The sequence below is a fragment of the Syngnathus acus genome, chromosome 2 (genome assembly GCF_901709675.1).
Source record: "Syngnathus acus chromosome 2, fSynAcu1.2, whole genome shotgun sequence".
NCBI classification, from domain to species: domain Eukaryota; kingdom Metazoa; phylum Chordata; class Actinopteri; order Syngnathiformes; family Syngnathidae; genus Syngnathus; species Syngnathus acus.
The window spans coordinates 12,365,906-12,420,278 of NC_051088.1; the positions used below are offsets into that span (position 1 = coordinate 12,365,906).

At 44.2% G+C, this 54,373-nt stretch overlaps 1 protein-coding gene across 1 annotated transcript; it reads right to left on the reverse strand.

Moving 5' to 3' along the window:
- Positions 1-1,392: 1,392 nt before the first annotated feature.
- skia (v-ski avian sarcoma viral oncogene homolog a) lies at positions 1,393-53,961 on the reverse strand. Its single transcript, XM_037268582.1, has 7 exons — positions 52,592-53,961; positions 7,838-7,954; positions 7,625-7,740; positions 7,023-7,315; positions 6,621-6,943; positions 5,521-5,751; positions 1,393-4,737 (listed from the first exon to the last, which is right to left on the reverse strand). Exons 1-7 carry the CDS (start codon positions 53,498-53,500, stop codon positions 4,549-4,551), a joined length of 2,178 nt encoding a protein of 725 aa, XP_037124477.1. The 5' UTR covers positions 53,501-53,961; the 3' UTR covers positions 1,393-4,548.
- Positions 53,962-54,373: the final 412 nt, after the last annotated feature.

The window sequence follows — 54,373 nt, forward strand, 5'->3', positions numbered from 1 at the left end:
GCACACCCCTTGTTCATGACTATGTCACTAGATTGAAATTAATACAGTATAATTCAGTTTGATAGCTTTGTACGTCAATGATATCAATTTTTTGGGTCAAAGTCTATAAATAAAATCAATTTGGCGACCCGCCCAAGGGTGTCACAGTCAAGGCCTTGAAAAATGTGCTGAAAGGTCATAAAGAGGTGAAGGAGAAGTTTTTCTCTTGAATGGTCTAATGAAAGCGCAAATGCTGTTTTCACTTCGTTCAAAGAAGTTTTTATTTATTTTTGTTTTTATAATTGTTATCATTGAAGGGCATCCGGTATAAAAACTGTGACAATCAACTCTTGCAATTGACTTGCGGTATTGATAAGCCGACGTTGCGTTTTCTAGAGGGCGTAGTATTCCTGTAAAGTAGTGCGCTTTTTACTGTCCCAATACTTTTGTGCATGATGTTTTTACATACAACTGCAAGTCTCTTTCATACTGATGAGAGATACATATATAGCAGCAAATTAGAAAACATTCCATTCAGCTGTAATACTAATAATAATAATAAAAAAGGTTTTCATGAATTAAACATGACGTTGTAATTGAAACAGCAGGGGACACGGAGACTGAGAGATGCAGAGAGACTCCCGAGACTAATGAGCTCACTGTGGGGTGTTCTTCCTCATGTGACTGCTGTAATTGGGTCAGTCAATAGACCTGAGCGCTGTGCTGCTGCTGCTTCTGTCTGGCGGCCCGACCCGGCCTGCTTCGCCAATGGCGGGCGTACGTTTTGTGAAATTTTGCCGACTCTGGGAAACAACCTATTTGTTTTGCACCAAACAGTTTATTAATGATCTTAGTCGTGCTCGGATTGAATAAGTTGGAAAATCTCATTGTCGGTATCCTCTTACCTGTCACGTCTTTTATGCAATTTTCATCAACATTCTTTGCACACATTGATCGAATGCATGGACTCTTCTTAGTGCGTGTACACTAATGAGTGTTTACATGCAGTGCTGTCGGGCTGAGTGGGTGTTAACTTGAGGACTATATGAAGCTCTAGTTAAGTGCTCGCATACCTTTTTATTTTCCTTGTGTACATTAATTACAGAGCTTTCTCCAGCACAGCACGTGGCCTAAAACCATATCGTTGGATGAAATTTTGTTTCATCTTCAAAGCATGCAACCGACATTTGCACAGAGGCATTGAGCATGTAGATGTTGATCTGGAAGAAACACTGAAGTCGGGCAAATGGATCGTGGATTTTTTTTGAAAGGCTGGATTTCCAAGAAACCAAATGTCAACTGTACCGTGAAAAAGTATTTGTCTTCTTATAAATAAAATTGTATTGATCGTTGCTTTACGTTAGCGAGATGATTATTTTCAAAAGGCTTTGCAAAAGCAAAGAAAGTGGGCCATTCAATGTGGACAAACAACTTTATTTCTGGTAATGCATCTATACACTGTACATTCAGTCACTGCAGTATATAAGCATTGCTATTTTCAAACATAATCTCATCAAGTCCTTTACTTTACAATATTGTCGGTGTCGTGCGAGAGGGGTGCTGTTGGGAAAAACGAGGGGATCACATGAGTGGGCGGAGCTTTTCGTACTGCATATGCGGCGGCATTCAACAATGATAGAGCTTCCATTTTGCCTCTTACATCAAAAATATTTCTACAAGTTTTATAGAGCATTAGCAGCAGCACAGGGCGAAAGAGATACAAAAGGATGTTGGGGGACAATCTTTAACATGACGGTGTGTGTGTGTGAGAATATATAGCTAAAAATATAAGAACTGGTGAAAAGAAATGCAATACAAAGACTACAGTAAAAAAAAAAAAACCAGCAAAGAATTAGATGAAAGGAATCGTCTCTTACGCACTGCATGAACTGTTTTTGAAACATTTCCAAACACAAATAAAAAAAACAAAAACAATAAAACAAGCCATCTATAGTAAGAAAAGATTTCATTTTGAAAAAAGGAAACACCATGTACATCTATTATACAATATTGTTAATGAAAAATATATTTACATGTTGCAAATTCATATTCAAATTGTTACACTGGCAAGGATTTGTTTATTAATATGGATTGTTATTGCTCTTCTGGCAAAAAAAATCCTTTTGAAAACAAGACCCCGTTCTTACTTTGTACGGGTAGACGGAAAGGCCAATGTCAGTCGTCTCCCTTGTAGAAAAACATGCATCAAAAAAATTACACACAACTTTTTTAGAGTGTAAAAGCAACTAGAAAATGTATCAATTTGTGGGCGTGGCAGGCGCAGTGTCGTTCTCTGAGCGAGAGTTTCACTTGGACCTGAGCTGGCCTTTTTTCTACACTAATAATTTTTCTTCTCCTCAACATGCACGCACGCCTTAGGACAGCCTGTCCACAAAACTCTTTTATGTACAAGCCTTTTGCAACAACTTACCAAAGCAAGTGGCTTTATCCCCCCCACCCCAAAAAGATCATCTATAAAAGTGTTTTGCTCATGCACATCATGGATTCCAAATGAAGAATAAAGAGAACGCACTCTGTGGGGGGGAAAAAAAAAGCTTTGCGTGTTCATATTGATTGTTAAATTGCTCTCTGACTTAGGAATAAAACATGTAAAGTGGTTGTACTTGGATGGCAGATTTTTAAAAAAAAGAGCTGCTGAGAAAGGGAGAGACTTTTTTTTAATTCCCCCACCCCTATAAAGTAGTTGTCTCCCCCCCCCACCTTGAAGCTACTTCTTCAGCTTTCCCCTTCTGGAAACCTTACGCCAGTGTCAGGCACTTGAGGTTGTCCAGCATTGCATTTGATATATTTTTTGAATTATTATTATTTTGTTTGTTTGCTTTCTATGCACAGCTTGTTGCTTTTAGTGACCGATGACGCTTGGTAGAAAAGACAAATTGCTTCAAATTGCATATCACAATAAACTCCTCACATGAACAGTAAGTACACTGTAAATGCCCAATAGTTGACGATATGAATGGCAAGTTTTCACTTTCATGCATAAACAAAAAGTATGACTTTTCTTTTTTTGTTTCTTAAAAAAAAAGTGAACATAACACACTCAATAAAATATCTCATTTCAAACATTAACAATCAAAGCAAAAATAAGCATTAACATAATGTACATTCTGATTGCATTGTACCCACTGCAATGGCATCTTCCTGCCAATGTCTTTTTTTTTTTTTTAAATAAAAATCCAAATGTGATTGTTTGTGCAGTTTTTTTTTCCTTTTTTTTTTTTTTAATAAATCTCCCTACTAACATACAGACTGATGACAAATTAATAGGGGGGGGGGGACAACAACAAAAAGTGTTGCCATGGTGCTGGGCTTGCACTGGATCGAACAAAATAGATTTTCCTCACATCCCTTCCCAGTCCAGCGAAGCAATGTTGCCTCTTTCAAGGCCACAAACTATGACATCATCAAGTTCGCCCGCCCCTCCTCTTGATTTGTCAACGGTTTGTACGTTTCGGCGAGCTCGAGCGATTTTCGTCAATCAGGCAGTAACAGGTAGAGCCTTGTTTTTCTTTCGGTTTATTTACAATACTTTGCCTCGCGTAAACAGAACAATACTTAATAGAGAATGAATATAAGCAACAAAATTGTATACGGTAGCATTCATGTATAAGATGATGTTTTCAAAATAAGACAAAAATTGGATTACAACGCATACAAACAGTTTGTTGTTAGGACAAAGTGCCATTCATTATTGTTAAGTCCAAAAGTCGATATATATTTACAAACCTTAATTTCATGAACATTTGTGGTTCTTCCGATACAGTTCATAAAGTTGTGATATACGGATGAATCAAAGTCCGATAGATGCCAGCTTTCTCACTCCTCTGTATCGAGATGAGAAAAATAGGCCACGCCCACCTGTGGAATATTGTATCTGTAGTAGATTCGACACCTCTGGGCGTTGACCCCAAATGCTTCAACGCAAATATGGCTGGCTGGTGACCCACGTGAGCGACATTGGGGACAAAGACCGATGGATAGAGTTGGATTATTCCAAATCAAGTGCGGTGCCCCTCCCACCCCGTTAAAAAACTGCGATGACATCATTTTGCAAGCGCTTGTGCTCATTGCGTGAAGACATTTGAAATAACACATGACTTGATTATGTCCTCCCTGTCAGTTGGGTTGCTTAAAAGCAAGAATTCAGAAAAAAGAAAAAAAAACATGACGGCACGTGTGGATAGTTCATATGTTTGTATTGTTCATCTTGGGATTTATTTGTCATAGTCTATGTAGCTTATCATGTCTTGAAAATCTTCCGTCCTCGAGGGAGCAACGAGGAGGCATTTCCCCTTTGACTAAAATATTCTGATCCATTTCCTGTCACCGACTGTCCAACCTGTCTTGAGACAGACGCAATCACTCTTGTGATCAACTTTTCAGTTCTGCAAGGATGAAGGTGAGAGTCAGAGTTCAAGCGGCGCACTTCCTCGTTGGGGGCGGGCGTGGAATTTCTCCAGATGACCGTTCTCCATTCTTGCGGGAAGTGTCGGGAATCTCTGCGCCGGATGTGGGGACGGAGGGGGCGTGAGGGACTTGGCTACTGGATTACTTTTTTGACAGCGTGTCCTTGGCTGTCAAGTTTTTGTCGCTGTTGGATTTGGGCCAAAGTTGCTGCTGTAGCTCTTTGACCACCCTCTCCAAGTGCTCCCTGGCCTCCCGCTCTTGCAATAAGTCGGCTCGGAGCTGCTCGCGGTCAGCTTCGGCGTGCTGCAGCTTCATCTGGAGGTCTTCGATCTGGAAAACATCACGGGACGCAGATGAAATCACACACCAGAGCATTTCTGACAGAGAGAGCAATGATCCAATTACCGACCCCCGTCCGTCCCCAGCAGACAAACAGACGGACGGGTCGGGCAAAGACGCAGATGAGATGAGACAAGACAGACGGCTCGGCTCGCATGAGACACAACAGACAGTTAAGATTGGGGAGGGATTAAACAGGCATGACAGAAAGACAAAATCAGAATAGCTCAAACTCAAAAGGCACAGTGGCTTGTGTACTACTTAGTCTTTTGCAGCATGGTATGTGCTGTAAAAAGGAAAAATAAGTTGAGTGAATTCAAAATTTTAAGTTGGGTGCTTCAAAACGTTTTGTGATGTGTGCATGTTTACTTGATAAGAGATTAAAACATTATTTTCTGTCGCCGTGCCTTTTTCCAATAGGACGAAAGCGTGTACGGGGAGATTGGCACAACCTCCCTCTTGTTTTGTCTAATCTGCATTTCCCATGATGCCTGGGGGAAGTCGACACGTCTTCCTGTTTCCTTTCCGAGGGGGGAATGAACTTCGCTCTCTGCGTTTGAGGCGACGCCCATTTATTTTTGACCAAGGGGGAAGTGTTTTTTGTTTTTTTTTTCCTTCTTTGCGGAGCTTGAGAGGACTTTAAAACGAAAACCACGACCCACCGCAATTACTGTACAAGTGCATGTTTCATAAGCCTGCAGAGTTCCAGACATGTTTTTTTTTCTTGTGGTTAACAAGTGTTTCTTAAAAAAATAAAATAAAAATCTGACTGACCTGTGCCGAGTATTTTGCACGCAGACGTCCGGCCTCGCAGCCTTTATCGCAAACCCTCAGCTGGCGGGCCTGCTCGAGCTCCCGCTTCAGACGGATCCGCGACTCGTTGGCTTCCTTCATCTTCTTCTCGCTCTCAGCTCTCAGGCGCTCGATTTCCTTCCTCAAATTTCGCTTGGCCTCGGTCGCCTCTCGCAATTTCTCTTTTTTTGCGACGCGCAAGAACTCCAGCTCCTGGAAAAAGACAAGTTGTTGGAGTTGTTGACATACAAAGACAATTTGAGATGTGGACAAGTTGTCTTTTTTAATTTTTTTTTTTTTATAAAAGCGATGTCTGGCGGTTTATCCGGTGTGCTGCAGTCTCAATGTCAGTGTTTACTTTTGAAAAGTCGAGGGTTAGGGCAATGTGTAAGCTAACTGAAGAGAGATTTCCTTCCTCTAAATGACTGCGTGTGTGCATGTGTGTGTGTGTTCGTAGTAAGCAAAGCCTACTCATGGGAACTTCACAGTTTGGACAAACATGTCTGTCATCAAGTTTTGTTGGTTCCAAAAAAAAGACTATCCCTATCACGCCCTAGAGTCTGCACAGGCTTTACATGGGGGCCCGACTTTCAACACTTCCCATCTCAACATCTCGTGTTGGTTCAGCTCAAGCCAGCAGGAACGCTGCTTGTTTCAAGTAAGAGCGCGCTTCATTCAGCCTGCAGCTTCTTGGCTGCTTTGACTTAGCGTGTACTTTCTCTCGCCGCCTCCTCAGAGCACGGATGGATACAAAGCGAGAGTGGAATGTCGTTGCACTGGGTTGCTCCAGACTTATTTTTGTGCCGCACATATACACACGCACACACAGACTCTTTCAACTGCATTTTCTTGTTCCCGGTCCAAGCCCAAATATAAAAATGGAAGTCTGGCCTTTCCTTCTGTAGCAACATCCGCTCAGAATGTTATCACTTGCCAACTCACGCTTTGCTTTGCAGGCAGTGATTGTCATTGGGAATGCTATTCGGCATCTTATACGAACTTTTCACCGAGTTTAAGTTTGATTTTAGGATTTGCTTTTGAACTGAAAATGAGTTCTTGAGTCATTTCCTGTGGAATGCTACCTGTTGAAGACTGCGTTTGGCCTGCAGGGCGGATCCCAGCTTCTCCTCTTGCTTAACCCTCATCTTAACAATCTCATGCAGGAACCTCTCCTTTGACTCTTTGGAGTCCAGCCCATGGTCCAGCGCCTGCCGCAGGCTCTCCAACTCGGACTCCAGCCCCAGTTCTGGAGGGGCCATGGGGGCCGAGACGGGAGCAGCCACCGGGGTAACGCCCTCTGTCGTCACGTTGCAGATGGGGCCGACGACGCCGGGTGAACTCAGGTCCTTGGCTGAGCTGGATGAAGTGAAAGATGGTGACGACAGGGAGGACAAGGATGATGTGACTGTTGAGAGAGAGAGAGAGGCGAAAGGTTGACGCTTCAGTATTTGTTCTTTAGTGCTGGGACAAAGATCTTAGCTTACACTCGTCACGGCTCTCCACTTCAATCTCCACCTCTGAGTCATCCTGAGGTGGCTTGCTGGCAGTGGAGGTAAGGGAGCAAGCCCCTTCAGGTGCTGGAGGCTGGAACTCCCCTGTGACTCTTCTCTTGCGAGGTCTCGAGCTGGCGTTGGCGCCCTCGCCCGGGGGTTCCCCTCCGCTCGGGTGCGACGTGCTGGGGACTGACGGGGACATTGGGCCCACCTTTCCCAGGGGCAGTGGTGTGAGGGCAACGTTGGGGGCCACAGCATTCTCCAGGCTCTTGTAGTTGTAGAAGCTAGAAGGAGCCAGACCCAAATGTTTGTGATCGATGTCAAAAAGCACAATAAGGCAGGCTCCAAATGCAGTCCGGGCCAGATCTACAGTCATGTTACAGGCAGTATTGGCAACACCATGCAAAGTGGGTATTAAAATAGCGCTAGTTCATCAAATGTCTTTTCACGTTCAAGTGTGGGAGGTTGTGGTACAGTCAGAAAGAGTGCGCTTATCATTTTTCGCACAAATTATTCTCAGTAGAGCAAAGGGAAGGGGAGAATTTGGAAAGAAGATCCTTTTTCATGTTGTCCCCCCCAAATACTGGACTTACTTGTCTCTTAGCAGAGCGAGGGGGTGAATGGAGAGTTCTTTATCACCGGCAGAGATGTGCGGCGACCACGGTCGAAAAGCTGACGGCCTCTGTCTCGGCTGAATGCAGTTGAAGCCCTGGTGGGGAAAAAAAATACACGAAATGTGAATTTTAGACCATTTTATGACTGACGCACAAAAGGAGGTGATTTTTCTTGTGTCTCGTAAAACTGACCTTATTGGGGTTGGAGAGGGACTGTAGCCAGTCATGCTGCTTCTCTTTGTCAGCCAAAGGAGATTGTATTGGGATGTCTTCATGTTTGAGCTTTTTGACTGGAATGGGATCCGGCACCTTCAAGAAAAGAACATTGACTGCTTATTTATGATACAACGGGAAATTGGGTTTTGCTTCATTGAATCAAGAAATAGCGTTTTTGCTGCCACTTCGTATAAATGCTGAGAAATTCCATTTCCCAATGACTGTGCAAGTGTTCCCCACTTGGCACCAAATCAAGAACTGTTACATTAGAAGGTCAGTAAACTGCAAATGCACAACATTGTGCCAGAAAAACCATGTTTGCGTGTAAATAGGGATGACTGCAAAGGAGTGCCAGAGGAGGATACTGATAACTGGAAGTGCCAGTGAGGTTAAATTTAGATGTGCTATTGACTTTGGGTGACTTTGATGTTGTGGAAATACTAAAGCAAATGACACACACACTCACACACACACAGTGGAGACGATGGTAGTGTGTCGCACAGTTGTCACCCAAAACCAAACCAATCTAGCAAGGCGTGTTTGCTCAAGAGTTGCCAAGAGTGAAAGCAAAGGTGACTGGGGCACTGTGTGTGTGTGTGTGTGTGTGTGTGTGTGTGTGTGTGTGTGTGTGTGTGTGTGTGTGTGTGTGTGTGTGTGTGTGTGTGTGTGTGTGTGTGTGTGTGTGTGTGTGTGTGCGCGTGTGCTATCACACTCAGACACACCCATGCAGACAGACAAGTGAGGTTTTGTTTCTCTTTCTTCTGTTCGGCTGCCTTTATGGCACTGACCTCAGCCTCTCCGAAGTGGGGCTGTCACTAGCTGCCACAAGCGCGCACACACACACACACACGCGCACACACACGCGCACACACACACGCGCGCACACACACACACGCGCACACACACACACACACACACACACACACAAACACAGATGCAGTCTGTCTATGCTCCTCAAAATCGATTTTTCGATGATCTTTTCAGTCAAGCAGTTTGTTGGTGACATTAAGCAAATGCAACAAAAATGTACAGACTTTTAACTTTTTTGATAGATATTATTGTTTCAGTTCCTGACCTCAGACAGGCAATAGCTTAGGGAAGTCCTGTCTGTGATTCCCAGCATTGTAGGCTAGATGTAGAGATATGGCCTACATATTAGTCGAAGCTGCAGATAAGCCTCGAATGTGGCTGACAGCACACGCCGCGGTGCGCTCTGGGCAAAGTCTGTGCCACGTGCCTGCCGTCTTCTCGTGGATTATGGCTTGCCAGTTTGTCAGCGCGGCATCAAAGCTCCAGTAGGAGGAAGAGGAGGTGGAAATATCGGCAGAATTCATGGCGCTCAATTGAAGTGTCTTCTCGCGTTGGGGGCCAATACCCACACAACCAGAGTGACTGATATGAAAATGCGAAGGCTCACTCAAAAAACATACAGAGAGACCAAATCAAGAGGGGTACGCTATAATTTACTTCAAGCTGGTCCTTTCCAAACCCAATGACGATTAGCAATATGGATGTTTATATGTGTGCTCTTATCAGCCCAACCCTTTTATGATCTTTTGTACATTACACAACAGATACAGGATATCACACTTCTCAGACAATACGTTTCCGATTAGCTACGTGTGAGTCTGCGATAGACATGACATTTTTGCAACGTCGACTGAGCTTCAACACCTACATAACACCTTACAATGCTTGCAACGGCTTGCAAAATCCTGCTGTCTGCCATGTGGCTCTTTAAGGCAACAAAAGCTAAATGCGATAACCTCATGAAATATGTCCTGCTTGAGGAAGCAAGGCACAGTATTGCAACAGCATACAAGCTGAGAGCGGCAGCCCCTGTGTCAGCTGCCACATGGGGCCCACCGTGCAGGGGCTCCTGTGCGTGCACGTGTCTGGGCAAGTGGATGTCTTGGTGTGTGTGAGACAGGATGGGTGGGGTGATAACAGCATTCTCAGTGAGAGGTCCGTCTGCGCGTTCTGAAACCACCCGAGTTTCCGAGCACTTCCTCTGTCTGCAAACCACAGACGTTTGCCAAAAGTATTCATTGACTACGTTTAGTCAGTAAAACTTTTGAAATCTGAATTTTGGCACTAATTGTCCATGTAAACTCTGGCAGAATCCCCAAAAATGGTTTTGGTTTGTAAAAATAATACATTTCCACAGATTGTGCATAAAAGATCTACATGCATAGTATATATAAAACAGCAGCTGCTTAAGTCAAACCGTATAGCACATCAAATATGTAAAGAAGTAGCCACAAGAGAGGCGGGCTGCATACTAAAGGCTAACATGCTAACCACATGAGAACGTGAGTGGATGAGAGGCATTTTATTTTATCGATCACTCAGAAAAGCACCGAATTTGCTGGAACAATGCCAAAAGGGCCCGAGAAGCTCTCCCTGTTTCCCCCGAAAACTTGATCTGGTGAAACTCGCCTAAGGAAACTTTTCAAGTGATGACTTGGCAGACTGCTCCCGGTGTCACTTTAGAAAAGCGCCATCACATCAAATCCCACAGGCTTTTGCTACTTCTCTTTTGTGACAGACAGCTTTTTTTATGAGGTAACGCAGAAAGTCTTCTTGACACATTCTGTCAGCCAACACTCCACCCTCCCCTTTCTTGCTTCAAATTCTGCCATCGCCTTCCCTCCCACATGTAGTTGTCTGTTTGTCTGAGACCATTTCCTGTGTCATAGATTACAGGATGTCCTTAACAAACATACAAATTTCTGGTTGCCCAGGAAGCCAGCAACACCGTATTTAAAAAAAAAAAAAAGAATATATCTGTTTTTAAGTAGTATAGTATAAAAGACTACAACACTCTGCCACGATGCTCTTTTAAATTGTAGTCTAACTGTAAATTCAGGGCACGCTTCAAAATTCCACTGACCGCAGTTGCCATTTCCTTAAACAGGAAACTATTCTTGCTTTGACCGCATAATGTGACTTAAGACTGGCTGACTGTAAGTGTCAAACAGTCCTTTCTGGTATGGTGCTAAACTGGTTGCCTTGCTTCACATCCCTTTTGTAGTCCCAAATTGAAAAGTCCAGAAACCTGTTTTCTTTGCTCTTTCTTGACTCAGGAGGATGAACAGAGCCACTCCCTGCCTGTGACCTAACATTGGCCTCTGCTTGTCTTACTTACTAAAGGGGGGGCCCCCCACGGTGTTGAAAAAAGAGGCGCTCTCTGTGTGGGGGGAATGTCGAGCGGGTCACCTCTTGCAGTCTCGGCCACATGCTGGACACATGAATTTAATATCTTCATCACAGTTATGTGAAGTGCTGTGTGAAGGCATGTATGGTTTCACCCATAAAACAAAAGAAAGGGGGAAACGCCTCAACTGTGCCCTAGCTACAATTTGGCAACTTGGTTCCACTGGCGGGGGATTTACCGAGATGAACAATGACTGTTTTCAATAAAGTAAGTAGCGTCACCATAACACCACTGGCACACTACAACGTTAAGCATGATTATTATTCAAGACTGGGTTGCTTGGGCTTATTCCCGACATCAGTTTGAACTGATTTGCTGAGAACTGGCTCCGTCTGGCACTATCCGCATTGCATTACGCACTTGAGCTGACAGCTGCCGGACGCCCTCTTCCTTCTCAGCCCAGACTCACAATACTTTTCAGGCTTGGACGATTTTGTTTCTCCAGCGTGGAACTCATCTCCCTGACTCTAAAGTAAGTTTGAATCTTTTATTACACTGTTCGATCTTTTTTACTTCGCAGCCGGAGTGCCTGGGAGAGCGGAGGCTTCGTGGCCGTTTGTCTACCGTCGATCATCGGACACAAAGTATGGCTGCGGATCAAGAGGTTTGTACGGCTTCGTGCACCAACTGCACCCTTCTCTTAGAGAGATTGTCCCTGCTAGAGGGACGTGTCCGCCAGTTAGAGCAGAATTGCGCGATAACCGTAGATGTGGCGGATACAGTCGCGGACTGTAGTCAGCCCGCTAGCCCAGTTAGCATTAGCCCCAAGCGGCTTGCTAATCGCGATGAGCCAGGTAAGACGCATAGCCGTCCAAAGTCATCTCGGTCTACTGGCCGTCGCACTTTGGTCATAGGTGACTCCATTACCCGAAATATTACGCTTAAAAATCCAGCCACGGTAATGTGTATTTCTGGGGGCAGAGCACCCGACATAGAAGCTAATCTTAGGGAGCTGACTCGCAATAGGTCTAGTCAACAGCGTAGTTCCAACAACACTAGCTACTCGGACATAGTGATACACGTCGGCTCCAATGATGTTAGGATGAGGCAATCGGAGATCACAAAGAGAAACATAGCGAGGACTTGTGATCTCGCCAGAAAGATGAGTCGGCATCGAGTATTTGTCTCTGGCCCCCTGCCTGGGAGAGGCACTGATGAGAGGTTTAGTAGATTAGTCTCCCTTAATCGATGGATGGCTGGGTTCTGTAATAAGCAGGGACTGTATTTTATAGATAACTGGCCCTCCTTCTGGGGCCGCCCCGACCTGCTGAGGAAGGACGGCCTTCACCCTAACCGTGAAGGCGCCTTCACTCTTTCTAGGAATATAGATTACTGTTTGAGCCACGCATGACAGGTCACTTTAGAGCAGGCCGGGGCACAGGTGATTAGACCACCTGTCAGGATGGGTTTGGAGTCTGTTAAGCTAAAGTTAACTAGCGCTAGGCTAGACTTCCAGCATGCACATAGCTCCTTGTGTAGACTAGAGCGTGACAGTTTGAATAGTGCCACAGTACACATAAACACACTTTCTACTGGGGTAGTAGACAAATCCAATCACTCCACCCCAACCGGTTTTGCTGATGAAACGGTGCCTGTTTCAGATAATTTTACATGTGTAACAAATATTTACTATCAGATTCCCACGGTCGTATCGTCCCGCCGCGCTAACAAACATTCGAGAGGTGATGTCAGGCCTAGAGAACACAATCTTACTCGCATCTCGTTTAAATATCCTTCGATAGATACGCACCCTGACCGACCGATTACGCTTAAACTCGGTTTTATGAATATTAGATCGCTTCATACAAAAGCAGTTCTCGTTAATGACCTCATCACGGAACATAATCTAAACGTTTTTGGTCTCTGCGAGACCTGGTTAAAACCTAATGAACTGATGCCGCTTAATGAGGCCTCGCCTCCAAATTTTGTGAGCTCGCATGTGGCGCGTCCTCGAAAAAAGGGTGGGGGTGTCGCCCTCATCTCGAATTCTGAGCTGAGACTTAGGCCTCGTTCGACCAATGTATTTAAAACATTTGAAGTTCTCACTGTCCGATCCACCGCTTTACCGTCATTTTATCTTGCTGTTATTTACCGTCCACCCGGGGCTTACTCTGGCTTCCTGGATGAATTTTCAGAATTCGTGGCTGATCTCGTAACCAATGCCGATAATATAATTATCATGGGTGATTTCAACATCCACATGAATTTACCGTCAGAGCCACTTACTTCGGCGTTTCAGACTTTAACTGATATGTTTGGTTTTTCGCAAGCCGTACAGGCAGCAACGCATAAGAATGGAAATACCATAGATCTGGTATTATCCCGAGGACTTGCAACCTCAAATATAGCAGTGCTGCCATACACTACTGTTTTGTCTGATCATTACTTAATAAAATTTGAAATTTTAGTTTCTTGTCAAAGACAAGAGAGCAATCGGAATTATAGGAGCCGTAATTTTAACTCCATGACTGCAACTGCGCTATCTGAGTTACTGTCGCCGGCAACTGCCATATTTCCCGCGTACACCGGCTCTGTTGATAACCTTACAAATGAATTCAATGCGACATTGTTAAATGCCATTGACTCTGTGGCGCCGTTATGTCTGAAAACTCGCCGTAGATTGCCTACTCCGTGGTTCACGGATGAAACGCGTACGCTTAAGCAATTATGTAGAAAGCATGAGCGCAGATGGCGTCTAACCAAACTTGAGGTTTTCCATCAGGCATGGCAGGACAGCCTCCTGAAATATAAGGATGCGCTTATCTTAGCAAAAACTCGGTATTTCTCGCAAGTTATTAATCTCAATAAAAACAATCCGAAACACCTATTTGATACAGTGGCAAAGCTGACTCTACGCCAGCCGACCCCCGATAATTCCTTCCACTCAGCTGACGAGTTCATTAAATTTTTTGCTCAAAAGGTTGAGTCCATTAGGGACGAGATCAAGAATACCATTCCAGTCGTGCGGTCGAGCCCGCCGTGTACCAACGCTGATGATCATGCAACAACCCTCTCAACTTTTAATAGCGTGTCCCTTGAAAGGCTTACACAAATGGTTAGTGCGGCTAAACAAACAACATGTTTGCTCGACCCTCTTCCAGCCAAACTACTTAAAGAATTATTTCATATTTTAGGACCGTCTGTCTTAAATATAATCAAGCTGTCTGTCTCCTCTGGGATAGTGCCAACAGCCTTCAAAACCGCTATCATTAAACCGTTGCTTAAGCGACCAAATCTTGACCCGGACTGTCTCAGTAATTATAGGCCAGTTTCAAACCTCCCATTTATAGCAAAACTTCTTGAAAAAGTAGTAGCACAGCAGCTTAATGATTACATGGTCGCCAATAATCGATATGACTCTTTTCAGTCTGGTTTTAGAGCTAATCATTCCACTGAGACAGCACTTGCTAAAGTGACTAACGATCTCCTCATAGCTATGGATTCAAACACTTCATCTGTACTGTTACTACTCGATCTTAGTGCTGCCTTCGACACTGTAGACTTTGATATTTTATTAGGGCGTCTTAAAAGTTGTGTTGGTATTTCAGGGTCAGCACTAGGCTGGTTCCATTCCTATCTATCAAATAGGACGCACCGAGTGGTCCATGGCAATGCGTCCTCTGAGCTCTATAATGTTACGTGTGGTGTCCCACAGGGATCGGTTCTCGGACCAATTTTATTTAATATTTATATGATCCCGCTTGGGGACATAATACGTAAATATAATATTAGTTTTCAATGCTACGCGGATGACACCCAATTATATATGCCATTATCGATGACAGATCCGCGTGATTGTTGTAATCTTGAGGCATGCCTTGCGGAGATCAAGCAATGGATGTCTCTCAACTTCCTTCGTCTTAACCCAGATAAAACTGAGATGTTGATAATTGGTCCAACTCGTTTTCAACACTTGTTCAAGGAAACCGCTATAACTATAGATAACCGTACTATCACTCAGAGCGATACTGTAACTAATCTCGGGGTAATGTTTGACCAAACTCTCTCCTTTCAAAAGCACATTAAGAATATAACCAGAATTGCGTTCTTTCACCTTCGTAATATTGCAAAGATTCGTCCGATCCTCTCGACCGGTGATGCGGAAACTATTATACATGCGTTCGTCACGTCGCGCCTGGACTACTGTAATGTACTATTCTCTGGTCTTCCTAAGTCCCGCATCAAAAGTCTACAGTTAGTACAAAATGCTGCTGCAAGGCTGCTCTCACGGACAAGAAAATTTGACCACATTACCCCAATATTAGCCAACTTACATTGGCTCCCGGTCCATTTAAGATGTGACTTCAAGGTTCTTCTATTAACCTATAAATCATTGCATGGCTTAGCGCCTTCGTATCTCGTCGACCTAGTTGTTCCTTATGCTCCGTCTCGTAACCTTCGTTCGCAAAACGCTACCCTTTTAGCGACACCGAGGGCCAAGAAAGTGTCTGCAGGGTCTAGAGCATTTTCTATCCGGGCTCCAGAGCTTTGGAATGCCCTCCCAATGGATATTAGGACTGCTACCTCAGTAGAAACATTTAAGACACGTTTAAAGACACATTTCTATGACATGGCCTTTAACTAACTTGGAGTGGCCGATTCGGCCGGAGTTTGTTTTGTTTTCTCTCCCCCCCCTCCCCGGCCGGGGAGGTGGTTAGGTGGCACCCAAGCTGACAGCGGCTATCTGGATTCTTGTGGGCTAATTCAGGTTGGGGGAACTGCAGCTCAACCTCCATAGCCAGGATAGCAGAGGGCTCCTCTGGCAGCCCTTCGCTCTGACTTGGACATCTACTTTTGATTTTCATATTATGTATTATTTGTGCCCTCTCTGCATCCATTACAACCTGGTGATCCTGAAAGGGGGATCCTTCCATCTGTGGTCCCTTCTCAAGGTTTCTCATTTTCCCCGGGCAGGGGTTTTGAGTTTTTCCTTGCCCTTTTGGGAGCTTAAGATCAGGGGATGCTTTGAGAATAATTGTCAATTTTTGTCTATGTGAAGCCCTTTGAGACTGCTTGTGATTTAGGGCTATACAAATAAACTTGACTTGACTTGACTTGACTACGCTTAAAATGACCTCATCTAGAATTCACTTTGATAAAGGATGTACAGTTGCAAAGTTTTCTCTGCTCAGCACATAAGTAACAAGTAGAAGTTTGTGAAACACGCTTCGTCTGGAAGGTGAACACAGTTTGTGTCAGAGCTCACTTCCAGGAAGTAAGTGCATAAAGTAAAGAGGACAGCCCGCACGCCCGCCCGCATCCATGGTACCTGTGTCTACCACTCATCCTAACCCAATCCATCATTTATCACCAAATCCAAAGCAAACGAAAATCTTTCATGATGACAGAGCAATGTGGAAAATGGCATTCCGATAACTTCACGTCTTTTTTCCTGGGTGGAACCCTAAAACCAAAATGTTCATCTCTTTCATGTATTTCCACATCCTTTGTTCCCACTGCATTTTTATTTTACAGCGCTGTTTTTTTTAGCAGCCTTCACTTCCAGGAAGTGTCCGGTGAGGCTAGTCGACAAAACGGAAGAGAAATCAGAGCTGCTGCTGCCGTACGATGGGCTAAAGGTTAAACATCACTAATAAAAATAAGCATGAACTGGGAGGACTGATTTTATAATCTACAACGCTGGGTTGGAGTGTTTGCTATCCACTATAACAACAACAACTATACAAACATTCAAGGATCCAGTGGAACAAATGAGAGGACAAGAAGCTACATCGGTCCCAAGGTCCCGAAAGGAAGGAAAGTTCAACTCTCCCGGCCACAGCAGTAAAAACAGAGAAGGGAAAAAAAGGTCATAAGTGCTGGAAACAAAAAAAAGATGGAGGAACGCGAGAGATTGTCCAGGAAGTAAGTCACACACAGTTTTGCTTAGATAGCAAGACATCCAAGCAAGCAATTGTATCGTTACGTTTCTATTCAGGTCCTACTATCTATGCTTTGTTTTTTTTTGTTTTTTTTTTGCTTAAGCATCATACGTTCCACTCACAAAGAAGCAGGCCCATATTTCCGCCTCTCTTATGAAAGACAACATGGAAATTTTATATTAGTTAGAAGCAATGGAAGGAGAAGGAATCATGTAACGTAATAAAAGCGTTAGCGGGCATAGAAAGCCTCTTGTACCACAATCTTGGAAAGCACAGAAAGGAACACACACATAAGAGAAGAGACGGGAAGAGATTGGAAGCTTTGGAAAGAGAGCAGGGTCTCCATCTCCTCTCGCCAAATTTGCTTTGGCAACTGTTTCCGTGGGAATGGTGAGAGACTGGCTCTCCTCAGTCGAGGAAAGCGGTGGACCCGCCTACCAAGCTCCGAGGCGAAAGATAGACACGGGGAGAAGGGTTAGGGTGTAAGTAAATACAGCTGGACTTTTCCATCCCTGTTCCTTTTCCATCGCTTACCCCCAAGTGACAAGACGTGATTCCATCCACTTTGTGGCTTGAATGTTTATTTGGCAATTACACAATTACCAGTGTGTGAAATGAATACAGAAATGTTATTTGATTACTCTTGACGTCAAAGGTAACGTGACACCATTAGTTCCCCGGTAGAAATATTGAATTTATTTTCATGGGACTAGCCAAAAGTTTGTATAGACGCCATATTGTGTCTATTGTGCACTGATGTTGTTATTTCATCCCATAGGGACACAGGAAGTGGCATCATCAAACAATGCCCATATGGGCAACACAATATAGAGAATATACCAAATCATTTCTTAAGTACAGAGGAATTTCAGGTTGAGTGTTTATTATATTGTAATTCATTCCAGACCCAAAATTAAGTTTTACTTTTTTAAGTCTGTGTGTAGTAAAAATAAATATAATGCAAAAGGAAATATAGAAATGAGTGATAACACAGTATTCTATATAAAAAATAATACAATCAAATTTTTTTTTTTAGATGTAAGTGACTCATTGTTTTTCTAGGAATAATGTCTTTCAAAGTATATTCTTGGAAACAGTTGGCTTTTTTTACAATATATTGTTGAATCAATGATGGGAATACTCCGACTTTTTATGACATGTGATGATGGACCGTATTTATTCAATGGCTTAATAAAAATGTTGTTGCAAGTTTTTAATCAAATCATTGAGTTGGAATTTAGTGTTACTTTTATGGTCATTGCCTATACATGTGAGAGCCATTGAAGCGAAAAGCAATTTTTCTCTTCCACATACATCCTACGTATTCCACTTGCTTTTAAAACGAATCTGTAAATCATTCGCCTGATTCACGCAGTTTCGATATGAGTAATTTTTGTTTCACGCTAATTGGGAGGTGTTGATAAACCAGGATGACATTTGGCATAGAAACTGTTGAATGACAGATGAGAGGAAAAAAAATTCCTTTGTTTACAGCCCTTGTAAAAGTTGTAGGAGGCTGGGGGGAGGGGGAGGTGGGGGGGGCATGTAGTGCGGAATACGCTGCTGGCTCTTAGCCTTGCATCAGTGCAAATAGCTGGCCTCCTTTTAAAAGAGGCCAGATGTGAATTATGGTTAACAAGAGGAGGAATGTGTCTGTGTATGTGCACGATGGGGGGAAAGGCGGAACGCGGGGCGTAATTCTGCTTGACGTTTAACGTGCCCTAAGGTTGAGGTTGCTCGTGAAAGGGTTAAGTCGCATGGCTGAGCAAATACATAAATAGCAGTGGGGAAATGTGTGTGGGCATGAACACGTTTGCCAGCTGGCAAGGAAGGAAAGGGCATGCATGCACATGCAAAGCGGCAGTTTGATTTCCAATTACAACTTAAGTGGCACTGGATGCAACGCCGGCACCTACTCCTTCACCTCACTCGAGACTGGAGTACAAGTCATAACCCGTGAAACCCGAGGAGTATTGAAAACGACCCAACAAAACAGATGCGATATGAACGGTGTCTGCTTGCTCCATTATACAATTGCGTACATGTACGTTCAACTGTAAAAAAATAAAATAAATAAAATCGACACACCCATTCAAACACATGAGTCTGAAAGAATTGGAAAATAGCCAAAAGCCGATTATCTGGTCTGGTATATTTCAGGGGGCAGTTCCACCACCGGTGTTTGTGGTGACAAATACGAAATTCCAAAACAAATGTTTACCCTTGATGATCTCACGGGAAAATAAAGCCCTGTAGTTGTTATCAGACATCAGTCAGCTTTCTGGCTGTCCATTTGACTAAAGTTAGCTTAGTGATAGGTTTATGTGGTCTAGAATTGTGTTATGTTACAATTTAAAACCCAATCTCCCGAGTATGTTTTGTTTTTAATGGCACACTTCATGCCTGGCAATCTTCAAATAGGGCAGAGCAATGGCTGAAAATAACAGTTTGCTATTGTGAGTGCATCGTGTGTCCTTGCACTGGCAACTTGCCCCGCTTGGCTCTTCCTGTCAGAGTGGAGGATGAAGGGGATTTAAATGAGGGCGGGGGCCTGTAGTCAAATCCCTTCTCATCTTACAGGCATCATTACGCCTGCTGAAGCCTTCCTTCTCCATAGAGGGACCCCAGACAGACTGCAATTTACAGTCTTATCCCCTCTTGCACTTACACCTGTACTTTAAGGATTTCTTGTAAGTTGTGCCCCCGATTAATGTCTAGTTTTAGGTTCACAGCACAAAAGAAAGTCTAGACCCACCTGGAAACCACATTGGCTTGTCTCAGTCACACGAAGACCACCTGGTGTCAATCTACACTATGGTGGTACAAATACACTTTTGGAAAATTAGACTTGCTCATCATGTGATTAATATCGCAGCTTACCATCTGAATATTATCGTACGGTTAGGGGTGGTGGTATGGGGATTCACAGATGGAATGTTTTGCTCAGACTCGGCGGATGTGAATGAATAAACAATCGGAGCGGGTCTCGCTTGGGGTGACAAAGGTGAAAGAAAGGAGGTTGCCAGAATGGTTAAAAATGTGTCCTCCACAGACAGCAAAGAAGGTCAACAGCTAAGCAATATATACAGAAAAGTAAACTTTGCTGTTTATTGTACTGTATGTTTACTGCAGAGTTCAGCCCTGTATATCCGTTAGAAAGGTTACTTTTCTAGTCCAAAATGTAACACTCAACCCTCTGCGTGGGTGCCGCTTATACCTTTCCTAACAACAGCAAGAGTCAACACTCAAGTCAAGGTAGAATTTCACATTCGTCTCCACTTTGCTGCATTCTTGGCGATATCTCAAGTACAAGGCCCGCCGAGCGTGGTCAGGTGTAAGGCGTGGAATCGAGAAGGATCTTGTAGGATTAGGATTGTTTGACACCGGAGGTCACAAGTGACGGTGAAGTCTCCTCCCTGCTGTTCTCAGTTGCTTAAGTGAGCAAACGTGTGCTCTATCGGTCTTATGATTTTCAACATCCAAATTCCTCCCAATAGATTTGTGGCAGACGGTCTGCCATGCCTCAAACTTCACGTTCTTATACGTACTTTGCTCATTCATAAGACTTCTTTATCACCCTCTTCCAAAATACCAAATCAACCAAAATCAGAAGAATAGCTTAAATAACGGTGCCAGAGGAACAATTCAGTGTCCTGATAGTATAACCAACTGGTGGATGTACACAAAGCACAAAGTCTTGCAGAGATCAGATGGCTGGAGGCTGCAGCCTTTTTCCTTCCTGTCTCGGGGGAAGGATTAGTTCTGTCTGTCAGCTGTTTCAGACATCACGGCTAGCCGCGCTCCTGAGCGGGCTTCTCGTATGACAGACGCCGCCACTCAACTCGACCAGCCAGCTCGCTATATGTTGCATAGAAAGGCCCTTGTGTCCACCGATGGCTGTGTTTGTTGTGCACGGGCATTAAATGGGCCGTGCGTATTCTGACATGGCCCGCATTTGAGTTCAAAACAGAGTCAGTAGTGGTGAAAAAGAAATTGGATTCAAATCGGTATTGCAATGGAATCAAATCGGTCAACTAAATTAGACTGTCCAGGAAAAATGTCACAAGCATCACATTGGAGAAACTTGTCTGTGCTTTTGATGGACCGGACGAAGGTGACAGAGATTGTCTGTCTGTACTTGTGCAATGTGTGCTGAAGTGCCAACTGGCAGAGCAGAGGCATAATGGTGCGGGTTGTTAGCGAGCACTCCAGTTGCGCCGTGATGAGAATGTTTTCGACAGCTTTTAGACACTTGGTTATAATGATGTTCTGCATGCCCTGTAGCAAGCTGGAACTTTTTTTCCCTCGACTTCCAATCAGACCGCTGAACATTTTTTTTTTTTTTTTTTTTTACCAGCAGCCGTGCTAACTTGTAGAAACATGCTGAGCCCAGACAAATTCAGTTTAAATGGTTTTGCATATAAAAAATAAAAAGAAATTACAGCCAGTGCCAGGTTTCAACAGACAGTATAGACAGTCACGCCTTTTGACGTTAATATCAGGATATACGGTACCTATATAAAAAGCTTGTTTTTCCAAATTTTCCAAAGGACGGAGCATTGCAGGTCGCTGTTAATGTGCAATAAGCCGAATACAATGTTTGCTTATAATCAATTAACGGAATTACCGCATCATAAAACGGGGCTATCGGAAATCAAGAAAACAATCTCCCAATCTCTGCCGTGCCGCAACGTGATAGGTGGAAACCTTGTTAGAGTGGAGCTTGGATAAATCAATGAGCACCAGAGGCTCCTTGAGGGCCAACGAAGAGGAGGGGCAGGTTATAGTAAATCAATTGTCGGCCAATTCATTTACATTGATAGTATCGGAATAATGGCATAGTGTAATAAAATGGTAATCGCGGACTTTAACTGCAGCCATTGGTTGTTTGGCAGTCTGAGCTGCAGGGAAAATGGCAGTGGCCCAGATTCTCTGCGCAACATGTGCGCGCTCATCCCTGTGCGTGGCTGGCACTCCGCGCTTGGCAAAATGTGTCATTTATTTTTGTTGTGGCTTGATAAGTGAGTCCTAGTGTGGCTGAGAACAACACACGTGCTCGCACATCCACTTGAATTAATCCCAGATATGCAACCCGACGTCAGTGGCAGATGGCTCGGTGAGCAGATTAAAATCTCAGCCGCTAGCCCTGCGTCAAAACAGAAAAACTTTAGGGAAGAGGTGCTCAGGCAATTACGGCACACCGTGATTAATTTCTTATGCACCAGGTTTAATTTGAACTCTGTATCACTAAATGACTCGAGTACGTTGACCTCGGAACCCTACTGGGTTTATATTCCGTGAAGAAGCAATTGAAGAAATCAAGGTGGTCTGTTTTCCTGTTTTTAAATTACCAGGTAGCCCATAGGCCATATTAAGTTTTATAAATAAATACAAGTTACAAATGACATTTTTATCATGGATGTTACTTGTCTACATATAATAAAAATCTCACCATTCATTTCCATATATTGCCAATTAAAGAGCTGGACAATTTATATTTATATAAATTATACGTATAACTTCTATATTTATATTTCCAAAGTTTCTGTAAAGTAGCATAAAATATCCGACCTCTTTCCAACGCTGAAAGCAAAAAATGGGACAACGGCGACAAGCACTCTCCTGCTAGGATTAGCGCCCTACCTCTACCAATAAATCACACACAAATGGTGTGCCAGCCTCTCCTGGGCCAATCACCGTCCTCCTGGCAAATCATTCCGAATCGAACTGCACGGGAAAACCTGATTCAGTCGCAAGCGCTTTGTCAATGAACTATTAAGTGTGGCCACCATACGCAATATGGATTCGGAAACAAAATGAGCATCGGGAAACTGTGTCGGGCAAATAAAAGAAGGCATTATTTGGGGAAGAGTCGAAAAAAAAAATTGCAAGTTATAAATTTAGAGAATTGCGCGATGGTGCGAGACTGCAGTTTGAAGTCAAGCAAAGGGCAGGTTGGGAAAGGGTGAAGTTGGGGTCGTGTTGTTCTTTGCTCCTTCATGAGGGGACAACGGTGTCTGTCGCGGGAGTTCACGCCGAGGTGACGAAGCAGACCCGCATCGTAAACAAGTCTGAAGTTTATAGCCACAATTGGGATTTGTTTTTCTGTTTTCCATTCTGTTGACTAATGGCTCGTCAAGGGTGCGGCTGTGCGTGTGTGTTGCGGAAGGGGGTAGCAAAAGGGACACCGTAAAACACAAAGGGAAGGTTGTCTCACGGGGAGGTCAACTGACCACTAAAATTTCGGGTCAACCAGGGTGCAGCTTTTTAGATGGTAGAGTTTTAGGCGCTATTGCTGCCATCTTCCTTTAGCTGTCAATCACATGTGTATATATACTGCTTTGCAGTGTGTCATTACTGTAAGCCCGGAAAAACAGAGCACACTTGAGGGAATAAGTCATAAAAAAGGAAAGTGGCAATGAGAAAGGGAAAACCTAACACAAACAAATGATAGGGTGCAGTGGATGTGCCTGTGTGTATGTTTGGAAGTGGCGAAGGTTACAGCTTCCACCCAGGAATAAGTCTTCATTAAAACGCTTTACAACACGCTTGGCCAAGATGAGCTCGTTGTACTGCAACCATACCTGGAAAAAGATGGATGCTTTCAAATGCCTTCCTCAGAAGCGACATGCCCCATACAGACAAACTTTGTCACTGACAGACGGCTCAGAAGTCACAATAGATTAGCTTTTAAAAAGCCCCTGGAGTGTCTGGAGCCTGGAAATATCACCATTGTCCATCTGACTGACAGTGTCCAATTAAAGGACCGTCGCGGTATTTAGTCTTTAATATGTCAGACAGGCACACAAAGTTGAGTCTCAAGTAGCAATGACTGCACGTTAATTGTGCAGGGTATTTCTTAAGTGATGGGGTTATGCTTGCAGGGGAACTAGAGAGGTCGGGCGAGGGTCAAGGAAGGAAGTCAGCAACGCCCGCAGGCCACTTTTTTCTAGTTGCAATAAAAAAGCAATAGCAAAGCAAGATAAGCCCGGGCCTGCCTTGTGGCTCCGGTCAAGGCAGTCCTCCGAGAAGAGAGTGAGCGGAAGCACAGAATCGGGCTGTAGTCTGGCATCGTCACCAAGGCAACCGTTGAACCTGATGCTTTTGTTAAGTGTAGACTTAACTGCTGCTACAAAGTCAAAACAAGAGGAGGGCGTAATGAACCCTCCAAAACCGATTCACTCGATAGGCTCGCAGACACATTGAAGATAAGCCACCACTGTGACCTGCTAGCTAAGAGATGCACACCGCTGTTGGTCAAAGTGACATCTATTTGTTAATGGCTTTGGCTCACTTTTCAATGTGTGCGCGTGGGCTGACTGAACACACACAAACGGAGGGCCGCAGAGGCTGCAAGTGACTCACCTCGGCTGTTTGCAGACAGGCAACACGAGCCACCAAAAGTGTGAATGCGACTGCGCGCGTACGCCATCACCGCGCATTGCTGTAGCTTTGTTTGCCGACGGGCCTCTGACGAGGTCGATAAGCGACTAGTGTGCCAAAACACCTGGCACAGAATCAGCATGCGGCACTTTAAGCGGCCAAGCAGAAGATGGATAGACTGATAACAGACAAGGAAGGGACTCAAAAGACATGCGGAAACAATCTCGACAGATATGGAGTAATAAACTAAAAACTAGAGCACGTTGATTTAGGCCAAACATTACTTTTCGCACAACTGCAGACACACACTTCCCGTCTGACAAACACATTTGTGGTCACTAATTAAGGAAATGGTAACGCGCAATATCAGACAGACGCTTGCAGCTGACCTTCCACTCACTTCAATCTCTTAAGTAAAATTCATTCCATCAATCTGAGTGTAGTCACTACTAACATAGTCCCATTTTTCTTTAACACTTACGCAGACACACAGCATCAATCACGCTCGTGAGTGCGTTAATGTACCCTATCTTTCATTCATGGACAGTAAAGTGATGAATAAGCGACAGCTCTTTTCGCGCTAAAAAGTGGTTTTCACATAAATGGAAAAGGTACGTTCACAAAGTAACTCTGGTTCAATTGATCTTTTCAAATACGTCACATACTGTACAAGTAAGTCTAGTCGAGCGTGAAATGATGTCACCGCTGTTGTGTGTCGAGAGAAACTTTAGAATAATCTTCCGCGACAGCTGCCAGTTTGCATGATTGATGTGTGGTCAAAGCAGCTTTTTGCAGCTCCGTCTTGACTTCAGTGCTTGAGTCAGCTGCAGAAATAATGTCTTTCTGTTATGTCTTGCTGTGTGATTCCACACCCTCTGAATTCTTGGAATTGAGCCCCCCTCCCACCCCACACCCTTCACCATTACCACATTGCCTCCCCGCTCCTCATCCCTGCACACATTTTTTTCATTATTCCTTGTAGTACTCAGAAAGTCTGGCATGTTCCGTGTTTTTCTCCATAGAAACCGACATAACAGACTGACACGGCCAAGTTAAGGCTCGCCAAACAGAGACCAAATAAAATCCATCATTCGGTTGGTGTGTGCGGATGATTAAAAAAAAAAACCTCTTGCACTTCTCGTGGGGCTCTCAAGCCATATTTTGAACAATTCCAAGAGGACAAGCAGGGTGGGGATTTGTACAAAGTTTTGAACATAGACGTCATTCAGCAAGTCTGTTAAATGTATTGGGCGTTTTACATGCATCTGACAATGTAGAAAGAATAACATGTTGGATCATTGTATTGACATAAGGAAGTTGGAGCCAAGACTGGCTGCTTCAACTAACATGGATCTTCTAGAATTCATGGGTGTCAAACTCATTTTTGTCGTGGGCCGCATCGTAATTTCCTTCTGAGGGCCATTATGACTCTCAATCCAAATGTATGAACGTATCATTCGGAAACTAGGAAAAGCTTCAATTTTTTAATAAAATGGATGGATGGATTATAATAAACGTTTTTAGTAACATCTCTATTTTTTAATAGTGGAGACAATTTGCAATTTTCGTATTGACACATAGTCGATGCGCAATTTGTCTTTGCGGGCCAAATATAATTACACTGCGTGCCAAATCTGGCCCACGGTCCAGATTTGACACCACTGTTCTCGCTCAACCAACTTTTGCATTAACAACTTCTCAACACATCCATGGAACTAATACGTCCGAATCTGATCCTGTTTTTGTGACGTATTCCCCTAAAATTTTGGATATTTGTTTTAGTTATGTAAGCCTTAGCCCCCTCCCCCCAAAAGCCTCCACACACACACTGCCAGATGGAGCAAATGACGAATCTCAGACGTTTAGCGTTTCCTGGCCTTTAGACTTGGGAAGGCTGACTTCCAAGCCATTTCCTGAGACGTAAATTGTTCATTGAAGCCCACACATATCAAAGTATGTCTGAATCTGTGGAAAACAACTGCACGTAAAGGAAGCAACTTTGCATCATGTGATTTAACTATCATTTATTTTCTTTCTGTTGGGAAGATATGGAGTAATACAACAAACTAAGTTGCAAACTCAGTTGGAAACTTTCCAGTGTTTCTGATCTGAATCACATTCTTGGGATACCAATAGCTGTATGTATAACCCACACATCTGGAAGGATTTCAAAATCTGTGTTCATTTGCTATAGTTAACTTTGTAACCTTGGACAAAAACTCAACTGTACTGTTTGGTGTCAACTTTGGTGGCCTTAGGCACGACTGTCTATGATCTGTAGACGCCAAACACAAACACGCACTGCCAGTTGACAATGGCCAGGCCAGTCCAATAGGCCAGTCCTGTTAGTCGCTCTGGACACTAAAACGCACTGCCCAAGACATCTTGGAAAATCACGGCTGGGAGAACGAGAGGAAAGAATAGGGACATCGATGGTGGCAATGAGAAAAGTCGACGTGACACGCAGAGTCAGAGTGTTGCCGTCCATTTTCTGCACAGAGTGAATGAACATCCTGAAATGCTGATGCTTGCTTCTGTTTCTAACAACACTGACACAAAAATCAGCCTGCAGGTAGTTTGGTCGCGTTTCTTTTTGACTTTCACTCTTGTCCAGATCCAGCCCCCACTCGCCATACCCGCCTTTCCCACATGACACAGTTACATAATTGTATTTTGCAAACGATGTGACATTCCCCCACATCCTCCGCCTCCCCTGACTCTCTTCAATCTCACATTGCAGTCATCTGTTATGTCTGTGGCTGAGAAGACGAGATTCCCAGACAGACTTATCACAGTCTGCTTTGCTACCACACTGTGGAACACGCAAGTTACTTTCGTCTGTTCCTTTACACACACACCATCAAATGGCCAATGTACAGACTGATGTCTCCTGCTGAGAAAGTCCAGATAATGTTGCAGTTATAATCTAAGCAAAACTCTTAGTCGTCATTTCGATACACAACAAGGGACAACAAACACAAGATATCGCCTGCATGTCTTTTTGGTTCAGTTAGATTTCCACAAGAATGTCAAGAAAGCTTCCTTGAAGAGAAGACATAAAATAACACTTTGCACCAGAAAGAATTGATAGCCTATCTATATTTTGTTACGACACAAATATTTACAGTAAAAAAAATAAAAGCTAGCTTGAGCCATTGAAATATATGAAAGCTTTTTAACTTCTGACTGAGTAATTAATAACCATATGCTCTTATTGATCTTGAAAATAAAGAAATGACGGGAGTCTTAGACGCTAAAGCAGGCAAGTTTTGTAATTCTGGCATTTTGCTCCTTTTCTCTTCCCTGTATAACAAAAGTCTCACCATTTTATCTTCCTCGTGTGAAGATTCAAGATTCAAGAGTTTTTATTCGCCATGTTTGAGCGTGCCAAACAAGGAATTTGACTTCGGTAAAACACACCCTCTGTTCAACATTTAGGTGACTAACAACACTCAGGACATGTGAATAATGGCAAAAACAGTGTAGACAAATTCAAAAAGGTGTGAAGAGCAGGATGTTATTGCACAGCAATGACTCTGAGACTCTAGATGAAGCCTTTTTCACAAACACAAAGAAACTAATCAGAGGATGAAAAAGACTATTGCTATTCTGATGTTATTGCTAAAAGAGAAGCCGTCATTTCCTTTACTTAGCCATTCTCTTTATTACTGCTCAATTCCAAGAAGTAAGAAACACATAAAAACATAAAGACAAAAAAAAGCATAGTGGGGCAAAACAGAAGAACAAAAGAAAAAGAGCAAGGCAAAGAGAGGCACAAGAAAAATAAAAAATGCATCAAGAGGTAAGGCCGGCATAAAACCGCCCCGGGGCCTAAGTGGATAGAAATGAACATCAAACTCTTCTGAGCTCAAACGCCGGCCACAAACAAGGGGCCACACCTCAGCCAAAAGTCTCGATAACCTATAAAAAATACATTTAAAGAAAAAGAAAAGTCACACATCTTTGCTGCTGCTGGTGGTGGTGGTGCCATCACTGTTTTAAACTTCATAGAGAATAATGCAAATGGAAATGTTATGTGGGAAATAGATGAGTGAGCTGCAATAGCGGTGATAGTAAGAGCCCTTGGTCAATTAGCAATACAATTATCTCTTAACTCTTCATGCTTCATCCCGAGTTCATTAAAAATGTGTTGAGCCAATTAAGAGTTGCAATGTTTGAATCCTACAATCTACACATTCTCTTATTTGTATTCTCACCTACAATATGAATGAACAGTCAATTTGTGTCATTCGTGTCCACGTAAAGACTTTTGGGTGTTTTTCGATTTTCTCAATATGGCATTTGCTAACAGAGCTAAATATCAAAGTGTGCACCCGACTTAAGTTCGGATATCGTACAGAAGACGCTGAAGACTTGTGTTGTCGAAATCTGTTCTAGAATCTGCCAGACCCAACGTAGACACGCACAGACACGCACACACAGCTAGTGAAAGTCAATATCATGCCTGGCTAGGGGGTACATTTGGGCAGCTGTTAGCATTTCAGAAAAGATTAGCACCAGGTTGGACTGTAAACAATGAGCTCATTCTCTGCTTGGGCGACGCACAAACACACCACATCTGTTTTGGAACAAGTCGTCTCTTATTCAAGGCCCACACTGAGGTAATCCACGCCTCCCTTGTAAAAATCAAACTGTGAAGAAGACTGCAAATTCATGTAATATATCCTGCAACACGGAATCCCATGCATGAAAGCACCGATGCTTCACTTGCAAACTAGAGGTAAGAAGACTTTTAGTCAGAGTAGATAATTGCTTCTCAGGAAATCCAAATCACTCTAATGGCAAAATTCGACCTAAACGAGTTGAGTGTGTCGAAGGCTAATATTGTGTTACACGCATTACAACGTAAAGACGCCCGCCCATCATTCCCTATAGGACTGAGTCTGAATGACAAAGCCTTGGGGGAGTCAGTGTGGGTGAGTTGGAGACAACAAACACGTCTATAGCTAGCTACCGTATGTAGGTCAGCCTTGACGTCTCCTATAGAAGTACGTGCAGAGTATCAGACTCAGCCAGCAATCGCATCCACTGGACGAAGCTAAAAACTAACATGGATCTTCAACACCCTGAGAAGTGAACAATTATATTTTTGGTGTGTCTTACACAGAAGAACGGACTAAAAAAAGCATTGGCACGAGGATATCGGTGGAGTCTCCATGTGGTCCGTTGGTGTGTTGGCATGAGGGTCAAAGAGGCAAGAGGAGCAGGTGGCAACTAGGTGGGCGCTTGTGCGTTGGCGGCTGGGGATTGGTGGGAGCTGCCCTTTCACAATCTACCAGCCATCTGCTTGGGCCGGTTCTCACAGAATCCCGGTGACAAAACAGGACAGGGAGATTGGTTTGCTCATGGAAAGTGGATGCTTTGAAAATGTTACACTCTGACTTGGCTTGGGCGGCTGTTACGAATCTAAACTTGAATGGTGTGGAATAAGTCAGCGGCACTCGTGTTGGGGAAACCTTTGATTCGAGTCCATCTCTTTAGCTTTAACTTGATGGAAAATATATCTGCTTTTCAGCCGGCAGCCTGGAACCAAAGCGTTGGCCCGGTTTCCGTTGAGACTTGATGTCACACGCTGGCAATTAAATTTGGTAAACCAATTTATGGAATCATTAATTGTAACACTGCTCTATTTAACAGTCAAATGAGTTCTGGAATATGTTTTGGGTCTTGTGACCTAAGTGATGTAATATATCTTAATGTGAGCGTGGAGGCAGCTTCTGTCGTCTCTGGCTTTAGCGAGAAATTTCGATCTTATGTGGAGTTTCGACAGTTTCGTTCGCCTCGGTAGCTTTTCATCTTCACATCAAAACAAGACGAATGAGGGGGTGGGATGTTCGTACGTGGTGCTAGCGACTCAATTATTAGTGTCTGCGACACCTGGCTTCCTTGTTATGAAAAGGGAGACTGGCAGTCGTAAAAGAATGACTTGTAACACTGCTAATTACGAATTGGGATGTTCGCTTGCTTCGTCTCAATGAAATGAGGGGAAAAGTCACACAAGCTATTTACGAGGAAGGTCATACAAAGAGGGCATGTCAAGGGGCCAACCGCCAGAGCAGCCCCCCCCCCCCCGCCATACACACATTTGACTTATATTGATTTCCTGCTGCCTTTCCAAGAGTAATTTTACAGTATTGTACTCTTAAAATTGTATTATTATTAATTATTATTATTATTATTAAGTGAGGCCTGAGCAGCTATGGTGTCATTTTCAGTCGACAGCAAGCGGCACAGCGTGTGTTTGAAAGCCAATAATTGTGCGTGAAAACAGAATTCAATTATGAAATGAATTATAGACAAAATATCAACGTCTTACTATTGAACATGGCTAAATAAGTAAAGTATCCCTTTAATGATTCAAAGAAAAGACCATAAAAAAGACTCCGAGGGACAGTATAAGTCATAATACACATCCAGGAATTTAAAATAAAGAACACACTCGCTTTAACCCAAAGTCAAATTCGCATATCTTGGTATGGACTTTTGAATCCGCTCATTGAGTCTCATGCAGTTCTATAGGCCTGCTGTGTTCGTTTCCTGCCCTCAGGATGGTCGGATGAGCGAATGATGGAGGCAGTCTGCTCAGGAGCTCAATAATAACTTTTAGCAGTCTAGCCAGTAGGCTGGAATCCCAGACTGCAGCTGTTCCATCCTCACGCCTCTCCTCCCACCCTTTCCCTCCCTCCCTATCCACTAATACCCACCCCCTCTCTCTCGCTCACTCACTCTCTGCGGCTGCTCAACAGTAGTGTTCAGTCTTGTTTCTCAAAGTGGCAGGCACAGAGCTGCACAGCTCATCCACGCCCTCTCACAGCTGCCCAGTTGGTGCAAACTTCCAGCTACATGGTGGAAACACTGCTGATTACTCTCTCCATTTGCAGTTACATCTGATCAATATTCTGGACAAATGCTATTCCAGTTTTGCACCAATAATCTGAGTGACCACGACCGCAAAGCCATTCGCCTTCATGTAGACCGCAGGCCAAAGAAAAGGGCCACAATGACCGTGGAAATATGTTCTGCCGCTTTAAACAAGCGTGAAGCAATGTGACATTGCTGGCGGTGCACCTTGTTCAGGCCTCTGCTTTTGATGTTTCATGGGGGGGGGCTGCGGTCTGAGCCCTGTGGAAGAGGTCCGCCGAGTGTGCTGAAACTACTGTTTCCCATCAAAGGCTGGCTATGCTTTCCCTTTCATTTATTCACCAACAGCGATAAAGCAGACAATGGGATGCAACACAGAAAAGGATGAGCGAGGTGAGAGAGGGAGGATGGGAGGAAGAGCAACGGGAAACTGGAAAAGTCGGATGGGGTTTGTCAAAAGACTTTGTGGCGGCGGCTCGTGTCCAATCTGGCTTGCGGTAGTAGTTCTCGCCACCGCTTTCTCTTCTTTCCCCTCCTCCATTTGATTTCCCTTAGCACTCATCTCATTCTGTCTTTGCACATCCTAACCCATCCCTCCCGCATTTCCTTCTCTCTCCTTCAGCCATGTCTCTCCATCTCCACTTCCTTTCTGCTCACGAACCAAAGTAGAGCTAATGTGCGCTGGGCGGAGAAACCAATTAAAAATTAATGGAATCTGAGTGATGGAGAAAACTGCAAGGGCGTGCCGTGCCGTGCCGTCCACCACATACACGCAGACATATATTGCAAACGCGTGCACACACACACACACACACGCACACACACACGCAAACACTATTTGGAGCGAAAGGCCACCTCAGGGAATAGACGCACGTATGTAGTATATACCTGTGTGACATGTACATGTGTGTCAGATAAGCATTTATGTGTGTGTGCATGTGTTTGTAGGCCCAAAGCTCTCGGTCTTAAAATCTGGAAACGGATTTATACTGGGTCTGCCAAATTACTGTTTTCTTAGCTTTACTTACATGTGCACTCCAAACGCTGCACAAGGTTTTCTACATAGCTTTGGAAAGGTTTTGTTGCGTTATGTATGAACACTTGCCTCTCGATGAGGCTAATAAGCATTTGAATAGCGTTAAGCCATTTTTATTTGTCAATATCACGTCTCCTCCGTCACGGTTTTTGCCTTGGAGCAGGACGTGACCTCTCTGCCCTTTTGTGGGATTGTAGTGACCGCACTATAAGTCTCATTTGCATTTTGAAGAGGAGACCCGTGCAATGGCACACATAAAAAAGACCTCCCTTGACCCTTGACCTCATATCTTTCCACTACCTTCCCCCCTCCCAGTTCTCCTCATCTTGCAAAAGATGTATTATAACCTGAAGGTGAATGACTATGGCTTTGTTGGGAAAAGAGAGCCAGCCACGACTGTTGTGTGACAAACAACCTTCACTCTTAATTGGGATAGCTTGGCAATTTCAATGTAAATATCCATGTAGGACATGGCTGACAAACAATTTGCAAGGGGAAAATAGCATTCTTATTTATGCAAATCTCTTTACACATCATCTGTATTTGATATGGGAAAGTAGAGGATGCTTTGTGTACAAATTGACTCATAAGCAAGAGAGAATTTGTTACTGAGATTTTGGCACTTGATTGAAGGAAATGGAGAGTGCAACCGAGTTTCACGGCAAGACTAAACATTTCTCATGTGCTAGGAATATTAATATGCAAGTATGACGTAAAACAATTTGTGGCAAAAATGAAGACTAGTGCACTAGTGCAGACAATATTTAACCTCGCAAAATTGAAGACGCTCAAAGGTAACAAAAGGGCGAACGGAAGTGAAAGTTGCCGTTGACTAAACGTTCACATTGCGAGGAGGAATAAATCTGAACGAGGCGAAACCTGGCCGTGCGGACGTGTCGGTGGCAGAATGCACCACTGCTGTGCGGTTACACCTTCTCCGTCGACTGTGGCCGTCAGCCATTTTGCTTAAAGCCACATTGCTCTGTCACGGTGGTTGAAGTACCTACCGCACCCTTCCTCCCAACGCTCCAAAAACTAGCATGAAAATTTCAACGATTGTCACTCCAAACACACAATTACCAAAAAGTCTACATGTAGTGAGAGTATCTCAGCCAGACTATAAATTGCCGTGCCAGAGTGAAGTAGCATCGTGTGAAAGACAGCAGTGTCTGTGGAAGCGTGCGTAATGTGGTATCAAGGTGAAAATGGACAGCTGCTGCTACATCTCACAGTGTCGAGACTGCAGCAGTGGGAAAATGTGAGAAGACATCCCGGGCTAGCTAGAAAGTAAGGGAGAGAAGGACACTCACCTATCCATCAGCAACACCAGGAACATGCCCGAGGACCATGGAAGAAGAAAAGAAAGAGGCTTGTTTAGTAGAAGCATGGAAATGGTCTGTAAGATTTAAATGTAATTATAGAAATGACATTTAGGCATCTATCCATCTGTCTTGTGTTTCTTATCATCATTCTCATAACCGTAAAATGGATCAGTCTCAATCAATGGTGGCTTTTATTTTTCTATTTGTTTCTCAAGCACACCAAGTTTTAATAATAATAATGATAATAATAATAATTGACAATAATTATAACAACAATAATAATAAAAATTGAAATAATAATCATCATTATCATCATCATAATATTTAGGAATTAAGGGGTTGGTTCAGCAAGAGGTGGATATTTTTTCTGAAACATCATAGCTTTAAATTGCAAAGTCCGTAATGTGCAAGATTCTATGCAGCAGGTCAAATTGAAAAAGAAAATTACAAAATTCAATAAAAAAATCAGCATCACAAATAAGTTGGGGAACACATAAAGTTATATCTTATTTCAAATTCATTCTTGACATTTTAGAAGACAGAACTATCTGCTCCAGGTAAGCTTCAACCTGATTAATATGTTCGCCAAACATCCTCACACGCTGTACCTTTACGTGCGTGAGTTTCAGCGATAAATCATGCATACGGGGTGAAGGCAGCTACATGGATTAGCTGCCAACATACAGAGCACATAACGCAACTAAATCAGCCAGACCTATCTTCTCCATGGAGAGGTCACGACCTCCAGTGCAATATAGCCCGCTTCCTCATTTTTCCAGTTTTCTTCACCGAGCCCCACCGACATCTTTCTATGCACATAGCTGAAGGCAACCAAAAGATATTCTTTCCCTCCATCACATGACGCACCTACTAGGCAGTAAGGATGTTTTTTGTTTTTCACACTCAAAAATCTATTTTTGCTGCAGTTGTGTTTCATCAAAAGCAGTTTTACTTCCTTTTTGTGGAGGATAAACTCTTGTACAAATATGAATTTATAAGTCTCGACAAGTAACTACCACAAAGCGCTTTAAAAAAGTCAAGTGGAAAAAGTCAAGTCTATTTTTGGGAAACATTGGATGCATAATGGGTACAATTGAGAAACAATAGCAAAATGAGGGTGCTTGATGTTTTGAGGCGGCGAAATCCCTCTGTTGGTCTCACTTTCACATGGTGATTAATCACTTAAGAAGCTTGTGCCCACCCCTGTTGCACCCCCCATCGCCCCCCTCTCCCTTATGCTGATGCTCATAACAGGATTGGTCTGGCTAATGTCTCTCCGCTTAACATGTTTCAGAGCCAAGCCGTAAAGTGGCACGTTTTCATTTGAAAGAGTAGATGATTGCAAAGACAAAAGACAGATGATAGTTTCTGACTTTCCCTTCCTAGGAGGGGGAGGGGGGTGGCTTGGGGGAAGCCCCCGTCCTCCATAAGCTTGGCTTTTCCCTCCACATAGCTCCCCCCCTGGGTGAGAGCGGGCTCGCAGGGGGTCTTCACTTTCTCTGCAGCTAAAGGGATTAGCCGTAATTGTGACAAAAGCACTGTCCTTAAGCTTTTTTTTTTTTTTTTTTTCGTTCTCTGGAAGGCCGCAGACTCCAGTCATCTCCTCTGCAGGAATCTCCTTATGTCTGACTGGTCAAATTTGTTCTGCTTGGAAAGTCTCTGAATTCCTTTTGCGGGACACACGGCAGCTCGGAGGAGCCAGAAGACGCCACGCTTCAACAAATGATGCCATCGTTATCACCGATGTGTTTTGAGGCTGAGAATGGAAATTACTATCTGTGACCTATTAGCTGCTGGGGATGTCATATGGAATGGCACTGAGAATACTCCAAAGTTTCCTTTCTCACTGTCTTATCTGTCATGTCTACTGAGTTTGGCTGCATGTGGAAGTGATTCCACTAGAAAGCAGCAGAGGAAGTGTCCAAAATGAAAAAGGAGCTCCAAGTTCACAAGTGCAGAGGGATTCTCTGTGTGTTATCTAATTTTAGTCTGATAGAGTACTTGCTTGCTGACATAAGTGTTTTTGTTGGTTCTGGATTTTGTTGTGTTCAGGGAGCGCTGTTTAATGTTATTTCTTCCAACTAGAACTGTTTTGTACTTGTATTTGAGGGCCCAAGCAGTGCTAATGTTTTTAATCAACTCCTCACTCCACCATATTTAAATGGACCAATCAGCTTGGCACTGGTGTTTGTTTCTAGTTTTCCATTTGTTGCCTCGTTGCGCAGGCTACCAGCTCATGACTGAATTACTTTTAGACTCTCTTGGGAGGAAATAAAATTGCAAATCGAAAATGAGGAATTTGATTAGAGTTGAATGCGGCAGCCATGTCATCCACTGCAATTCCATCTTTTCTGCTGCTTGAACTCAACAATCGCTGAAGGAAGGACGGAAATTATGCGCATAAACAAAACGGGGGGGGGGAAAAAACAAAACACATGACCTCTACAAGAAAGTGTGACGTAAGGGACCAAACTAGTCGTGATCAGACCCACAGGTTCCCATTAAACAGTCCAAAAGTCAGTCTTGGTTGATTTTATGAGTGCCAGATGGCATGAGAGGGGCATGAGCTGCCTGTGAACTAGCCTCCACCCCTGTAAAACGCTGACCGCTTGACCCTGGAGTCATATAAAGCTGCAGTCTAAAACAACAAGGCTTCAAACACAAACTCTCATCAAGTCGTTGGAAAAAAAAAATGTTTTCGCTGGAGGATATTGTATTTTTCTGATGTGTCAAAAAGCACAAAAATGTGTCTGTTGGACTTGGATGTCATTCACTCCTTAATTATGCCATTAGAAAAATAAAAGGGAATTTCAAGGTGTCATAGAAAGCGGTGAACCCTCCTGACCTCACATATAGCCCCAAACCCCTCACGACGTCTTTACTGAACCACCTAGAGAGACAGTGGCTCGACTGTGTTGGAAATTTGGACTGACTCAACAAACACTGTCTTGAGAAGTAATCAAGGGAGGAGCATTCAAAGGCTTCATTGCGCCAAATGTCATTTAATGACTAGAGGTCACTGCCCTTCTCGCATTTAACGGCCAAAGCGCCCCGGCCCAAGCGAGGTCATTGAGAGGTCAGGTTGAATAACACGCTCGCAGAATATTTTTTGGGCTTCACTGGCAGCCGTCACTATTTTGCTTGAGACGCTAGTGAGAGGAGTGTTTGTTCTGAAGGAGGCCAAAATATTTAAGCACGAGGAAGGAAGGACTCGTCGTATTTATATAAGGGATTCCTCGCAAATGAAGAAACTGGTGTGTCCGGCTTGGCTGTTGGCAAAGAAATGAGAAGGTGACACGGTGCATCCTACACTGATGGCAAAACTAATGGAAAGGACGGGGGCAAGTGTTTTTCCATTACAGTTTGTAGCTCACGCTCGCCTTGGTCCATCCTGCTCTCCATATCCCCCCTCCCCCCGCCCCTCCCTCTCACATCTGGAAAGCAGGGCTGCTTTCACTGCCATTCACCATGCACTCACACCACACACACGTACACACTGACGTCATGCAGATCACTTTGCCTGATGGGAAGCATATGAGCTGAGAAAGGAACGTTGACGAAGGGGGTGTCGTCTCCACAACACAGCAGAAAGAATATAAGCTCACTTTTTCCTGGATGTTTTTTCTAATTGAGCAGCGGCTTTGAAATGTTTCAAAAACCGCATTGCAACTGTATTAGTTTGACTCGTATATTAAGCGGAATGATGGATTTCTCGTCACATGTGATGCTGCTTTAAAAGCAATAGCTCTCTGCGTGTGCAATTATTTTGAGATCTCCTGTGTTGCAATTCAAAACAATAGGGGGGGGGGGGGGGCAGTTGCCTTGGCTCCAGAAGGAAAATGTAATGCCTGCCTACCCACTATTTGTTGGCTCACTTTCCACCATCCCGTGCGCCAAAACGAACCCCCTGTGCTGCAAGTCTCAACATTTCAAGACGGAGTAAATATATTGTGTTTTTTAATTTATAATTTACGTTCAACTTTTTCTTGAACTTTGTGTACGTCTTGTATTGGAAACGGCTGCCACCACGCAAAAGCGGAAACGTGGCTTGCGCGTACAAAAGCCGTAAGTGCATCGCAATACAAATGGGCAGTAAACAACAGCACCCACTCGCATACCAGCGAGAACAAAACAGAAAAAGCAAGAATCGGATTAAAGCGGCGAGCAGGGAGAGGTGGCGCTGGAAATGAATTGTGTGTACTTTGCAGTTGCTATATAAGCCCCTTCGTGCTGAGGGGCGATTACCTAGTTTGCAGGCCTGGTAATCTGAAAAGCAGCTTGGGGAGAGTTTTTAAAGACGCAGCACTGGTGGCAGCCTGTCCTACCCAACCCCTCCCTTACCGGTATTGGTCGGCCGGCCTCGTAAGGTTGCCCACTTAGACGATGGTGCGAAAAGCTCACCTTTAAAAAAAGCCTCACGTGAATCTGATTTTGTTTGCTAGCGTGCACAAAGCCACCAGACCACCATTTGGGCAAAATATTTCCACTTGGTAGCTGTGTCATTATTTTTGGGTGCCGCTGACCTATATATATATAAAGAAATAATAAATATATATATAATTTATAAATATATAAATAATATAAAGAAAACTTCAGGCTGGAAATGACGCTCAAATGAGAGAAATGCAAGCAAGCAGACTGAATGGTCTAAATCTTCCAAAGCAATAAACTTTTATTAGGTGTCGTCCAAGGTGAAAGTCTGTGGGTGGAAAAACTTTCTGCTGCCACATTCTACGTCCCATCGCCATAAAGCCAGCTTTAAATATAGACCTGTGTGATTATTTAGTTTTCACTGTCCTGATTTTAATTCCACATTAACGGGATTTTTCTGATTTTGAAGCAGCTACCTGTTGCTTCCCTTGGCGTCCACTTATGGAAATGAGTGTTTCACCGATGTCATTTTAAGGTTATGGTAAAGCCGTTCCCCCATTCTGCTACATCTCAATTCACAATATATGAAGTTATGCTGTGCTCTGATGATTACGCTATATTTCAAAGACGAGTAGATGGAAAGCAGCGGAATTAGACGGAATCCTTACAGTATGAACCTTAAAGACCCTTACATAAGGCTCACAAACAATGCCGAAGCCGCCCTGCTATCTTTTTGTGTCCTAACCACAAGACCGAAAGGGAAGAAAGAGAGAGGGAAAGGGGGATTAGACAGAAGGATAGAGGCCCACATCTGGGTAATTGGGGAAGACAGGCCTTGGATCATCTCTCCCAACAACAGGATCTCTGAAAGATGAAGGGGGGGGGGGAAGGGTTAGGGATTCTTTCCTGAATGCTTGGCTGTTTGTAATGAGGCAGAGCACAGACGCAACCAAAGAACTGGACTGTAGTGCCGCTTCTTTTATTTCAAGTTGCAACACTCAGAGACTGTTTGTGTATGTGACGCACATGGCTGTTCTTGCTTGCTTGCAAAATTAAAGATGTTTACGAATGGAGGACTTTTGCTGAAAAACAATCGCCGTCATTGGTGACTGTGTGTGGGCACGTTTTAGCATGCTGAAAAATCTACTGCCGCCGCAGATTACTGCTCCAAAACACACACACACGCACACACACACACACACACACACACATGATCCTTCCACCTGCCCAGTGAAACATGAATCGTGACAGAGTATTCACGCCCTCCGCTTCATGCTGGCGTCCTTCCAGTGGCAACTTGGCAAGTTTAACTGGAGCCTCAAGACTCATTGAATATGATATTAGGGATGCACAATATACAGCAAAGAAAATGGTCATCGTGATAAGGGCTCGTGCAACATGCATATCGCAGACGTGCAAGGGATTTATATTTTCATACGAGATTGCATGTTTTTGTCTGATTGACCAGTTAGATGCAATCTCAAATGTGCATCAGGATACCGTGAAATGTGTAAGCATTGTAATTGCACATCCACTACAGTAGGTGGCAGTAACACTCACATTTTTTTCTTATTTCTGGTAAATTGATTAACTCGTTTCTGTGGAAGAAAAAAAATTTCTATCAAAGTTATAAAAATAATATTAGTTATTTCTTTCTGTGTACTTATAACAATTTCATAAATAAATGGTCCGATTTATAATGGTGGTTGAGAGTTGGAAGGTTTTCTTCCTATGGGGGTGTAACAAGAAACTAATTGATAATCATTTCTCATATAACTATCAAGATATGATTCCAAGCATTTGTCCTCGCAGTTGGTATTATGTTGCTTTAATCTTCTGTAAAATCCTCAGCATACAAATACTCCAGTCTTCTTGAGCACTAAAACACAGTGACCCTTCTTTTTGTCTCTTGCACAGCTCCTGTGAAATCGTTCATTTAGTTTCTACAAAGGTAGGCCCGGAGAGCCAGTGTGTGTGCATGTGTGTGTGCGTGTGTGGGAGCGTGAGTGGGAGCACGTGTGTGTGTGTGCAAAAGAGAGTGTGTTCAAGTGAAATGAGCAGCATGGGTGGTGAGTCACACTGTAATGTGGGGAGAAAGAGAGAGGGAGAAGAATGGATGAGTGAGGGGGAGAGTGGGCAAGTGAGAGTGCGTTGGATGGGTGGATGCGAAAGAGAAAGAGAGGACAGGAACAGAGAGACGCTCTGGTCAGGCACGCGATGCTCTGCTGGAATCAGGTCAGGCCCACACGAGGCCTTCGTCACCGCTCATACAGCAGAGCGCACTTCTTCGGGCTTGCTTTGCTTTTTTTTTTCCACCACAGCTTAAAAGCTAGTCTGGCTGGGGAAAAATTTGCTCGCCAAATTCAGCCACGCTGCTAATCAGTGATCCTGACTTACAGGACGGTAAAACGATTGAAAGTGTTTTTTAATGACAATGTTTGCATGTGTTAGTAAAATCTTCACTCAAGTGTTAAACTGAGCCAACAGTCTGGGCATAAGGTGAGAAAATGTGACACTTAGTGTGAAGCTAAAAGTAGATGATACTTTTGCTCTCAGGGCCGAGACCGAGCCCCATGCTACCGCAAACATGTTGAAAGTGGATCCATGTTGGTACCTCCTGGCTCTACTCAACACAACCTTTTGACTTCAGCACAGGCTAATTGTTGGGCCAAGGCCTCTCAGGTCTTCTAACAAGAACGTGTGCTTGCTGACTGGTAACCTTAGCGCTTGCTGCTCTAATTAAAGCCACGTTCAGGATCCAACCCTTAACCCCGAGCCCTCCCCCGTCTTCGGCCTCTCGGACAGACAGTTGAGCCCGAGCTGCCGTCTCACTTTACCGGAAATAAGAGCTGGCGGCTGGCGGGCTGATAGGTAACCAGAGTACAGGCAATGCCTTTGGCTAGACTAATCAACATGTCACTAGTTTATATTGATGGGTTCAAATTTGGATATTTTCTGAATTGTAGAGATAATTTAATTTCCACTAGAGATTGTTAAACTGTTGAAATTTAATTTCAAAGGGATAATGGATACGGGCAGAGCAGGGGAAGCGGAGGGGGGGCATGGGGGCACTGGCTCCCCTGAAATATGGTTGGACCCCTCAGGTCCAGGCCAGATAATTGATTTTTTTTAGAGGATTTGTTTTCCACATTTTTTTGACTCTCCGTATCGAGCTCATTTATAAAGAATGTTTGTTTGCATGTTCACAAAGCTGGCAAAGGTTTGTGCGTGTTTAATGTTGCATCATTAAAATTTGGTATTGGAATTGTTTTCAGCCGCTAGGCTGACTGTCACCAGGCCATTTTCAAATGTCAACATTTTTGTCTCAAAAAGAATCGCTTTGCTGCAGTTTAATGAATTATACTCGAGTTGGCTCATATATTTAAGTCAGAAGTTTAGCTCGTTTTAACTTTGCAGTTGTGGTTGGCGGGTTCTATTATAAAAGACAACTTTGAATTTGTCAAGTAAACGCACTAACGTCGCAAATTTCCGTGGTTGTGCGTGTTATGTGTGTGAGTGAGTCATGTTAGCTGAGGCCCAGCCCACCAGCCAGCCAGCCAGGAAGCAGTCTTTCCCATTCTGATTTAGTCCAGGATGACTGCATTTGCTTAGCAACCATATTAGCGCTCCAATCACAGCAGCAGTGGCAGCATTTGGGATAATGCAGGGCCGGGAAGCTAGCTGTGTGCCGCGTGGAGGCAGTGCATTAGGCTCACGAGCACAAACACACTCACACTAGCCACTGGTCTCCCTCACTTAATGCTTCAGCTCTCTCCAAGCATGAAAGGAAGACAGCCAGCCAGCCAGCCTTAATGCTCGGTCGGGCTAGCCCACTTTGAGGGAGAGAGGGAGAGCGAGAGACTGTCTGGCACCTTGTAACACACTCTAAAGTCAATCCATTATCGCTTTTTCCCTGCCTCTCTCGATGCCACGGTGATGTCGGACTGTCTGCAGCATCAACGCCTAGCCCCCACCCTCCCCAATCAGCCTAATCAGACTGAAATAGAAACATCGGTGGTTTGACTGCTGGCTGCTGCGCGTAGCACAAACATCACAAAATATATTTTTAAGCTTGTCTCTGAAAGACCTCTTTGCTTTTTCCAAAAGGGAGTCCTGAATGGGACTTTGTTCAACACACCCTGCACGCGGCCGGCAGTCAACAATGAAGTGGCCCGTGCAATTCGCGTGTGAGGCTGTAAAGTCAAGAGTTCAGGGTGGAAACGCGTAGGTTGTTTGGTCAAGGGCAGAAAACAACATCAATGCAACAGGCCGTGCTTCCACTATCGCAGACGGCTGCGAAGGCCTCATAATGAGGCTCAAAGTTCATTAGCACAACTGTATGAAGACACACAAACATATTCCGAGTCAATAAATCCCACTCAGAGCAGTGGTAACGTACCAGATAGTGTCTGGCTGTCTCTTTATGATGGGATTTTTTGTTATTTCTAATTAAAAAAAACAACCGAGTCAGCAGTTTTTGAGTAATTAAACAATAAATCTGGGAAACTACAATCGTTCATATATAAAACGCCTGCACAGTTGTGTTGAGGTTATGAAAATACGAAACTATGAGGACTCATTTTTTCCACCCCCATTAGGAATAATTTTGAAATGTAATAAGGTTGCGATAATGGATAGAGTAAGTGAACTTGGATTAGAAGTTGTTGTCCAAATGTTGTGATGAGGGAAATGAGGGGAGTCAACCACATGGGACCTTTTTACTTCACACTGAAAACTTTCTTCCTGTTTTTCCTGGTCTTATTCATTAGGTTTTATTTGTAACCTCCCCGCATTGGACCCAGGATGAATTCAGTCAGTCCCCACCTGCATTTTTAGAAGTGCTTGTTGTTTGTTTTGTTGTATTTCGGAGTGGTGTATATCTTTGTGAAGGCAGAGCACAAAGAGGCCCATTGGTTCAATGCTGGGAAGCCTCAAAATCAAGTTGGCTGGCCAGCACGCACTGGCACTTTCCACTTCCAAGCCGGACGTTTTGTTCCACTGTTGAACTCTGGGAGCTGAGTAAGTGCGAAAGAGACACGTAGAGAAGGAGGGAGAGTTTTAACTCAGTAGTCCAATCACATGGTTTCAAAAGGGAAAAGGAAGGGAGAGAGGGCCTTGGAACCAGAAAGAGGTCTGCTGCTTGTCCAACTTTATCGGATTTCGCAAGCATTTTACATCGCTCAGCTTGGCAATCGATATCATTTTCAGACTTTTACTGACGTCTTTGGGCTGGCTTTAACTCTATATAACAGATATAAAATTGACATCAAGAGGTCTGTGGTTTTGACGGTTCAAATTATTTTAACGGTAAAACTTGGACTGAAAATGACAAATAACATCCAGGAATATTTTCATTTAACTTCTATTTTTATCTGCCATTTATTATTATTATTATTATTATTATTATTATTATATTAACTCCTAGTACCTGACCCCAGTGATGAGGAGGGTAGAGAATATTTACACAACCACAAGAGGAGCTAGTCGGGAGCAGAATGTGAATCACTCAGGTTTCAAAGGAAGTCATTGTTATCATTTTTTTGTGTTATTTTTAATTGATGGGAAAAAGCTAAATAGTTATCAGCTAAAGTGTCCTTGAATAAGATTTTGAATGAACAGTACGTAGATCAAATTGAGTTGAGTTAAAGCATCAGTGTGTCAAGGGACCAAAGCGATGCTGTCAAGTTTCTCATCCTCCCTTCTAGCTTTCTCCCACCGCATCTCTTTCTCACAGCTCGCCTGGTTTCTCCTCCGTCGGAGGGTGGGCTAATGGACACATTAGCCGCCGGCTTGTCCCTCTGCGGTGATTAGGTGGCTGTGAGGTCATCCCTTCACTTCTGCCTCCATCAACATCAAAGATCTATCATTTCATTACTGCCGTGGGGAGGAAAAAAGGAAGGAGCAATGGCCGAATCACTGGCTGATCCATAAAGTCGTCAATTTACCCGCAACAAATGATGGGAAGATTCATGTGGAATGAGAATTCACAAAGGGGGAGAGCAGTGACATTGTGCGCTAATGAGCATTCTTTGACATTGTGTTATTTGTTTGTTGTTCATTGTCCTTACAATGAGCGATGGCGAAAAGCAACTATTTTTGGGGTTGTTTTGTGTTTTGCAAAATTTCTGTCCTTGACACGATGACTTTGGTCTCTGTTACTGACATGCTGCCACACTAAGTGCTTAACTGACACAATATCGTCCAGTTGATTGGTTAAGGACACTGACAGCAAATCATTAAAACAAATATATGGAAAGTGTCTAATCCAGCTGTTGGTTTCGAAGTCTTTCTAAAAGTGTGAGCAGAGCGACTGACTGCATCGTGTGGGTGCAGTGGAGATGGTATTGATTGCTGCAGGAAGTTGAATCTGATGTTTCACGCTGCTTCCTGAGTGCCACTGACAGTGGAAGCGCTTGAGATGTGAGCTTCTGGCAGGCTTGGGGAGGCGGCGTGACACAGGGGAAGTTCATGAAAACAAGGAGACAGCGAGACATAACACCTCAAGATTTGTCCTTGGGCCAAGACTAAACAGCACCTCCTGGCTCGGTTTCCTCCCAGAACACCAAAGTCCCTGCGGGGAAAATGAAGCTAAATCACTGCTCTCAATCTTGGACCTTGATGTGGTCTCAACTCTGGTTAAAGTGCGTCTGGGCCAGATGTGAACGGATGTTTGCTGACTCGTGATTATAGCACGTGGAAATCCAGCCGCTACTTCACATAACGGGAAGAATTGTCAGCTGTGTGTTGGGATGCCAAAAACGCTCGATGGCGTTGAGTAAAATACGATAGTTTTGTTTTTTCCTCTGCAGAGACATGCAGACAGAGCCTGCCATGACTGGAGCGAAGGAATTGGGGGATGGGGAAGGGAGGGGAGGGGGCTGGAAGAAATGCAAGGGAGTGTAGCAGTGGTGTGGCAAGGTTCAGCTGCATCACTGACCTTTGCATGTGTGCACACACACATGTGTCTATGTGCATGTGTGTTGGAAGATAATGAAACAGGGCAGACAGATGAGCCCTTTGAGAAGACTCTAGAGGTCACATGGGATAAGTCAGCTTGTCCAACCCCCCCCCCCCCACACACACACACACACATACGCACACCATGACAGCAGACGTATATAAATGGCAGTCGGCTTTATACAAACAGATGTCCGACTGCTCAAGACGGCCTTGGCGGAGTTTCTTTGAAGGAGGATGCTGAGAATAACTTCTTTGTGCTTGCAGTGGGATGAAGGCGGTTGGTTGGTGGTTACGCAGTCTGCACATTACCTTGTCTTCGACATCTACAATTACATTAATTATACGCCACGGCCATGAAGAAGTCTATTGTTTGGTCTGGAGGAGAACTAAGCTGACTGGAGAAAATGAGGGCATGTATTTTATGGATAGGTAGAATAGAATAGGATTTTAGAAAAATAAATTGGCATCTTTTGGAACCCAAGAAGGCAGGTATAGGACAAAACGGGGGAGGGGTGGGGCTGGGGATTCCCCTTTCAGGGTGTTATTTTATTTAACATCTGCTTAGCTGCTTTGTCGTTCAAAGCGTGGCTGAGACGTATTCATTCAAAAGATATGTGACTAAAAAGAGGGATTCTCAGGCAGGATGATGGAAAGATGTTAACATCAATTGTTGTTTCCCGCACCAAAATTGAAAAATGCCATCGTTAGCCCCGACAAGCCGCCCCAAAAATGCGCATGCATTTTTTGCACACATTTGAACGGTTTGCAAAGCTACAGCTAAAGTGACTTCAGGTTGGGTTTTTTTTCTGTCCAGGCAGATTCAATGAACCGTTTATCATCAACAGACCGAATTTTACTGAAGGTTTCTGGAAGGTACTACAAAATCACTACTTTTATTAGTGTACTTATGACAAAGAAAGGCTATGATGGCTTTGTCAGCGTTCAGGACAATGTTTTAATGGATCATTAAGGCAGCTCCTGATAAATCCTGTTTAACATTAACCCACTTATCGCAATCAAGACCATCTTGACAGAAACTGTGGGTGTGTAAAATACATGCTCCTGATTGGGGGGTTGGGGTCTTGTGAAAAGAGACGACCAGCTGTAGTGTCAACAATGCGGTTGAATGCATCAATTAGATTAAAACACTTTAAAACTGCAAAACACTGTTAAAAAAACATTTGTATAACCTCCAAAATAAAGACGGTCTTTTTGTAAAGCGGTCCGACTCCATTTCATACATTTCCTGGAAATGTTGAGGAAGATGAAGCGTTTTTTGATTTCGTTTGTCTATGCAGGAAAGCATGATGCTTCCAGGAAAAGAAGCAAATAGTGAGAATGGAGGAGGGGTGAGACAAACAATGGGCAGCGGGCCATGATTGAGGTGCTTTGGGAGCCCTGCTCGCCCAGGGGTAGGGGGGCGGGTCATCACCTCTATCTGTCTAACAATCGTAGAGCCACAGCTGATACCGAACACAAAAGGAATGAGAATAACCAGTCGATGAGGAGATACTCGCCCAGCCCCACCAAGTTCTCTCAAAACAATACCTCCCTGAGCTCCTGGGAGTTGCCCACTCCACAGGGCTGAGTCAAAACCAGTGAGACCCACTTACTTTAAAGAAACTACTAACATGATGGCCTCAATATTTCTTCACCAAATGAAAGCATACGCTAAAGGATAAGTGATGAACAGTATTTAAGGGACTGTCTGCCAAGCAACAACCCATCCACTTGACTTGAGGGGGATTTTGCAAAGCTGTAAGGTTGACTTGGCAGCTTTGTCCTCGAGGAATCGAGTCAGGACGGACTGAAATGAGATTAGCGTACCTTAGCATTAACTTGCTCGTACTGCATCTACCTGCCGGTTCCAAAATTAGACTCGACTGAAGAGATGCCCTTAAAAGAAAACCGCCCATCCGTGGGAGTGTTGTCCACGCAGTCTGGCACGGATCACTGGATTGTGACATGACACGATGTGCGCTACACATTGACTGTAGTGTGTGTGTGTGTGTGTGTGTGTGTGTGTGTGTGTGTGTGTGTGTGTGTGTGTGTGTGTGTTTACGTATGTGCGCGAGTGTGCGTGGTTTGGGGGCAGGGGGGTAAGACTGCATGACTGTGGGAGACAGACAGATGGGGATGGAAATGAGTAGGCAGTGAGCTCATGCTAATCTCCCGCTACAGCTCCAACAGCTGATCCAGGCGGCGAACACACGCACACACACCAATAATACACTAGACTAGACTGATGCGCAATCACACAGCCAACGAGGCACGTGATGATTTCGACATGTAGATGTTCCCTCGATCTTTTTTGTGCGGTAAATACAAGACAATATTAATCTGACACACATCTACGTGCAACTTCAACATGACGTCACACTGCCAGTGAATGTTAATTTGTTGGGTAATATTTTGTGTGCGTGCATGTGACTGTGTGTGCCGCCGTTCAGACAGCCATCTGCCTCGTGGGAGGAACTGCAGCATGCGATTGGTGGGCCGGGCATATAATGGAGGCAAAGGGTGAAGCGGGTCACCTCTTTATTAGGGGAGGGAAAGGTGGCGTGTTGCTGACTGCTCTTCTAAACATATGGGTGGGGGCGGGGGCAATGCTGTCAAATGGGCTGATGCAGCAAAAAGGACCCACCGCCACACCATTGCATCTCAAAATGTCTGTGGCATTTTATGTCATTTCCACCGCCCTGCTTGAAGACTTGAAGGAATTCATTTTGAAGATGATGTGTATCGTGCCTGTCAAAGTGGCGAGCTTTGGGGGGACCGACGAATGCTGACGCACAGAAACCACCCGAGCAGGAGACAAAAGGATGATTGTTACTCAGCTAAACTAAGCAGATCTGATGCGATGCCTTTCAAGTATCAATGCTGCGCCGTCAGCCACGGTCTGGTGACACAAAAGAATTTGTTCTACGAAAAAGTTGGGGGGATTTTGAAGAGTTTAGTCAACAGACAGTATTTTGTTGCTTTGGGGGGTTTAAAGGCTTGTAAAATGGAAATTATGGCAAAACCTACTTTTCATAAAGGCATGGCTTGTGCGCCATGTTTTTTGAGTTGCAGTTGTGTCTGCAGAATGTGGCTAGAAGCTTTTTCCCTTGAAAACCTGTCATTATGCCCAAGAATATCCCCAAAATAACAAAAGTTGGTTAATTAATGTTCAGTTTTAGCCCAAATTAATTATATTTTATATTATTTTACACAGGATTTTTATAGATCATATTTTTTATATTTTATATAGTTTTTTACATATCATACTTTTATATATTTTTATATTTTATTATGTTTTATTTTACATTATTTTATACAGGATTTGACCGTTTCTTAACTCAAATTATAGCAAACATCAACTTGATCCGCCCTAATCAGCCTGAATTATTCTGTAGGTGTGAATGATGCATCTTTATGTATGCCCTTTCATTGGGGTTTACATGATTTATTTATTTTCACATTACATTATCAGCTTACATTATTTTACCCATTGATACGAGTTTAATCATGTTAAGTATTTGTACGTGATTTCCATAGATTGCATTTCAGGGTCGAAACGGCTTTACCGTGCTGAATAGTTGAGCAGACGATATGTTGTGTTGGGTAGTTGCCGCTATAGCAAGGCTTATGCGCCATATGTGTCGATGAATATTTCAAAGAGCAACTCATTAAATAAACAAGCTGGACCTCGCCGCCTACGGTAACCTATCATCAATATTGAATGCTCACCAAAAATTGACAGTGTTGTTCACAAGCCAACAGACGGACGGTCCAGTCATCAAATTGCACTATCTGACTGAGCGAGAGCTGCTTCTTCTTCCACGCAACACCTGGAGCAGGTCATGGACTGCTTCCTTCCGTGCTGCTTTTACATTAATCCCGATGAGACGTGCTTAAGGTCCTTCGAAGATTTAAGAATAGACACTGTGAGCTGAATACGTTTGTTAGAAGCGGGCTGTGAATATTCTGACGAGGATTTCACCGAGTGGGAGGAAATACGTTATTTCCATGCATGCTCTTTGCTCCGGCAACGCATGAGCTCTGAGCTTTGCGTGCAGCACATTCCAAGACAGCTCGTATGCATGGTTGCCTATAACGCTGCCTTCATGCATTACTTGGTGGGAAGCCATTTATCCTTCGTGTTGTTTAATGGACAAATAGGCAAGTGGTAGCCTAGCTATCCCAAGTGTGCAGCTTGGTTCAAGCTCTATGCCTTGTGTGTAAACCAGTCCGAATACGGACTCAAAGAAGCCAGTTTTGGACATACAGCCTGCTTCTCAAAATTCCCTTCACATGTAGTGTGTTTTACTACAGTTGCTTACATGCAGCGCTGCACTCAGGCAGTGTCACCCTTTTAAAATAAATAAATAAATAAATAAATAACTAAAACAGAGAGATCTTTCCCTGTTCCTGTCACTTCATTTAAATTGGTCTTGAGACGTGATTGAGTTTTCAATCATCTTGGGGAAAACAAAAACAACATATATCCACGGAAAAATAAATGAAGGGAAAGAAAATAAGGCATCAAATCTGCACGACGGCCAATTCAGCATTTGCAGCAGACGTTTGCAACTGTCACATTTGCTGATGGGCAGCAAAAGGAGGATGGAAATATTCCCTCTGCCGCCATTGAAATGCACAGCCACCAGCTGTTATCCTGTCCACTGCGTGGACATGGCTGGCTGTCAGCAGCCTGAGCCGGCGCTCTGCCTTGCATACGAAATAGGACGTGGACTGCTATCCCCTCTGGGAGTTCACTTCCTCTGAGCCCCCTCAGCGGCACCACTGCCCCACCTCGCCCCCGAAACAAGCGGCCTCTTTCGACATTAGCCAAATATCCTGAGGAGCACTAAAAGGGTCCAAGTCTTAACATAGAAAATCCCAAATAAATAGACGAGTCAGCATACAGCATTTCAAACCATACAAAGAGTTGTATCATGTCATAAAAATTCAATAGTGCACAAATTATTCCTCTACCATCTGAACCCTGGCAAATTGACGCAACAAAATGGCCTCTCATTTGTTGTTTGCATTCTTCCAACACAGTCGCTTTTAATGTGTTCTTTTTTGAAGCCCAGCCACGGTTGTTGATGGACTTGGTGTGTATGCATCTAATCAGACGAGTTTATTCAAATTTCTTATCCAGGGATGTTGATATCTAGTGGGAGATTTGATATGTCACCTAGGTAAGGCTGCCTGTCTGCCACCGCTCAATCGGAATTCAAATGCCCGCCCATTGCATTTCTTTTCTGTCTATGGAACATGACAGAAACTATTTTAGAAGGTTCAGCATCCACCCACTTCGCCAACAAGCTGGACAATTCCGTCTTGGTTACGGAATGCATTTTATTCCATTTCTATTGTAAACAGGAGCTGAACACATTGAATTGTATGTCAGGTTAATTACGTGCCGCTAGCTTTTATGGCACAATGTCACACAACTTAGCAATGGCCACATGTGGAACCTGATCTGGTTTTGGCTGACCAGATCCAAAGTCAAGGAAAGTCGCTACATGTGGGTTTTTTTTTTTATTGATGGGTTCGCAGAGCCAAGAGAGAACCCACAAAGGAAAAACTCCAAGCAGAAAGACCCCAAACCGGGATTCAAACCATAGTCAAGTACTGCTTTCCTAAGAACACGCCATTTCAAGAAATACTAAAAAGTGAACAGGCAAATCAATCATTCCCTGTCTTATATGACACTAAAGTAGACAGCTTCGGGGTGGCTTGTTTCACCGTCATCAGCTGAGCTGTTTCCAATTGTCTCTCATACCCAACTATCAGAAAGTAAAAGCACGCCCCAAAAGTCATACTTTCAGACTGCTGCATGTGTGTGTCTCGGAAGGAAGCTCTTAGAGGAGTGTCTGCAAGGGAGGGGTGTGTGTGTGTGTGTGGCAATATCATTTCCTGCGTCTGTCTGCATTGGAGACTGCCGCCGCTGCTGTAACAGACTCATTAATATTCACAGAGGCTGTAGAGTTCCGCTGCTGACAGCACACAGATGACAGCGTTCCTCGGGAGCTAAAAAGGCATACAGCAGCATAGTCTGGCACTTTCTGCTCACACGCTCCAAGAACATTTTCAAAGTGCCTCATCTTTGCTTAAATGTGCTGACAAAGGGGAGCTCTGTTGTCGTAAGTTTAGCAATTTTCCTCAACTCCTACCCAGCATGTATTCCCTCATTAGCGTTTCTTGAAACGAGGTGCTGGAGGGAGGGGGGGGGGGGTAAAGGAGTCAGATTAAAAAGCAAATGGGCCTTTGGCATAACACTCGAGTGCCCTGTGGGCTCTTGTATAAAACTCGAAGAGGCCCTTGAAAGTGGGGTCCTTGAGGTGTGCCCACTCTAGCTTGAATGAACGTGTGTGCCAAGAGTGGCTATTCACCATGCATGGCAGGGACTCTGGCACTCTCCAGGACATGGAGGGTCTCTCGCAGTTCTCTCTCTTTTGCCATGTTACTCTGAGAGAATCTTCTGTACGGGACAGAAGACGAGATGCTCCCAAACACTCTTTGCTTTCTCGGTCTGATCAAACCAAGTGTTTTGCCCCACGAGTCCACTTCGGTGGCAATCAGACCAGAGGAAAAGGTAGATAAGGGAGGGGGAGGACCAGTGTGTGTGTGTGTGTGTGTCAGAGGTGGGTTGCTGGCCTGGGGTAGGTGGATGTTTGGGGGAGGGGTGGGCCCGATGTTTGCTGAATGCTCTCCTTTGTTGGGATCATATTATGTTTCCACCACAATACTTCTAAACCCTGCTTCATCAACCCCATTCATGTGTAACAGTTCATGCAAATGACATCACTAGTCTTTTTTTCCTGGGGGTGGGGTGGGGGTGGGATTCCTTTATCAATCTCCCACACAAACTTCTCCCTTTCTCCTCCTACCGGCACATCACTTGTCTCATTAAAATGCATTCATCGAGTTTTACACGTCTGTCATTTTGCTCATATTTGACATTTCTCGTCAACATCGGATCGTCGTAGTTGGAGATATAAAACAAAAATAGCCACTTATTTCAGTAAAACGAGAAAGAAATGCGCTGTCACAAATCGTTTCGCATGAAATGCAACATGCACGCTCTTACAGTCATAACACCGGGCAACGAAGATTGCGCACACAGAAACGATACAAAGCACCGTTAAAACTGAAGTTTTCCACTGGCGTGCAGAGGAAGATGTAATTTCATCAGAAGTGGTTTCTTTCATTTCACCTCAACTAGATCTTGCGTTTACACAGTCCTTGTGAGGCATTTGTTGGTAAATGGGATCGTATTTACAGTAAGGCTCAATAAAACTGAGCCTGAGAGGTGTTTCGCCCTGCAGATAATGACTTTATTGCCACCAAAGGTGTTTTAGGGTCTTCATTGTATAGGGCGTAATTAGTAATAACATGCCAATGATGACCAAACACTCATTAAAAACACACACATACAACCATGCATTAGCACAGTTTTCCATTTGTTTTCCAATTTGGGGGATTGTTGGATAAAAAAAACACATCCATCCATTTTCTATATCCTTGTTGCTTAAATACATATTTTTGTTGACAGATTGTGCAACCTGCAGCAAGTGTCACTTTAAGAATGTGGGCAGACACCTTGTTAAAACAGATCGCAGATTCTTTTTTTTTTTTTTTTTTTTGAATGACACGTAAAGAGTCACGCCAAGTTGGCCAACTTACCCTGGACGATAGTTTCCTCTTGTACTTGTTGGCGAAATCAAACTTCTCCTTGATTTCGTCCAGGAGCTGCTCCAGGCGGCTCTTCTCCTCCTTGCCCGTGTAATCCTGGCCCAGGAGGACGTAGGCCCTCCAGTTGGCCGAGTCGAAGCCCCAGTGGCAAGTCCTGTTCTCCTGCGCCTTGTGGCTGTGCACCACGAACTTGTGCGTGGGGTACATGAGTCTGCAGTCCATGCACTGGATGCACGCTGCGTTGGGGCTGGTGTACAACTCGGGAACGAACAAGCCCTTGCACTTGCCGAAGCACTCGTGGTAGATTTTGAAGCTCCTCTCGGTGAGCTCCAGCTCCAGCGCTCCTCCGCTGCTTGCCTCCTTCTTGCAGCGAGGCGGATAAGCGCCCCCGTAGATGAGCGCGTTGCACAGCCGCTCGGCGTCCGTCTTGGTGATGAGGCCGCAGGAGGGCGCCGAAAAGGGCAGGATCCCCATGACTTTGAGGATCTCCAGCTGGTCGGCGGTGCACCGGGAGCAGTAGATGTGCAGCTCGTCGCACACAGAGTTGATCTGCTGCAGGCTGAAGTCCCGCAGCACCGTGTTGAGGATCTGGGGAAGACACAGGCGCTTCTCCCCTCCGACCACGAAGCACGAGATGGTCTCGCCTTCCAGGACCGTCTCGCACCTCTCCGTGGAGCGGTCCGACGGGATGAAGAGCGGCCCGGGCATCACTGGCGGCGGCAGATGCTGCAGGACCGGCTCGGGCTCCTTCCCGTCCTTCTTGAAAAGAAGCTCATGTTGCCAGCGGGCAGAAAAGGCAGCCGGCCCCCCTAGCGAGCTCATAGAGCTGAGGTGAAACTGCTTGAGAGTTTGTTGCAGTCCCGGATGAGGCTGGAAGCTCTGCCGACTTACAGTCTCCATGTTTTCCCCGCAACTTTACCAGCGAACACCCCTCTTGTCTTCGACCCGGGACCACGAGCGTCTTGTCGCGCCTGAGACGGATAAATCCACCGCGTCCGATAATTGGCCAAAACTTTGAAGCACTTCATCAAACATTTAATTATAATAAAAAAAAATAAGTCCCCGTGGGCAAGTTCACGCCTGCATTCCCGTGAAGAGTGAATGAACACCGGTCAGTCGCTTTCTGAAGCGGCTCTCAGACAGTCCATGTCGGATAGAAGAATGGGGCTGGCTTTCCAAACTCCACAAAAAGTTCCCAGCGTCCAATTCCGCAGGATAAAGGGCGAAAACAAATGAAAAGCGATTGTCGAAAGTCGATATTAGTTGGATTCAAATCCAACTTAAGCGGCTCTTTCCGCTCTCAAGGACCGCTCCGACAGCCCCCGCAGTTCACTGTGACTGTATGGAGATGAGCGCTCGCTCTCTTTCTCTTCCCCCTCCTCTCTCTCGCTCGCTTTCTCTCTCTCTCTCCCAGTCTGCGTCTCTCGGTCACGCGCACGCGCTCCCCTCCCCTCCGTGTTTGTGTGTCTGGCTCAGTCATTGAATCCTAGCCAGGAATGTGAGTGACTCTGCAGGCACGGCTGTTCCAGGGACAAGCCTCCACTCCCTCGCTTCGGCCCGCAAACAGGCAGCAATCTATCTGTCTCTCCGTCCATCCATCCATCCGAATTTTAAGTGTACCTAATATACACAATACAGAAAAATAAAGTCCATTAACCGACTTGTATCTGACCTAGTACGCTCGAAGCTTCTGTCCTTACGGTAGCCCTTGTCATGGAACGGATGGAGCAGGGCGACCGAATGCAGCTTGGACCAGGGTTTATTGAGCAAACT

Bases quoted from the DNA above. Each gene is read 5' to 3' on its own strand.
- skia (XM_037268582.1), bottom strand. From the start codon at position 53,500: ATGGAGACTGTAAGTCGGCAGAGCTTCCAGCCTCATCCGGGACTGCAA. The intron at 7,955-52,591 runs GTAAGTTGGCCA...CTTTTCTTGAAG, and splicing joins AGAGGAAACTATCGTCCAGG to GTGCCGGATCCCATTCCAGT. The intron at 7,316-7,624 runs GTAAGTCCAGTA...GGCTCCTTCTAG, and splicing joins CTCGCTCTGCTAAGAGACAA to CTTCTACAACTACAAGAGCC.